Here is a 72,089-nt window from a genome sequence, read left to right as displayed (position 1 = left end):
AAACTTCATACTTTAGAATCCTCAATGAAGGCTTTGGAACATAATTCTGGACAGGAGATTCAACCATTGCAGAAGGCAATGGCGAATAGATTTGAAAAGATTGAGGAATTTCTAAATTCTGATGAAGAGGATCTAAGGGTAGAAAGGCAAATTTTAACTCCATCTGTGGGTAAATCTCTACAGGACAATTCCCACAAAGCTCGACCTACAGCTCTAACTGCCTTTCCAGTAATAACAACAGAGAAAGTGATTGGTTCCAGAAACCCTAGGGTCATCAAGGAAGATATATGGGAGCCTGTCCGTATGAATGATCTCAAAGAAATTAAACAGGCTGTTATGACTTTTGGGATGCACGCTTCCTTTGTTAAAGAGATGCTCAAATCTTGGGCCACAACAAACAGGGCCACGCCCTTTGACTGGCTTCAGTTAGCCTCTGCGGTACTTGATAGTGGACCACAATTGAACTGGAAATGCTTATTCAGGCAAGAGGCTAGTCTTTTAGAACAGCAGGAAAGAGCAAAGGGAATTGAGATTTCCCTAGATCAAATTCTAGAAGAGAGGCTCTTTTCCAGCCCTCAGGAACAAGCTAATTATGAGGAACACACACTCTCCGTATGTACTACAGCAGCCTTAAGGGCTTGGGACAAGGTGCAAGACCCAGAGCAAAGAATGGAATCATTTGTCAGAGTTAAACAGGGCCAGAGAGAACCCTTTAGTGACTTTTTACAAAGCCTAACTAAAGCTGTACAAATAGGGATATCTGACTGAGAAACAAGACGTATAATGATTGAGTTTTTGGCTTATGAAAATGCAAATGTGGAATGCAAAAGGATCTTGGGGCCTTTAAAGCTCAGACCAGCGCCCTTGGAAGAAGGGGTCTTGCATACAATGAATGTTGATACATTTGACTATGGCAATAAAGCATGGGTAGAAGAAGCAATTTCCAATGGTAAAAAAAGACACCAGAATACCAAATGTTTTAATTGTGGCAAAATGGGTCATATGAAAAGGAATTGTAGACAATGGATTTCCAGAAATAATAATAATGCATCTTCTAGAAATAACAGAAATAGTAGGACCTGGCCTTCAGGTTTATGTAGAAGATGTGGGAAAGGCAGACATGGGACAAATGAATGCAGGTCTACAAGAGATAGACAAGGCAACCTGTTACAGGTGGGAAACGTGAGATGGGGGGCCACACAGGCCCCCATGGCAAACATGGTTCAGTCATTTCCAGTTACTGCAGAGAACGTGCCTCGTCAGGACAATTAGGAAGTCCCATGCCTACTGTTACAAACAATAATAATCAGAAGGATGAGTTCCGTTTATTTTGGCAAACTTCTATAAGTGATCAAAGACCAAAGCTAAGAGTTTGTGTAAATGGTATTTTTATTACTGGCATGTTGGACACAGGTGCTGATGTAAGTATCATTACCTCAGAATATTGACATCCGTATTGGCCTCTTCAGGATGTAAATGTTCAGCTCCTGGGAATTGGAACCCTATCTCGAGTAAGGCAGAGCACGAGATGGGTTGAATGTATAGGACTAGAGGGACAAATAGGAAAATTAAGGCCATATGTAGCCAATATTGCAGTGAGTTTATGGGGTCGTGACCTATTACAACAATGGAATACCCAAATTAACATTTCTGCTACTTCTAGAGCCTGTATTTCTTAGAATAATATTAAAAGATATTACAAATGGAGAAAACTGGCCATTTGGGCTGTACAAGCACACGAAGCAATTGATGTCCCTTCAGAGATACCAACAGTCTTGCCTCTAAAATGGTTGACTGAGAAACCAATATGGACAAAGCAATGGCCTTTAGCTAAGGAAAAGTTACAGGCTTTAGAACAGCTGGTACAAGAGCAATTAGATGCTGGACATATAGAAGAATCTACCAGCCCTTGGAATTCTCCTGTATTTGTGGTTAAGAAAAAAATCAGGTAAATGGAGAATGGTGACAGATCTCAGGGCTATCAACAAGGTTATTCAACCTATGGGCCCTCTGCAATCTGGAATTCCTTTGCCCTCTTTATTGCCAAAAGGATGACCTCTCATAGTTATTGATTTAAAGGATTGTTTTTTCACTATACGTTTACAAAAAGAAGATAGAGAAAAATTTGCCTTCACAGTGCCTACTTATAACAATTCTCAACCTTCGAGGAGGTGCCACTGGGCCGTCCTCCCCCCAGGGCATGTTAAATAGCCCCTCTCTGTGCCAATATTTTGTGAATCAACCATTGCAAATAATAAGCAAGAAATTTCCCAAATCGATAGTATATCATTACATGGACGACATTTTGTTATCCGATTCAAACATGGATACCTTGGACAGACTGTTTGAAGAAATAAAGATACTCTTACCTAAATGGGGATTGCAGATTGCTCCTGAAAAGATTCAGAGGGGAGATTCTATTAATTATTTAGGTTATAAAATATGTTTGCAAAAAATTAAGACACAAAAGGCACAAATTAGGAGAGATCGCCTACGGACTCTTAATGACTTTCAAAGACTGTTAGGAGACATTTCTAGTCTATGACCAGCTATTGGGATAACACCTGATCTAATAATTCATTTGAACAAAACCTTGGATGGTGATAAAGATTTGAACAGTCCCAGAGAATTAACAGCTGAAGCAGAAAAGAAACTGACATTGATTGAGGAAAAATTACAACAGGCACATGTGGACAGGGTGAATCCAGAGCTCAATTGTATTCTCGTCATACTACCATCAAAAATTTCTCCTACAGGAATTTTAATGCAGAGAGATGATATTATCTTGGAATGGATCTTTTTACCACATAAACCAAGTAAGAAACTGAAAACTTATGTGGAAAAAGTCTCTGAGTTAATTACAAAAGGCAAGTGGAGACTTCGTCAACTAGCAGGCATAGACCCAGCAGAAATTACAGTGCCTTTCACTGCTGATGAACTAAAGAAATTATGGGAAGATAATGAACCATGGCAAAGAGCTTGTGCTAATTTTTTGGGAGACATTAATAACAACTATCCAAAAAGCAAGAGGCTTAACTTCATAAAGAGAACTTCTTGGATCCTTCCTCGAATCGTCCGTGATGCTCCAATAACTGGAGCCCGTACATTCTATACTGATGCCAATAAATCAGGGAAGGCAGGTTACAAATCAGAAGACTTGGGTAAGGTGGAACAAAGTCCTTATGATTCTGTCTAGAAGGCAGAATTATATGCCATTCTTATGGTGCTAAGAGCATCTTCAACAAATGGTGCTGGCAGAACTGGTTGTCAACATGTAGAAGAATGAAAATAGATCCATATCTATTGCCATGCACAAAACTCAAGTCCAAATGGATTAAAGACCTCAATATCAGTCTGAACACATTGAACCTGATAGAAGAAAAAGTGGGAAGTACTCTACAACATATGGGTACAGGAAATCACTTCCTACGTTTATTCCCAGCAGCACAGACATTAAGGACAACATTGAATAAATGGGACCTCCTGAAAATGAGTAGCTTCTGTAAAGCAAAGGACACTGTCACTAAGACAAAAAGGCAACCCACTGACTGGGAGAAGATCTTCACCAACCCCGCAACAGACAAAGGTCTGATCTCCAAAATATATAAAGAACTCAAGAAACTAGACTTTAAAATGCTAATTAACCCAATTAAAAAATGGGGCACTGAACTGAACAGAGAATTCTCAACAAAAGAAATTCAAATGGCCAAAAGACACTTAAGGTCATGCTCAACCTCCTTAGCGATAAGGGAAATGCAAATTAAAACAACTTTGAGATACCATCTTACACCTGTCAGAATGGCTAAAATCAAAACCACCAATGATAGCCTTTGCTGGAGAGGTTGTGGAGTAAGGGGCACACTCATCCATTGCTGGTGGGAATGCAAACTTGTGCAACTACTTTGGAAATCAGTGTGGTGGTTTCTCAGGAAATTTGGGGTCAACCTACCCCAAGATCCAGCAATACCACTCTTGGGAATATACCCAAGAGATGCCCTATCATATGACAAAAGTATCTGTTCAACTATGTTTATAGCAGCATTGTTTGTAATAGCCAGAACCTGGAAACAATCTAGATGCCCTTCAATGGAGGAATGGATGAAGAAAGTGTGGAATATATACATATTAGAGTACTACTCAGCGGTAAAAAACAATGACTTCTCGAATTTTGCATGCAAATGGATGGAAATAGAAAATACTATCCTGAGTGAGGTATCCCAGACCCAAAGAGAGGAACTTGGGATGTACTCACTCATAATTGGTTTCTAGCCATAAATAAAGGACATTGAGCATATAATTTGTGATCCTAGAGAAGCTAAATAAGAAAGTGAACCCAAAGAAAAACGTATAGTCATCCGCCTGGATAGGGGAAGTAGACAAGATTGTCTGGCAAAAACTGGGAACTAGCGGGTGAGGGGGCTTGGGGATAAGGGGAAATGGGATGAGAAACTTGAGAAGGGGAGGATGGGAGGAGTTTGAGGGATTGGGATATTTAGGATATAGGAAGGGTGGATACGGGAGCAGCGAAGTATATATCCTAACTAAGGGAGCCATCTTAGGGTTGGCAAGAGACTTGACTCTAGAGGGGCTTACAGGGAGATGTCCCCAGCTGGTACCTTGGGCAACTGAGGAGAGGGAACCTGAAATGATCCTATCCTATACTGATGAATATCGTACATATCACCTTAGAACCTGCATCTGGCGATGGATCGAGATAGAGACAGAGTCTCAATTTGGAGCAACGGTCTGAGCTCTTAAGGTCCAAATGAGGAGCAAAAGGAAGGAGAACATGATCAAGGAAGTCAGGACCACGAGGGGTGCACCCACCCACTGCGACAGTGGAACTGATCTATTGGGAGCCCACCAAGACCAGCTGGACTGGGACTGAATAAGCATGGGCTGAAACTGGACTCTCTGAACATGGTGGACAATGAAGGCTGATGAGAAGCCAAGGACAATGGCACTAGGTTTCGATCCTAATACATGAACTGGCTTTGTGGGAGCTTAGCCTTTTTGGACGATCACCTTCCTGGACCTAGATAGAAGTGGGAGGACCTTGGTCTTCCAGCAGGGCAGGGAGTTTGTACTGCTCTTCAGTATCGAGAGGGAGGGGGAATGGAGTGGGGGGAGGAGAAGAGGAGTGGGGATGGGGGAGGGGATTGGGGGGAGGGGGCAATATGTGGGAGGAGGGGGAAGGAAATGGGAAACGGGGAGCAGGTGGAAAACTTAATTAAAAAAGAATAAAAATAAATAAAAAAACCACATGTTTGATTTTACAGGGATACAGATTTTACAGTCAGTAGATTGCCTAGAGTCATAAAAAAGATTTCATACCTTTCACTTTTGAAAAAAAAGTGTAAAGACTATTAAGATTTCATGGATTCTCACAGATGTATCATGAGATGGTCATGAGCCTATTTGGACTATTTTTTTTTTCAAATCACAGTTTAAAGTGATGTGCTTGAATGTTAAGTTGAGCCTGGACTTATAAATTCTAATGGCAAATCTTCATTGTCACCTCATGATACACATCTATATCAATGAATATGAGAATTTTTTCAGACTTACTAAATGAAGAAAGAAGACATACACTGAACATGAAGGTATTATCCCATTAGCTAATACCCCATACTATTGTTATGGGAAAGGAGAAAGATGAACATCAGGATTACAATTCTTTCAATTCCAGGTCAGTACCATAATCCAAGGTGATTCAGATATCATGTTTTTACTACCTCGGTGAATATATTAATCTTATTAGTGAGCCAAGAGAAACCCTTCCTTGCTCTAGTTCCTTTTTGTTAGGTATTTAGTCAAAACCATAAGAAAATGAGCAATACTTTTTAATCTTCATGACCAAGAAACAGGAGGCTTGTACTTAATGGTTCTTAAACACTGAATACAAAAGAATTAAAGCCTGAAAAATAAATGGATCAATGTATTTACAATTAAAGTGGAATCAATTATAAGTGAAGGAGTTCTGTGTGGTATACTCTTTTCTAATTCAGTTTGCCCAATTTTTTTCTATCATATGAAACATAGTGTGCCCTACTTCTTCCATAATTTATCTATATTTCAGTCATTAATGTTTAACATTCTATTCTTCATAAATTATTACTTCAATTATAGACCAAGGAAGTAACACTAACCCAATGGTCACAAATAACCTACTTCCTGAATTATGCTTAGCCTTTCCTAGACAATAGAATTCCCTGGTAAAAAAAAAAAAAAAAAAAAAAATGAAACCATGTCAAGACTTGGATGAACCTTTGATCCGAGTTCTTTTCGTAGAAAAGTGTAAACAATCCTCAGAATATTCACCAGTTCACCTGAGGTGAGGATCATAGGTACATGTTTGTTAATAAGACTGGCAAATTGAAAACAAGAAGTTTCATAAATTAAAAAAAAATAAATCATAAGATGCATTTATTTTAAAAAATATTCTCTGTCTCTTATATTTCTATTTGTCGGAAACCCTTTTTTCATTTTGCTAAGACTGGCAATCCTACTTGTACGAGATGTAAACAAATTTTTGTGTGTATGTAAATAAGGTGTTGCTGGCTTCAAATTACAAGACAGATATGGGAGAGTGCAAAGAAAGCTAGGAATGTAAGCAGAGAGCAAGATAGAGGAGTCAGGGGCCTGCAAAGATGCAATCTGACCAGGCATGTTCCAGAATAAAATGTGAAGGAATATGTATGACCTCTAGGTTATCATGAAAATTTACCTCAGAAGGACTCATCTACATTTAAATGAGATTTATAAATTTAATTTATTTATATAGTTTAATAATTTATTAATTGTTAATTATTAAATCTATGCATTCATGGGATCTATATATGGCATGTATTCCTTAATTTATGCAATTGTTTAGACCCTGTTAGGGAAGGACTGTTGCCTCCATCATTGTATTTATACAACATAAACTTCAGAATGAATTAATCTTCATATTCTTTTCTATTCCCTCTATGTAGCCAGACAGAAGCATTTAAGATCCTTTGGGGCAAAAAGCGATTGTTCTTTTCATGTTCACTAAAATATTGAGCATTTTACAGATGAGGAAATTGAACAAAGGATATATGTAAGTGAACCCACTCCTGTGAACAGCCTGATTGGGAGATGCATACATTCAATAGACCTTGGGCAGATTCCATAAATCATCTCAGTGCCTCAGTTCCCTTATTTATGAAATTATAGGAAGGAGGAGGACTCTGGTTTCTGTTGTTAAAAATTTAAAGAGGTAAATATTTTCAAACAACAAAAAAATTGTTTAGTAGAAGACAGGGTCTAATAAAATTTAAACTTGGTCTTTAGGCAATAATACAAACTCTTACAGAAATAGTCCTGAGTATGCAAGATACTCCTATTATTAGAAACACTGATAAATCTTTGTGCCTTTCAGGGAAAGGCTGGAATTATTTTTCTAACTCTAAAAATTGCCCTTGTGTTTATCAGTACTTCAGAAATATTTGAAGATCTTTACTTGGGAAAAAAAAGCTTGTACACAAGTTATAGGAACAAACATCTCTAAAGAAAAATATGTGGAAATTTTAAGAGTCCCCATCTCAGTAATGTAAACAGGGAGTGCAACAAGGAAGTTTGAAAGAGAACTATGTCTGCTTTATAGAAAATCACTTTGTATCCTGGGGAGTGTTCTTGCAATAATAATCTTATATGTATATTCTAATGGATTTCTTTGTGATTTGAAGGACCTGTGACTAGAGCAGATTTTTTAATAGATAAGCATTTATTTAAAGAAACTACAGCAGATTTCTAAAGGGATAAACATTTATTTAAAGAGACAAAAGGAAATTACAATTTAGTAGTTCTGTAACAACATATAGAAAATTTTCAGTTACAATTCCATGCTATACTCCTGTCCCACTTACTTGGCTTGCATCTACAGAAATTCAAGCTTTGTTTCTATCTAGATTTCTGTCAGCCAGGAGATAGATTTTTTGACCTGGCAGCCATCTAATAAATTCCTGGAATTGGTAGCTATTTTGGAGATTCCATTAATTCTAAGAACAGCATCCATGCGGGATTTCCTTCTTCTATACGCTGTTACCCTCTTGTTCCCAATAGTATGTTAAATGTCAAGCAATGTAAATGAAGATTTAAACAAAAATGTACACAACTGTCTTTCCCATAAGGGACCATAGAGTCTAATTGAAAACTTGAAACATTTAAATAAGAAAGTAATTTTGGATATATACTTTAGAGTTCTACGCAGCAGTTAAAAACAATGATATCTTGAACTTTGCATGCAAATGGATGGAAATAGAAAACATTATCCTGAGTGATGTAACCCAGTCCCAAAAAGAAAATTATGGTATATACTCACTCATAAGCAGATTCTAGCCATAAACAAAGGACATTGAGCCTATAGTTCGTGACCTTAGAGAAGCTAAATAAGAAGGTGAACCCAAAGAAAAACATATTTATCCTCCTGGGTATTGGAAGTTGACAAGATCGTGGGACAAAAGTTTGGAGCAGGGGAGTGGGAGTGTATTGGGGGAAGGGGAGATGGGGAGAGAGAAGGGAGAAGGGGAGGATTGGGGAAAGCTTGGGGGAATGGGATAATTGAGATGGAGGAAGGGTGGATATGGGAGCAGGGAAGAAGGTATCCTAACCAAAGGAGACATTTTAGGGTTGGCTAAAGTCTTGGTTCTAGAGGGGTTCCCAGGTGACCAAGGCGATTTCCCTAACTAGTTCCATAGGCAGCAGAGGAGAGGGTGCCTGTACTAACCTTATCCTAGAGCCACACTGATGCATATCTTCCATATCACCATAGAATCTTCATCCAGCGATGGATGGAGATAGAGACAGAGACCCACACTGGAGCACTGGACTGAGCTCCCAAGGTCCAAATGAGGAGCAGAAGGAGGGAGAACATGAGCAAGAAAGTCAGGACCGTGAGGGGTGTGTCTACCCACTGAGATGGTGGGACTGACCTAATGGGAGCTCACCAAGGCCAGCTGGGACTGGGACTAATAGAGCATGTGATCAAACTGGACTCTCTGAATGTGGCTGACAATGAGGGCTGACTGAGAAGGCAAGGACAATGGCACTGAGTTTTGATTCTACTGTATGGACTGGCCTTGTGGGAGACTAGTTTGTTTGGATGCTCAGCTTCCTAGACCTGGATGGAGTGGGGAGGACCTTGAACTTCCCACAGGGCAGGAAACACTGACTGCTCTTAGGACTGGAGAAGGAGGGGGAGTGGTAATGGGGAGAGTGGGAGGAAAATGGAAGGAGGTGGAAATATGTAATAAATAAATAAAAAAAGGAAAAAAAGAAAGTAATTTTGACTTAAAGGTATGAAGGTTTATGTAATTAATGTTCAATGTCAGAAAATCTTGGTAGTATAGAAACTGGTAGAAATGCTGACAATGGTGGTAATCCAAAGTTTAACTTTGCAATATTTACAATAGACAAGATCTAGGCAGGATCTAGTCTATGCCTCAGTGTGTAATTACAATAAAATAGGGTAGTAGGACTTCTGTAATGAAGCATCACAAATTAAATGCTGCTAAACCATTGAAATGTACTCCGATATCTTTGGTAGGAAGACTTCAGAAAGCAAGACATCCTGACACCTTTAGGGAAGAATCCATCCTTGAATCTTCCTACCATATAGTACTCCCACAGCCCTTCTCACTTCTTGGCTTGTAGGCACATTACCCCAGTTACTGCCTCAGTCACCACATGATGTTATGTCCTGGATTATGTGGCCTTCTCACTTTATGCAATGGTAAATTGCACAAATAGACTTCACCCTAAGCCAGTGTGGACTTATCTCACTTACAAAGACTATTTTATAACATTATATTCTGAGTTTCCAGGCAGTTACTTTTTTGCATAACTGTGAATCAGTATCCTACAGTGGCAAAAATTGAATATGAATCTTAAAACATAAAGTGCAACCTCAAGATAAAAGAGACTTTGGACTTCAATTCAACAAATACTTATTCAGCATATACTCTGTTACCAACACTGTGCAGGAATAGAGAGATTCAAATCCAGTGTTTGTATTTATTGAAACAGATTGTTTTGAAACATATTTAAATTGCAAACACACAAATTTAAGTAAGACAGCTTTTTTAAGTGCAACAACTTTATATGCTATCTATTATGTTATATTACCTGAGTTCTGTCCTTCATCTCACTCTCAGAATAAACATCTTCAAAAACAGAACAGGAAGACAGAGGAAGCAACCATACCTCATTGGTCAAAAGGCAGGAGATGAAGGAGACTCTTTTGGTAAATAAGCGCGTCTCCCAGGGGGTTTCTGTATCCTATACTTACTCATACATTCATACAAAACTGCAAAGGAAACTAAGTTTATTGCATTCTTGTAAAAACAAACCCAAAACTTACAACTTTGTTATCAAGAAGGGAGAATAGATATTAGAACTCTGCTTTTCTACACAGAAAAAAGTAACCCAAGATATATTTTAGAAAGAATATGTTATTAAATGTATTAATTTTCTGTTGATTCATACTGTAACTAAATACCACAAAATTTTAGTCTTAATGTTTAATGTCAGAAAATATTGGTAGTATAGAAACTAGTAGAAATGCTGACAATGTCTTTAATTGGTATTAATTCTTATCTATCGTACTGGAGGACAGCCAAAATCATGCAGCAGAGATGTGTCTTTTACAGTGGTTTTCAACCTGTGTGCTGCATTGGAAACCACAGGTATTTACATTACAATTGATAACAGTAAGTAGTAAAAATAGAGGTACGAAGTAACAAAAGATTTTATGGTTGAGGATAATTATAGCATGAAGAATTGTGTTAAACAGTCATAGAATTAAGAAAGTTGAGAACCACTGCTTCTGGAGCTTCCAAAGACTTGTATCATTCCCTTATCAAATTCTATATCATGTCTGCATTCAACACAAATTGAGCTTTTCCCCTCATCTTTGATGCTAGCATGGTTGCATATTTCCTTACATCCTTCTCATTTTTGAATCTCTGTCTTTACATTCACCTGGAAAATTTCTACTCTTAAGGTGTTAGTTTGGGTTACTGTGGGTGATCCAAGAAACTCTCACTAATAATTCTGAAAGTAACCATACATGTAACCACATAAATATTATGAATACAGACTCTAAGAATTAGGACATGAACGATTAGGGGGCAGCTATATTTCTGCTTGTTTGTTTGTCACCCATGGATACACAATTAAAATGCCATTGGATAGGTTTAATAAAGTAAGTGCAGGTTAGTATACAAATAAAACCTCAACCTCATTAATGGATATGATTTTCAGGGTTTAGAATGTTCCATTTTGTCATAGTTGGGGTTGTCATTGCTGCAATGAAACACCATGACCAAAAGCAATTTGGTGAGGAAAGGGTTTTTTCAGCTTACACGTCTAAATCACTGTCCATCATTGAAGGAAATCAGGATAAGAATACAAGGCAGAAACCTGGAGGCAAGAGCTGATACAGTGGCCATGGAGGAGTACTACATAATAGCTTGTTCCTGTGTCTTGTTCATCATTTCTTAAGAACCTAGGACTCCCAGCCCAGGAATGGCACTATCTACTGTAGGACTCAACCATGATAAGCTTAATAGGAACAGATCACACAAAGGAAGCTGTTAATGGAGGCCTGGGTGTCAGTTGTTTACCCTGAGCCAATACCTGGTTGCAGGAAAGACCAAAAATTGAAATTATTCAAGCACCACCCAAAAACAGATCATATAAAGGAAATTCCTAATGTTCCAACTGTTGTAGATAGAATCACCTGCCAGCACACATTCACTAAGTCACTACTAGACAAATATCAGCCAGTTGGGAGTCCTGAATCTTAGAAATCCCTCACCCCCACCATTACTATTATAAAAACCCATCTTGAACTGAGCTCGAAATTCTCCGATTATTCCAATACATTGAACACATAGAGAGCCCAAGTTTGCAAACTTGTATAAAATGAAGGCTCTTTTCTTTTACATACAGGACTCAGTCTCCTTGTTGGTTTTGGGGGGACTTTGAGGATTTGGGCATAACACCCACAATGGGTTGTGCCCTCCCCCACCAATCACGAATAATAAATTGACCTATAGATTTGCTTACAGTCCCAGTTTTTGTAGACATTTTATTAATTGAGGTTTCCTCCACTTAATGACATCATCTTATTTCAAGTTGACATTAAACATGCTTTCAAGTTATACTACAGAGTCATAGTCACAATAGTATTTGAGTGGACCCAAATAAGCTGTGACTATCAATAGAATAAAGTAAGATGAGTAATATGCAAACTATATACATGAAAGTTTGATTTATATAGTCCCAGTAATATTTTCTCATACTATTTTTATATTTTAGGCCTGAATATTTTCACCTTCAGGCTATTTTGAAGTAATATTTGTATATATTATAGAGAAAGAAATAAGGTAATTTTTTTCATATATCTATGTAACAATATCTCTCATAAAATGACTATATAAATTATCTCTTTTTAGACTCTGTTTTCTAGACTATCAATTCTTGTTCAAATTTGGTAGACAATGGGTGTATCATGAGGTGCTGGTTGTTGGGGTTTCTTTCCTGTCCAGTTCCCTCAGTCATTTAGGCCGAGCCATGTGGCTAACATAGATAAGAATAATGGGTTAATATAAGTGATAAGAGCTAAGAAGAAGCCTGAGCTAATGGGCCAATCAGTTTATATCTAATGTAGACTCTTCTGTGTGCTTCTTTGGGGCTAAATGGCTGTGGGAACTGGGCAGAAAAGAAACCCCAACAAGCAGTACCTCATGATATAGAATGGCTCCCACATGGATAACTGCATCCATAGAAATCCTGAGAAAGCTTGGGGAAAATAGAGTAAAGCATGGCTTTTTGGTTGCAGCAATTTCTCCAGTCTGTTCTGCTTGCTATAGGCAAGTAAGCACTCTCATTTAAGAGAGACTTCCTCACTCAACTTTCACTACAAAACCTTGCAGCTCTTTTAAGAGGTCCTGTCATGAAACACTTACATAATTTTGATGAAAAGTGGACCACATTATTTTTGGTTTTCAGTTGTCACAGGAAAAAAGCTGTGCCATTTTAAAATGTCGACTTTCTCGACCATCCTGACAGTGCAAACTCTGACCCTTTCAGGCAAGTGGTCTGACTATGGAGCATTTGAATGTGGTTTGTAAACAGAATGCTGCAACTTGCTTGCTGGCGGGGACCTTGAAATCATAGATTTGTGGCAATAAGCATGGCTATAGCCTTGAGGCTGAAATCTCAGAAAGCTAAGAAATGGGCTTCATCCAGCTGTCAAAGCCACGGCTTTAACCCATATTGCTTGGTAAATTACAGACTCATGTAGTCAGAAAAAGAGAGATATATAGTAAAGAGAGAGTCAAAGAAAAAGCCCTCTGAATGGTTTACAGTGTGTTAAAAATATATGCAGGCTTGAAAAAAAAGGTTAAAATCCTTAAAATAAAAAAGAAAGAGAGAGGTTGGGTGTGGTGGCACACACCTTTAATCCCAAAATTTGGGGGGGTTGGAGTAGATGGACCTATGTGAGTTCAAGTTGTGGTAGCACACACCTTTAATCCCAATGCCTAGGGGCAGAGACAGACAGATCTCTGTAAATTCAAGGTGTGGTACACACACCTTTAATCCCAGCACTGGGGAAGAGGAGAGAGGCAGATCTCTGTGAGTTCAAATACAGCCTGGTCTACAGAGTTATTTCAGGACAAAAATATATAGAAACCCTGTCTCAAAAAATCAAAAAAATTAAAAATAAAAGAACTAGAGGTTACAATAAAGACATGTAAATATGGAAAACACACAGAAAATCTTGATACTGTGTGTTATTATGCTCTCTTTGAACTGTTTGAATGCTGAGGAAGGAGCAACAGCTGCTAAAAGATATTTGCTTATAAATGCTGCTAAATTAATCCAAGATAGGTATTTTGAAAATAACTTGACTTCAAAATTGAAGTCAAAATGTATGTTGCTTTGGAGAAGAGATTTTGCTTTTGTTTCCACAGGAAATGAGAGGCTGTGGATTCATTCTAAGCTATGAAAACTCAGGTTTGATCAGGGAAGACCACCTGAGAAATCTCCAGTAGGAACAGATGGCCTGGATGTCTGAGCTGTACATCCACAACAGATTCAAGACTGCTGCCTGAGATGATCAAGACTCACAGGAGACTCCAGTCAAGACTTGATAATAATTCTAAATTTTCTTTAGGTCCCCATAAGATTATCAGTGCCCTCAACTAGCTGGAAGTAGCCTGGAATACTATTCCCACATTCCCACAAAATGGACACTGGGTATTTTCCTTTGTTTTTTAAAAAAAGAGGGAGAAGTGGTGCAGGAGAACAATTCTCTATCTGTCAATTAGGTTTTAAATAAATGCTGATTGGTCAGTAGACAGGCAGGAAGTATAGGCAGTAAAATCAGACAGGAATTAGAGGTGGCACAATGAGAACAGGAGAATTCTGGGAAGAAGAAAGCTCTTTCCCCAGTCTTGCCCAGACGACAGAAAAAGCAAGATGTGACATACCCCACTGAGAAAGGTAAGGAGCCATGTGGCTAACATAGATAAGAATAATGGGTTAATTTAAGTGATAAGAGATAATAAGAAGCCTGACCTAATGGTCCAATCAGTTTATATCTAATGTAGACTCTTCTGTGTGATTCTTTGGGGCCAAATGGCTGTGGGAACTGGGCAGGAAAGAAACCACAACAAGCAGAACTTCGTGATACAAATGGGCAGCCATGTATACCATTTGCTTATAGATAGAAGATAGGTAGGTAGGTAGATAGACAAACAGACAGACAGACAGATAGATAGGTAGGTAGATTAATTGATAGATAGAGAACCCGAGAGAGGGAGAGGGAGAGAGGGAGAGAGGGAGAGAGAGAGAGAGAGAGAGAGAGAGAGAGAGAGAGAGAGAGCCTCATATACAGTAGATATATAAACAAGCTAAAGGAGCAATTCTTGGATGACTCTTTTGTTTTGTAGCATAAGTTCACATGTGTAATTTGGAAGACATACTGCCAAATGACACCCTCAAACTGCTATGTAGATTTTGATCTGTAGAATCTGTACTACACAGGTTCTGTAATGTTGGCTCAACACAATTAAACGTCAGGAAGAAAAATTGGTCAGTTGTTGGATATTTCCTGTCTGTAAGATGCCAGGTTACACACTTCATTATACACATTGTATTTTCAAGACTCAACAAACCAAAACTACATCTAACCCACTTACTACAGTCATATCATTGAAAGGGATGCAGGTGGCACTCACTGTTCTGCAGAAAACTGCATTTATTTTTACTTTGATACAATTAGCAAGAAATTTTCACAATTTTGTGACTATGTTCCAATAATTAATATTTATGAATTGTAACCACTTAATGGGTGTAACAAACTCAAAATTTTCTACCTTCAATTTCAAATTAAAAACATCTCAAAACCAAAAGTGCTTAGTGACTTTCTTGGTAACAAAATTTTACTTAAACTGACATTGGTATACCTTTTAAAAATCTAACGTCATAAGATTGTGTCCATCACTAGAGAGATGGCTGAGTACTTACAAGAACTTGCTGCTCTGCCAGAGGACATGGTTTCAGTTTCTAGCAACCACATTTGATGCCTCAAAACTTATGAAAACTCCAGCTCTATGGTATCTGAAGTCATCTTTTGGCCTCCTCAGGCATCCTCACATGTGACATATACCCATATATAAATATAATTAAATCCTAAAATATTTTATTGTATAAGTTGAGGCCTCATGATCTTTATCTTGTTCAATTTAGCATGTACATTGCTATTGTTCTTGTTCAGTTCATGTTTTGGTAGTTATATTGATGAGACCTTATGAAAACTAATTAATGCTGATAGTAGGAGAAACCATCTTCCTCAATAAAGAGCACACCAATTGCTTATTCAATAACAAATGGTAAACAATGAAAACATACATATAAGTAACCTTACACATACTGAGAAGGTTGTATTTCAGGAAAAACATGTACATACATATGCATATTTGTATGTCATAACAATTAATGAAAAAGAAGCCATAAGTTTAACAAAGAGAAAGACAGGGCATATGGGAAGTTTTGGAGGGAAGAAAGAGAATAGATAAATGATGTAATTATATTGTAATCTCAGAAAAACAACAGAATTAATAAAATATTTCATACAGAAATATTAATATTTTTGTCCTATATCTGCAAGAGCTGAAATCAATATGTAATTTACTTTTCTAAAGACTGAATAATTCTGTAATAAATAATTATAAATTAAATAAATAAAAAGAATTGAATTTATATATTTTTCTCTTTTGTGTAATATTTTCTTCATTTTACATATAACATATCCACTTCTCCTTCCTACCCCTTCTCCTGCTGTCCCACAACTCCCCCATCCCAACTCCTCAGAAGGGGTAATACCTTCCTTGAGGGATCAAAAAGTCTGCCATAGCAAGTTGAGGCAGGAGTGAGTCCCTCTCACCATATATAGCCTGAGAAAGGTACCCCACCATAGGAAATGAGCTCCACAAAGCCAGTTCATGTATCTGTGATAAGTCCTGGTCCCATAGCCAGGGGCCCATCCAACAGATCGAGCCATATAACTGCCACCCATATTCAGAGGGACTAGTTAGGTCCCATACAGGATCCCCAGCTGTCATCAGTTCAGAATTCGTGAGCTCCCATGAGCTTGAATCAGCTGTCTCTGTGGTTTTCCCCATTATGATCTTGTTCCCCCCTTGCTCATAGGATCCCTCCTCTTTCTCTTCAACTGAACTCCAAGAGCTCAGCCCAGGACTTGGCCATGGATCACTATATATGCTTCCATCTGTTCCTGAATATAGGTTATATGATGACAATTATGGTAGTCACTAATTTGGCATTCTCTTCACTACTACTAGGAGTCTTACCGGAGGTCATCCTTGTGAATTCCTGGGAATTTTCCTAGTACCAATTTTCACTCTAAATCTGTAATGGGTCCCTGTATCAAGATATCTTGTCCATTACTCTCCCTCTTTTTTCCCTTCCCCAACTCAGCAATCTGGAGCCATCATGTCCCCATACCCCATCCCTTCCCTTATACCACCCCTCCCAATTTACCCAGGAGATATTAACTATTTCCCTTTCCTGGGAACCTCCATCCATGTGTGTCTTAGTGTTCTCATTTTTACCTAACTTCTCTGTGCTTGTGGATTGTACTCTGTTTGTTGTTGTTTTTGTTTTTTATTGACATTTCCAGGTAATCAATTTTAAGCGCTATATTGATTGATTTGAAATTTTACAATTTCTCATTTACTTAATAACAATACTCTTAAAGAACGAGAGAATTAAAAATATTTCATAAGTTTTATTTTTATTTGTATTATGAAATGACTTGAAACCTAGAGATAATTTATTTACAATTTCACATAATTTCAAATTAAATGAATCCTCATACTTAATATTAACTTGCAGTTTCTGATTTTTAATGGTTCCTGTATGATTGGTTTATTATTAATAGTTTATTATTTAACTGATCAATAGAAATTTGATATTTATTTTGGTTAGCATGTAAGTGCACAGGAACTAGAGGACAAATGATTTTAGACCAGAAATAATCTCTTAAGTTAGCCACTCTGACAATGTGTCTGTAGCTGATGCAGTATTATAGGCTGATGCTGTGAACCTTGAAGAGAGTAAATGAATATTGACTGTAGTGATAGGAATGACCTGTCTCATAGGAATCACAATGTTCATAGGAGACAGAGACATCAGCATCACTCTGTGAAGGCAATGAGGCTGGAGACTGTCATGAGAGGATTCAGGTTGCTAACTAGATGGTGCACCCCCCATGGTTGAAATGAAAGGAAGTTAGTTGTCTTTTGAGAGTGAGCTCTCCATCAGAGAAATGCAGTGCTGGTCTAGAAGCCCAGAAATCACAATGTTGCAAAATTTTGCCTGGGTATCACAGTTCTAAAAAAGGCTTCTGAACAAAAGAAAACAAACAGCTTTCAACACTCTTAGAAAAACAGGAGCTGATAGTGATTTTTAGATATTCATTTCCTAACTTTTTGAAACACAATACAGATTCTTTTGGAAGTTACTCAGCCAAAAAAAAAAAAATTAGATCTCGATGTTCTTTTATTTTCTTTCTTCTTTCTTTCTTTCTTTCTTTCTTTCTTTCTTTCTTTCTTTCTTTCTTTCTTCTTTCTTACTTTCTTTCTTCCTTTCTTATTTTATATACTTTCCTGAAATTTCAAAAGCAATTACATGCTGCCAAATGACATTGATTAAGTTTGAATGATTCTTGTGTACATCACTGAATTGATACTTAATATTTTCTTGGCATCAGCACTACAATGAATGGGTTAAAAGAACGACAACAAAAATTATCAATTAAACAGAAGTTTAGCTTATTTATAACAAATACAAAAGCTGGCTATTGGGACATATTCTGTGTTTTCTCTTAATTGTAAATCAGAACAATAATATATTTAAGTAATGTGGCATTCATCTCCCTTTTATTTGTTTATTTTTCAAAATAGGCATTCTGGTCATATCTTTTGCTGCCAGGGATCCACATGATAGCTGGAAATCCCCAATTATGGTTTCATTCTATGCTCCATGTGAGTATGCATTGCCTTTTATAGATTTCTATGTGGTTCTTAAACCATGATCAACAGGTTCACCTGCAAATTTAATGTAACTTCTTATGCTCCATTTGAGCCATTTTGATTAAAAAAACATGACTTGAACCTAAGCAGTGTGTAGCTGAGCAGATCTTCCAGGTAAAGAAGCATGGTCAGGTTTGAAAGTTACTGGCTAGTTTCATGGGATTTGATTGATGTGAGAGTTTTGTATCAGGAAATTACCTGATTTGAGGAGCTATTTGCCAATTTAGCACTTTTCTTGTATAATAATCCAGAATAGGTACAATTGAAGCCATCCTCCCTTTACAGAATCCTGGTTAAATCCATGAACAAAAATTGTCATCTTCCTCTGAATGATTCATTCATATTTCATGAAAGATCAGTATATCCAGAAACATGCCCTAGCAGAGCAGGAAGCAGAAGATCCATTTCTTCAAAGATGTATCCTATGATTCCGAAAAAAAAAAAAGCTATTTAAGCCGGGCGGTGGTGGCGCACGCCTTTAATCCCAGCACTTGGGAGGCAAAGGCAGGCGGATCTCTGTGAGTTCGAGGCCAGCCTGGTCTACAAGAGCTAGTTCCAGGACAGGCACCAAAGCTACAGAGAAACCCTGTCTCGAAAAACCAAAAAAAAAAAAAAAAAAAAAAAAGCTATTTAATTTGCAAGTTAGCTAAAGTCAGTCCATGTAAATTCTATAGTTACTACTGTTTAAGTGTCTATTATCATTTATAATATTATTTTTAAAGTTTCTACCTGTCTTGAAGTAACAAATAGAGATGGAGGATGGGAGTTCTCAGGATGATAAAAAGCCTCACAATTCTGGGTCAGGAGAGCAGTTACATGAGAACTATGCTACAAAAATGTCAAAATTAAGAAAACACTCAAGGGTTGAGAGGATCCAGACAGGTGAGTGAGTGGAGGTGCTGCTGGAATGTCCCTGGGAACTGAGAAAGGCCCCCTCCAATTCCCTAAGCTTTTCTGGCCATCTATCCAGTGGGGTGTTTCAAGGCTACTGGTTTTATTTAGCACACTCCAGCCTGCTCCCTCAAGCACCTCTTATCATCTGCAAGGTCCTTGAATCTCCCAACTCAGCCTGCTTCGTGGCTGAGAGGTTGGGGAGCCAGCGGAAAGGTCCCTGCTGCTGGGGCTTCTTTGTACCGCCCCACCATGCCCCTCAAGTTCTCCTTTTTGTCTGTAAGGTACTTGGAGCCCAGCAAGAGGCCCTGCTCCTGTGCTGAGAGGATCCAGACAGGTGAGTGAATGGCCCAGCCTAAGGGTCCCGGGGAACTGAGTACAGGCCCCCTGCAACTCCCTAAGCTTTGAGTACAGGCCCCCTGCAACTCCCTAAGCTTTCCTAGCCTTCCATCTGGGTCTTTCCCAGCTGCTGGCTTTCTTTAGCACACTCCAGCCTGCCCCCAATCACAACTTATCATCTGTGAGGTCCTTGGATCCCCCAACTCAGCCAGCTTCAGGGATGAGAGTGTTGGGGAGCGAGCAGGAGTGTCCTTCCCGCTGGGGCTTCTTTGTACCTTCCTAACCTGCATCCCAAGTTTGCCTTTTTTTGTCTACCAGGTCCTTGGAGCCCAGGGAAGAGGCCCTGTTCCTGAGGTGAGCAGATCCAGATAGAAGGGTGTTTCCCAGATGCTGGCTTTCTTTACCACATTCCAGGCTGCCCCAAGCACTCCTTTTCATCTGCGGGGTATTTGGAATACCCAACTCAGCCTGCTTCAAGGTGGAGGGGACCTGAGAGCCTCCTCAAGTGCTGAGGGGACCTACTAGAGGGCAGGCCAAGAAAAACTCTCAAGTACACAGTCAGCACAGCAAAGATTAGACCAAGATGCTATGACTCTGCTGGGCTCATTTGCAGAAAGAGATGGGCAGGCACTATTGCAAGAATTCCTCCAACAACCTGAAAAGGAACATGATAACATTAGAATCCAGCAAACATGCAAAAAGAAGACTTGGACACCCTAACCCAAAAGAAGTAGAAGAAATCTACTTTAAACATAACCATGAAAATTGTGGAGAAGAGATTAATAAATCCCTCAAAAATACCCAAGAAAACCAAGAAAAAGGTAAAAGAAACTGTTCAAGACTTGAAGACCGAAATGGAGGTAATGAAGAAAACACAAACTGAGGGATGGCTGGATATGGAAAATCTGGGGAAATGAACAGGAACTACATAGACAAGTATAGTCAACAAATACAAGAGATAGAAGAAAGAATCTCAGGCACTGAGGATACAATAGAGAAAATAGACTCATTGATCAAAGAAAACAACAAGTCAAACAAATTCTTAACACAAAACATCCCAGAAATTTGGGACACCATGTAAAGACCAAACCAAAGAATAATAGGGGTAGAAGAAGGAGAAGAATTTAAGCTCAAAGGCCTAGAAAATATATTCAACAAAATTATAGAAGAAAACTTTCGCAACCTAAAGAAGGATATTCCTATGAACGTACAAGAAGTTTACAAAACACCAAATGGACTGGATTTAAAAAAAAATCCCCTCACCATATAATAATCAAAACACAAAATGTACGGAATAAAGAAAGAATACTAAGAGCTGCAAAGGAAAAAGGTCTAGTAATATATAAAGGTAAACCCATCAGAATTACACGTGACTTCTCATTTGAAACCATGAAAGCCAGAAGGTCTTGGATAGATGTGCTACAAACACTAAGAGACCATGGATGCAAGCCCAGACTACTATACCCAGAAAAGCTTTCTTTCACCATCAATGAACAAAACAAGATATTCTATGACAAAATCAGACATAAACAATATGTATGTACAAACCCAGCCTTATAGAAAGTACTAGAAGGAAAACATCAACCCAAGGAAGCCAACAACACCCACAATACCACAGATATTTGACAACCCTCCACCAACACAACTCAAAGAAGGTAATCACATAAACACTACTACCCAAAAAATAACCAGAGTTAACAACCACTGGTCATTAATATCACTTAATATCAATGGACTCAATTCACCTATAAAAAGTAACAGGTTAAGAGAATGGATATGAAAACAGGATCCAACATTCTTTTATTTACAAGAAACACAACTCAGCCTTAAAGACAGTAAAGGGTTGGGAAAAGATTTTCCAAGCAAACGGACCTAAGAATCAAGCTGGTGTGGCTATACGAATATCTAACAAAATTGATTTCAAACAGAATTTCAACTGGCCAAAAGATACTAAAGGACATGTTCAACTTCCTTAGATATCAGGGAAATGAAAATGAAAACAGCTTTGAGATACCATCTTACACCTGTCAGTATGGCTAAAAGCAAAAGCACCAATGATAACCTATGCTGGAGAGGATGTGGAGTACTCATCCATTTCTGGTGGGAATGCAAACTTGTGCAACCACTTTGGAAATCAGTGTGGAGGTTTCTCAGAAAATTGGGAGTCATCTTACCTCAAGATCCAGCAATACCACTCTTGGGAATATACCCAAGAGATGCCCAATTATACTACAAAAGCATTTGTTCAACTATGTTCATAGCAGCATTATTTGTAATAGCCAAAACCTGGAAACAACCTAGATGCCCCTCAGTGGAAGAATGGATAAAGAAAGTGTGGCAAATCTACACATTAGAGTACTACTTGGCGGTAAAAAGCAATGACATCTTGAATTTGGCATGCAAATGGATAGTAATAGAAAACACTATCCTGAGTGAGATATCCCAGACCCCAAAATATCAATGTGGTATGTACTCACTCATTAGTGGATTCTAGCCATAAACAAAGGACATTGAGCCTATAGTTCGCGATCCTAGAGAACATAAGTAATAAGGTGAATCCAAAGAAAAACATATATAGATCCTCCTGGAAATTGGAAAGAGACAAGATAGCTAGACAAAAGTTGGGAGCATGGAGGTGGGGGTGCTATGGGGGGAAGGGTAGAGAGGGAGAGATAAGGGAGAAGCAGAAGGTTGGGGAGAACTTGGGGGGGTGGGATGGTTGAGATGAAAGAAGGACAGATTTGGGATCAGGGAAGAAGATATCTTAATTAAAGGAGGCATTGTGGTGTTGGCAAGAGACTTGACTCTAGAGGGGTTCCCAGGTGTCCACAGGGATGTCTCCAGCTAGGACCCTGGGCAGTGGAGGAGAGGGTGCCTGAACTAGCCATGTCCCATAGTCAGACTGATGACTGTCTTGAATATCACCATAGAAACTTTGTCAGGTGACAGATGGAGATAGAGACAGAGACCCACATGGGAGCACAGGACTGAGCTCCCAAGGTCCAGTTGAAGAACAGAAGGAGGGAGAACATGAGCAAGGAAGTCAGGACCACGAGAGGTTGGTCCACCCACTGAGACAGTGTGCCTGATCTAATGGGAGCTCACCAAAGCCAGCTGAACTGGGACTGAATGAGCAGGGTGTCAAACCTGACCCTCTGAATGTGGCTCTCAATTGAGGCAGACTGAGAAGCCAATGATAATGACAATGGGATTTGTCTCTACTGCATGTACTGGCTTTTTGGGATCCTATTCTGTTTGGATGCATACCTTTCTAAGCCTGCATGGAGAGGGGAAGGCCTTGGACTTCCCACAGGGCAAGGTACCCTGCCCTCTCTTAGGACTGGACAGGGAGAAAGGAGGGGAGTTAGGCAATTGGGAAGGATGTGCAAGGAGGGGAGGCAGTGGAAATTTTGATTCCTATTATTTATAAAGTAATAAAATATCAGAAAAAAGAAAACATTCAAGAAATCTGGTGTCTCAAAATAAGTCTTTTCCTTGATTTCTCTTTAGCTGAGCAACATTCCATTGTATCTGACAAGGTCCAGAAAATCCTGCAATCCACAGTGATGAAAATCAATGAGCCAAGGCTCATAGCAATGAAGTAGTGTTTGAGTAATGGAACTAGACTAGAGAGTAAATGGCCTGGCCTCATCAATAGAGGAGAGCAGGTCAGGTCCTTTGTTCACTGTAAATTTATTCCACCAAGGTCTGTGGCTGCATTGTGAATATCAGAGCTTTCATTTTGCCACTGGGTTTAAATATGACTTAGAAAAGTGGAGCACCCTTGGGCCTCTTTTTTTAAGAATATATAAATCTCTAATGTCAAAAAGACCTCAATTATAATATATGACATAAGTACAAAATAATACCTTTAAAGTCATGCTTCTTCTTTCACAGAAATTGATGAGATGTAAAAGCTAAAGTGTGAAGTCAGGCAGGACTATTGTAGCTAAAATTTAGGTTTTAAAATCACTTATGTTCAAGAAATTAATATTTTAAAATTTAAGACTACAAGAATGGTCTTGGTATATGTGAGGATTCTTTACAGGAACAGAATCAAAATGTATATCTCTGTTTGATTACAGAGGAAAATGTGTCAGATTGGCTGATCCATTCAGAAGCTGAATCCCACACTGACCATCCAAGTAGAAGAGCCAAGGAAACCAGTGTTTACTCAGTACAGAAGCTGGAAGCCTCAGAGTAAGAGACATCAATGGTTTTGCCCTATCTAACCAGAAAGCAGCTGGAGAGGAAACTGTGCAAGTCCAGATGTAAAACACTGAAAACTCCTTGGCCTCTCGTCAGCTCTCATTGTCCGCCACATTCAGAGAGTTCATCTGGCGATAGATCGAGAGAGAGACAGAGACCCAAATTGGAGCAACGGTCTGAGCTCTTAAGGTCCAAATGAGGAGCAGAAGGAGGGAGAACATGAGCAAGGAAATCAGGACCACGAGGCGTGCACCCACCCACTGTGACAGTGGAACTGATTTATTGGGAGCTCTCCAAGGCCAGCTGGACTGGGACTGAATAAGCATGGGTTGGAACTGGACTCTCTGAACATGGTGGACAATGAAGGCTGATGAGAAGCCAAGGACAATGGCACTAGGTTTCGATCCTAATACATGAACTGGCTTTGTGGGAGCTTAGCCTGTTTGGATGCTCACCTTCCTGGGCCTGGATGGAAGTGGGAGGACCTTGGTCTTCCTGTAGGGCAGGGAATTTGGACTGCTCTTCAGTATCGAGAGGGAGGGGGAATGGACTGGGGGGAGGAGAAGAAGAGTGGGGATGGGGGAGGGGAGTGGGGGGAGGGGGCAATGTGTGGGAGGAGGGGGAGGGAAATGTGAAACGGGGAGCAGTTGGAAATTTTAATTAAAAAAGAATAAATAAAAAAAAAACACTGAAAACTCTGCAGTCTTATCTACGTGGAAAATACAATCATGAAAAAAAAAAAAGAGGGGCTACTCATTTAAAGAAGAGTAGAACATCCATGCAAAAACATCTTTCCTCTTCTTCCGCTTATTATTAAAGCCAAGTTCCAGTCTCATAGAAATAGCTGCCCACATTAGGAGCTGTCTTCTGCACTCAGTTTTCTGTGCTGTATGTGAAACTTTTGTGGATGTACTCTCAGCGAAATATGCTCAGAGAAGATTGTCATATGGCAAAGAAGATGTACACACCCAAGAAAGTGCTTTATTAGTTTTCATTGGCGTCAAACTCTTGGGGATCCTCCTACCTCTGCCTCCTAAGTGCTGGGATTAGAGGCATGTGCCATGATCTCCCTGCAGCTTTGTTTGTAACCTCAGCATCCTTCTGCAAAATCAGTTTGACAGGAATAATAATTGTTTTATGCTATATCAAGAACATAAGACATTCAAAAATCTGTAAATATCAGTGTAAAATCATAAACATAACCAAAAATATTTTCTAATTGTGTCAATGATTTCCCTAGCTGCAAGTATTTTGTCCAGTACTAATATTCATATGTATTTTCCCACATGGTTTTCTTTTTTAATTTATTTTCTTGTAAAAGAAATCAGTGATACTTCATGAGTTGTTTCGATATAGTTATAAGGCAAAATATTCTGATTGTCCTGGAACAATTTTGTGATTTCATAAGTCAACAGAATGTGTAAGGTCTAATACTACTTAAAATATATCAAAAGGAGAAAATTAAACAAAATAAATAAACTTTCATCCTCTAATCAACTTACCAATTTAAAGATATATTATTAGAGCATTTATTTGGGTAAAATACATCAGATAACATGCCATAACATCATAAGCATAGCCTATAACGTGATAAATGTTATACATTCATGAAAACAGTGCAGATTAAATATTCCAAAATAAATACCCACAAAGACAAATTATATTCAATTCAAATCATAGCCCACCTTCTCATCTAGAAACAATTGCTCCAAGAATTTCAGCAGTACTTAGATCTACAATCATATAGGTTCCCTATGATAAAGTGCATAATATTTGCATGTAAGAGGCACACTCTCTCATGTTTAAAACTGTTTCTAGATCATTTATAATACCCAACACCAATTACTATGTAAGTAGTTGCAAGAGTGTAACATTTATAGAATGATTACAAGAAAAACATCTATATATGATCAATATTACATTTCCCATTTATTTTCAATCAGCACTTGATTTAATGCATGTATTAAACCAATATATATTTAAGTAAGAGCACATGCCAGTTAGTTTGTGTCTGATACTTTTAAAAAAATCTTTAGGGATTAACTGAGATCAGGAAGCCCCAGGAAAGTAAAATATTCTTGATTTAAAATTATCCAGTGTTAGATGCAGATAACTCTTTCCTCCTGGGGATTAGTAACATTTCAGTGACACTAAATGTATATATACATACAAAACCATTCAATGACAATAATATTTATATTTCAAATCTACTTGAGATAAATAAAACAATACACTTTATGAATTTCATGTGACTATTGTAGAATATATTTTATAAAATAAGATACTAATTACAAACTACATGTAAATATTTATACATTTCATTAATAGTTTTACAAAATAGTTCATTTTCAAGAGTTTTTAAATTTAAAAAAAAATTATGACATACTTGCAACTTTAGCATAGTGTGAGTTAATTAATTTACTTAATACCTAAAGCATAAATGTAATAGATAAATGACTCATAGGCTACAAAACCACATTTAAAAAATATTACTTATTGCTTATTGATATTTGGACACTTGATGATTTAGAAGGCACCTGTAGAATTTCCTTCTCTGTGAACAGAAAACTTTGAGGCAAACAAGAGCTATGGAAACACATAAACAATAAAGAAGAGCTTTATATCCCTATAGGTGCTGTTTCAAAGAGGTTAAGCAATAAAAACATGATTTTTTCAAAAAAATAATTCCTAGAAAAAGAAATCAAAGCAGATTTGTGAATCCTAAAGAGGTATATGTCAGTTATTGAAAAATGCATGATTATGAAATACTTTGTTCCCTATAACATGGTATTAACTTCGGTTATAGAATTACCTTATGATTATGATTGTGTATTCTTAATGGGTCTGTGCATCTGAAATGATTAAAATGCTTCTATACCATTTTCCAGAACTTTTCTGGGTTTCCAAACAATGTCTATGGATTCTGAAAAACACCAGTCTTTCTACTGAAAAGAAAATATATTCTCCTTGTAAAATCATTCCGGTCCAATAACCTCACTTTAAAGATGTAGCAAAAAGCAATGAGATAAGGAAAGTTGAGTTACTTCTCCATGCTTTTATAGCTAGTTGCAAAAGAACATCTGACCACCATAGAACTCCCAATCTGTTCATCACTCTTCATCAAAAGGTCTTGTATCATTTTCTGTACTGCTTTCATTTTAGTTGAGATACTTCTCTCTACTGATCAAAGAAAATAACTTGCACTGTGAGGAAATTTACATTGTCTAAGAGACTGGAAATCTTCAGTTGGTTATAAACATCCTAGAACCAGGTCTGATTTTCTTAATTTCATGTTTAAACTTACTTAACAGAGTGATGTAATCATCACAGTAATAAGAGTAATGATGACTCTCAGGCTCTTGTATCATCCATTGGGTTATAGTCACATATTCATGTTTCTGGCATAATTTAATTTTAACTACCAAACCATCTCATAAGATAACAGAAAAAAGGCCTCATCACCTATTTTTATAAGAAACAGAAGTTAGTGAGCTTTCAGTATGGAAACTCCAGATTTAAATACCTATGGGTACACAAAAACAAAAATAAATATCCAGCAATGTCAACTGAAAGACAAGAGAAGATGTTGAAACTTTCACACCTAAAGAATTCCTAAGAATATAGAAAAATTTAGCTTTATTAAATAAAGTGTATGTGCGCATGTCTATACACATTTATATAATTCATTAAATATATTATTTGTTTAAATTAAAATAAGTAAATAGACACTGTTCAGGCTAAATTCAGTTTTGCAGAGATTATCTTGCTGTGTGTCAGAGAAGACCATACTAAAATACAATTTCTTTTTTTAGCTAGAATGTTATTCACTGAGCAAGCAAGATGTTTGAGTGTATTAATGCCAAGCCTGACAACCTGTGTTCTATCCTTGGAATCTTCCTGGTGGGAGGGACAAAATGAGGACTCCAACCTTGACACTTATGCCACAGCATGCATGAACGTACACATACATACCCATACACACACACACACACACACACACTCAAGATAAATAAATAATTATAATGAAGTTCTTTTGAAATATTGGAGATGCCATAAATCTTTTTTTTTTCTACTTCATTTTTTTTCTTCTCCAGGCACGAAATACATTAAATGCTTTATTAAAAACTTGTGGGAAAAAAATTCTTAGTAGTCAGCAGTGATGGTAAAGCTGTTTCTTCTAAATTTAGAGATGTTTAATTTTATTAAATGAACCATAATTATTAACAAATTTCTGCTCAATAAGTCCTTGGGTCTTAATTAAGTACAAGATGTTTCACCTGACAGCCGTCAATACAAATGGCTCTGAGTTTTAATTCCAACATCCTGAGACTGGCTCATTTGTCACCTTTCATAATCTTATCAGGAAATAAAAAATGTCAAAGATTTTCTTGAAGTCACTTATGACTTTATGAGATAATTAGTTACAGGATTTCTATTTGGAAAACAATCATTTCAATTTTAGACAGTAAACATTAATTAACATGAGTAAAATTTTATATAAATCATTTAAAAACATGTAAATGCCTTGCTTGTAACCTATATTGTCTTATTTGAGGATAAATGTATCAAGTATGTTCCATAGTCCAGTGGCTGGGTTTAGAGACAACAAACAAAAGTCAGGCAATCTCATAGTCTTTCTCTTTCAGTTAAAGCTTTATTATAACAGCCACAATTACACACTTCCTAGGTCTCAGTCAAGGAGGTAAGCCTTCCTGTAAAGATGAGCTCTAAGAAAAATCAAACCTGTTCAGAGATGGCAATAACTTGTTTCAATTAATTTTCATGTGGATAGATCATGCTTGGCAAAGAAATCAGATATTTGTCTACATTCTGACTAAGCACACACACACACACACGCACACACACACACATCCACATCACATTTAAAAGACCTTCTGTATTTTTTATCATAGGCTGAAATATAAATTCCTTAAAATAAAAATTGTCTCTAAATCTAACTCTGTAAGTTTTAGACAGCCAGTGTTAGCCAACATTTCAACAAACTGAAATTGTTATTGTTAAACCTGTTTGTGTAAATCAAGTAGCAATGCTACTTCAAAAGAGCTGATATCTTTATTTCCCTTCCTTTTCCCATTACTGTTTTGTATCTTTCTTCTGTCTTAGAAGAATATGTGTTTTTGTTGGGTTGTTTTGCCAAAGTGTGTGGCATTTAATCACATCACCCAGCTGTCACACTCTTGGTTTTGTAATGAGCAGAATGTGCCTGTGTACACAGGTAGGCAATATGGAGCATGCTTGGAAAAGATGATGCATTTTTTTGTTCTGCTGAGATGACACTTCTTATTTTTATTTTTCTTTGTGCTTCTTTTTAAATATGTACATAATTGCAATTAACTCCTACATGCAGATGTTACAAGCTACCACTAAGTAAAGATTATTATTTTATTTTGTTTGATGGAGGAAAATTTCTCAGCTGGTTTGAGAGATGTATAAGGTCTACTTATCATATATTACTATTTCTCTGGAATTTTGTATTAACTGAAATAATTACCAAAAATGTTCAAAACACATTTGTCAACCATAAAATTTGACTGTTTTTCTTAAAGTATGCAAAATGGCAATTATTAAACTCAAGGAAACATACCGGAATTTATTATCATTTTAGATAAATTTGTGTCTGACATAAATTAAAGATATAATTGTATATAGAAATAATACTTTGCATTATATTATTTTTGAGAGACAGTGTTTTTGTCCACTATGTATCTTGAATATTAATTTATTTCAAATAAACTAAACATTCATAACAATAATTAGTTCTTTCTTCAAGCAATTTAATTGTGTTGAGGTAAATATCTGTAACCCCCAGGTATGTTACTTATGTTTCTAAGTAGATACTTGACTTTAGACAATAATAATAGATTAAACAATTGTAATAATGTGTTTATGGCATAGAAATTCTTTTGCATTCATTATTTTTGCCTATTTGCATATTTTATTTTCTATTGTCAGATGAAATACATTTAAATTTGAATTCCATGTGAACCATCTTTTCAGTATTGATGCTCCAAGCATATTTTTATTTGCCACACCAAACAATTTTATTTTGGAGACACTTTTTACTGAAAATCCAGTGAAATCTTACAATGTTACAATTATATTAGTGATCTCAAAATTTCAGGATTCAATTCCTAAAATAAAATAAATACAGTAGTAAGGGCTTAATTATCGGAATCTTCCATTTACTAGAAAAGGGGTCTGATGAGGGTGACATGAACAAATTCTATAACACTTAGAAAAAACATTTTAGTCATGGTCTTTGGTGGTCATCAACAGAATACATCATACTTAGTTGGCTAAGCAGTAAAAAAAAAAAATGTAAAGATAGCTTAGGAAATTTCCAGAAATCAGAAATAAAACTTTGAAAATACAAAACCCGGAAGAGATCTCACATCCATTTTGTGACTACCCTGTGAAGTTTGTAGTGGTGTTGCCACTGAGAAGATGCTCTGCAGCCTGTAAGGTCAACACCAGCATAAGACATCCCTACACACATGGCCATAAATTAGATACCACTGAAAGTGTTTTGGTTTCCCACTATCTCTTACTTATTCAGAAGAATGAATTCTGTAACAACATCCTTCTATGTAGCATGGTTCTCTAAACTGAAATCTCCTGTTATACCTAAATGTTAGTGCTAAGATTCTACTCCTATGTCTGAGCTCAGAGAAAACCTAGACAAGTGAGTGTCTGTCTTTTATGTTACACATGCAGAATTTACACTGTGAGAAATTCTCAACTTAGAAAAGGTGTTCAGGCCGGGCGTGGTGGCGCACGCCTTTAATCCCAGCACTTGGGAGGCAGAGGCAGGCGGATCTCTGTGAGTTCGAGACCAGCCTGGTCTACAAGAGCTAGTTCCAGGACAGGCTCCAAAACCACAGAGAAACCCTGTCTCGAAAAACCAAAAAAAAAAAAAAAAAAAAAAAAAGAAAAGGTGTTCAGTAAACTGAGAAAGTATGCCCCAGGATGACCATAGAGATATTTCAATGTTGTTAATTGCCTGACAAGAATCATTGTGTTCATTGTCACAACAAAAAACCATACTCATTCAAACCACATACTGGAAAAGAACAGCTACTCAAACCCAAGCATTGAGAGACATTTCTTTTCTTCTCAAATCCTCAGAAAGATTATTGATATTTTATTACACAATAAATTCTTATCTGTATAGAGCCAGCTAGTTGTTTCAAATTACTATCCATTCTATTCCAATAGCAGCAAAAATTCCAAGAGGTGGCAAACTACCTCTTGGATTCCCAAATCTTACTTCTATGAAGAGAAAGAATATCCTGTCCTTGAAAAATTCTAATCATTTTAAATTTCAATATCCCATGGATGCTATTTGCTTTTTATTCAGTATCAAAATACTATTTAAAGAACTAACATTTGGAAACTTTGTTAAGAAATTATGAATAAAATATGTATTTTAAATATAAGACAAGTAATTTTTTTCTATCTAAAATCTATTCTGAAAGTGCCTGTGGTTTGATTGTGACTAATGCTAATATCATAAGAGCTACAGATAGATTAGAAGAACAGAAATGTACACATTTATTTGTTTTTAAAGAAAAACATCCCCAAAGTAACAAAGACTGCCTGCTTCCTTTATAAACCACCCAGTCACATTCCACTTGATCTCAACCTGTTGCTCCACAATAACCCCAAACTGCTTTTGATTTAGATGTAAAATGCAGAATACTTTCATTCTATATTTTTTGAGATGAGTATATTTTATCTATGGATAAAAGAAAAAAATACTTATTTAGTAAATCATTTCTTTTAGTATCTCTAATTCAATGGAAGACTATCCTTGTGATTCCTCCCACATAAGTCTTCTTTTAGCAGCATTTCTATTCTCAAGTCATGGAGAACTATAAGTAAATAATGCAACACATAACAAGCCCTATAATTCATGCAGATTTGTCATGTTTGTTTCCTTTTTCAAGTGTAAAATATAATTCTAAAAATTATTTTTTGCTTTCGTAAAATTCATTTAAACCATGCAATCATTTAGGACTAGAAAGTTCACAAAAGTTTCATGGAAGTAATTTTTATTCCTTAAGATCATCTTGAATTTAAAAATTTCAAGTAAGTTTTGGAAATGTTTTAGAAATAAGTCAACAGTTTTATTTTATTTGCTTGAATATCAATTTTGTCTTAGTTCAGCATTTTATGAATATTTCTGTTTTCACTTTTTTTTCTTTTACTTTCAAGATTATAACATAATTACATCACTTCTGCCTTCTCTTTCCTCCTTACAAACTCTCTCATACATCGTTCCTTTCTCTTTTTTTAAAGTTATTGGCTCTTAAGATTAATTCTTGCTACATACACACACACAAACATACAGACATACACATACACACACATATAACTGACTCAGTATAATTTTATTGTATGTATATTTCAGGGCTGAGAATTTGGTACTAGATAAACAATTGCTGTGTTTATCTAATATCCCAGGAGAAAGCTATTTCTCCATTCAGTTAAGAGTTTCTTAATTGGTTTTTTATGGTCTGTCTTCATGGTGCTTCAGGACTGGAGCCATCTAGTGTGACTGGATAAAATGAGAAGTGACTAGATGGGCACAAAGGTGATGGACATCTAGGGTACTGAGAGTTGACCCATGAATAGGAATGCCTTCCCAATTACTGAGGCTCGAGATATGGATGAAGATCAGTTAATGAAAGAAGTCTTGCATAAGTTTATTAATTGTCCTGAGCAAACATATGAAGAATTTCTGAGCACTTTTACTCATCTTTTAAAGGAGACAGTATATGTTGTCAACATTGTGCATAAAGATATGTACTAACAGGCCTGAGGCAGCAAACTCCACAGGAGCAGGACTGAGCAAGTGAACTGGGCTGGAGCGGGCCTGGGACAGTGAACTCCACCAAAGCAGAAGTGGATACATACCAGGGACATTTGTGGAAATTAGACCGAGCCTGCAAACTAGGCTGGAGCAGACCTGAGACAGCAAACTCCACAGAAGCAGGTACAGGGGAGCAACCACTGAGGGAGTGGGCCAGAGCCAGAGACTTCTGCAAATTAGGCATGGGCCTGGGAGCTATGAGGGTGTAGGCAGGAACCAGAAACCTCTGGTGGTGTGGGTGTAAGTCTGGGACCTTGGAAGGGGTAGAACTGAGCCAAGAACCAGCAGTTCCAGGCATGAGTCTGGGACATCTGAGGAACTAGGCCTAAGCCAGGACATCTGAGGGTCCGGGTGTGAGTGTAGGAACTCTGGTGGAGTAGGCCTGAGCCAAGACTTCTGCAAGACCAACCCCAAACTGGAGACCTCTGCAGGAGTAGATCAAGACCAAGAACATTTACAGAAACAGGTCTGAGCCAGCAACTTAGGCCAGAGATGACCTGGAACAGCAAACTCTATGGAAACAGAGAAAACCCTGGAAACACTAAGCAATCACTGGGAACACAGAGTGACCATTTGGGTGACTGGAACTGTGGCATTTACTGAAACGTGAGGAGCAACCATCTGAGCTTTGGATCTACTGGCACCTTGAAGATTGATCACCAGAGTCACAGACAGCCCCAACTACACCAATTAGAGGAAAAGAGGGGTAAACAAGTTAAGAACACATACAATACCACAAAGAGTAACACACCAGTAAAATCTAGTGACACTACAACAGCAAGACTTGAAAAATCAAATATAGACGAAGCAGAAAAAAATGACCTAAAAATAACTTCAGGAGAATGTTTGAGGCCTTAAAGAGGAAATGAGAAATTCTCTCATAGAATTGAAGAAAAAGACAAACAAAAAATTGGAAGACATCAACAAATCCCTTAAAGAAAACCAAAAAAATGCAATGAAACATATTAAAGAAACTATTCAAGGCTTGAAAACTGAAATAGAGACAATAAAGAAAACACAAACTGGGAGAATTATAGAAACAGAAACCATGAGAACACAATCAGGAACCACAAACATGAGCATAAACAGCAGAATACAAGAGATGGAAGAGAGAATGTCAAGTACTGAAGGTACAATAAAGGAAAAAGACTCATCAGTCAAAGGAAATGTTAAATCCAACAAAATTGGAACACAAAATATCCAGGAACTATGGGACACCATGAAAAGACCAAACCTAAGAATAATAGGTATAGAAGAAGGAGAAGTTCAACTCAAAACCACAGAAAATATATTTAATAAAATAATGGAAGAAATCTTTCCCAACCTAAAGAAAGATATGCCTATGAAGATACAGGAAGCTTACAGAAAACCAAACAGACTGGATAAAAAAAAAAGTCCCCTTGCCACATAATAATCAAAAGACCAAACATACAGAATAAAGAAAGAATATTAAGAACTGCAAAGGAAAAAAGCCAAGTAACATATAAAGGCAGACCTCTCACATTTACACCTGAATTCTCAATGGAGACAATGAAAGCCAGAAGGTCCTGGTCAAGCATTATACAGACATTAAGGGACCACAGATGCCAGCCCAGACTACTCTACACTACAAAAGTTTCAATCACCATATAAAGACATAACAAAACATTCCATGACAATACCAGATTTAACCAATACCTAGCTACAAACTCAGCCCTATACAATATACTAGAACAAAACTCCAACCCAAGGAAGTTGGTTATATCAACAAAAACAAGGTCAATAGATGATCTCAGAGCAGCAAATTTCAAAGAAGGGGAAAACATGTAAATTAACATCAACAAAAATGAAAACTAAATTAACAGGAGATAGCAAAATCACTGGTCATTGATATCCCTTAAAATAAATGGACTCAACACCCCTATAAAAAGACAGAGAATAATAGATTGGATACAAAAACAGAATCCATCCTTCTGATGTATACATGAAACACATCTAAACCTCAAAGACAGACATTGCCTCAGAGTAAAGGGTTGGGAAAATTTTTTTCCAAACAAATGGAGCTAAGAAACAGGCTGGTGTAGCTATCCTATTATCTAACAAGATAGATTTTAAGTTAAAATCAATCAAAAGAGACAAAGAAGGACATTCATATTAGTCACAGGAAAAATTCATCAAAAGGAATTCTCATTACTGAACATCTATGCCCCAAATACAAGGACACATATGTAAAAGAAACACTTCTAAAGCATAAATCATACATTAAATCCCACACACTAATAGTGGGAGACTTCAAAACTCCACTCTCACCACTGTAAAGGCCAGTCAGACAAAAAATTAACAGCAAAATAAAGTAACTAACAGATGTTATGACTCAAATATACTTAACAGACATCTATAGAATATTCCATTTAAACAAAAAAATACAAAAGTCAATTTTAAAAAGTTATAATTTAACCTATAAAAAGGAATATACCTTCTCAGCAACTCATGGAACCTTCTCAAAAAATGACCACACATTTGGTAACAACACAACCTTCAAGAGATACAAGAAATTTAAATAACCCCATGTATTTTATCAGACTACCATGTCTTTAAACTAGAATTCAACAACAACACTAATTCCATAAAGCCCACAAACACATAAAAATTGAACAATGCTCACCTGAATCATCAATGGGTCAAGGAAGAAATAGAGAAATTAAAGACTTCCTAAGATTAAATGAAAATGAGCATACAACATACCCGAATTTAAGGGATACAACGAAAGCAGTGTTAAGAGTAAAGTTCATAGCACTAGATGCCTACATAAAGAAAATCCCATACTAGTGAATTAACAGAACATTTGAAAACTTTAGAACAAAAAGAAGAAAACTTACCCAAGAGAACTAGATGGCAGGAAATAATCAAATTGAGAGCTGAAGTCAACAAAATAGAAACAAACAATACAAAAAAATCAATGAGACAAAGAGGTGGTTGTTCGAGAAAAATCAACAAAATAGATAAAGTAAATAAAAAGCAGAGAGAAAATATTCAAATTAACACAATCAGAAATAAAAAGGGGACATTACAACAGATACTGTGGAAATCCAGAGAATCATCAGGTCATATTTTAAGAACCTGTACTCCACAAAATTGGAAAACATAAAGGAAATGGACAACTTTCTGGATAAATATCACTTACCAAAATTAAATCAAGAACATATAAGCAAATTAAATAGACATATAATTGATGAAGAAATAAAAATGGTCATCAAGTCTCCCAACAAAAAAAAAAAGCCCAGGACCAGAGGTTTTCAGCCCAGAATTCTACAAGCTATTCAAAGAAGAAATAATACCAATCTCTTCAAATTGTTCTAAAAGAAACAGAAGGAATAATGCCAGACTCTTTTTATGAGGCTACTATTACCCTGATACCTAAACCACATAAAGACATTCACTAAGAAAGAGAATTACAAATATTGTCTGTTGGATTGCTGTATATTGCCTTTATTATGTTTAGGCATGTTCCTTATATCCCTGTTGTCTCCAAGACCTTCATCATGAAGGGATGTTGTATTTTGTCAAAAGCTTGTTAAGAATCTAATGAGATGATCATATGGTTTTTATTTTTCAGTTTGTTTATATGATGGATTGCATTGACAGATTTTCATATGTTGAACCATCCCTGCATCTTTGGGATGAAGTCGACTTGATCATGGTGGATGATGGGTCTGATATGCTCTTGGATTTAGTTTGCCAGTATTTTAATGAGTATTTTTTGCATCAATGTTCATGAGTGAATGTGGTTTGTTTCTCCTGTGGTGACACCTGTAGGGACCCCCATGGCATATCACAACTGACTGGAATAACAGTCAACTGATCTCTCAATATTTCATGATAATATTTGTATAACTAGAACCCTTATGCCATTTCCTGCCTTTTCATTTTTCTTTTAATTATTCCTGAGGCTTATGCCTTTTACCTTTTCCTCAAAATATCTACCAGTTCAATACCATGTTATTCAAGATTATTGAAATTATCATCAGCAAGTATATAGTATGTTCTAGGCATTGACCTAGGATAAAACTGTTTACATAGCAAAATATTATAATCTTTATTTCATTGCTTGCCACATAATAATTCAATAACAATTCATTGAATAATTGGTTGTTGTTAATTATGTTTCAAATATAATAGCTTTTCATTATAGGGGATGAGAACCTGAGGTAATTATAAAAATTTAACAGGTGAGTAAATATTAGGAAGATGATGAGTAGTACGAAACGTGGCTTGAGAGTTATAAACACAGCTTCACACATACACACAAACACATACATGTTCTATAAGATCCCAAAAGCTTGAAAAGTAGCAATAGTAAATATGAACCATGATCTTTACCTCAAAATTAAGATAATTATAAGTGCGAGTGTCTTCAGAAAATTTTGCTTTCTTCATAAATCTGTAACATATAAACTAAATAAAATCAGAATAAACTGTTATGCAAAATATATTATTAAGATTTCTATTACAACTAGATGGTCAATTTAATTGTCTTCCTACAAAATGAGGCTAGGACTATTTCCAGTGTCCAAGTTCATGGGCCAAATTAGAGAACAGGCAAGAATAAAAACTGTTAACCCTGAACCATACATACAAATAACAATATGTGGACTCAACTGGTTCAATTTATAAATATATTTATATACTTATGCAGCATGAATGCAATAATGATTGCTAACAAAAGATTATATAAATATGAAGAACAGTGGCAAGGGGTATATGGGAGGGTTTGGGGGAAGAAAAAGAAAGGAACAGAGATTAAAACTAAGTTATAATCTCAAAACTAAAATACAATGTTAAGGACTTATCCTGTCATCAGAATATCTGGACACAGTAGATGAGATTTGTGGAGAACGCAGAAGAATTTAGAACAATGCCAAAGAAAACTCTTATTACAGACTGTCCCTGATGTGGGATTTCCCTCTGTATGCTGTGAATGCCATTGGTTAATAAAGAAACTGTCTTAGGCTTGTAATAGGGTAGAGTAGAGCTAGGCAGGGAAAACTAAAATGAATGCTGGGAGAAGGAAGGCAGAGTTTAGAGAAGTCATGGAGCTGCTGCTGGAGACAGACTTGCCAGAACCTTGCTGGTAGGCCACGAGCCTCATGGTAAATTTAAAATAATGGAAATGGGTTAAATTAATATGTAAAACTAGTCAATAAGAAGTTAGAGCTAATAGGCCAAGCGTGATTTAATTAATACAGTTTCTGTGTGGTTATTTCAGGATTCTGGCTGGCCAGGAAATGAACAAATGGTCTCCTACAACATGTCCCTACCTGTTCTTACCAAGCAATGGACTTTATGATATTACCTCCTATATTTCTTATGTTGTCCAGGTTTATAAGGGCCTCTCACTGTGGATAGAAATCAATTACAAGCTTCTAATAATTAATGGAAGCTTATGGACAAACTCTCAGTGTCCACTCAATTTGGATAAATATATGCTAAAGCACAGCATTGAATATAGCAAATATTTATAGTGTATTGCCTCAATGTCATATGCAGTTCAATATTCTTTCAATAGAGAAAGAAGTAAGATACTTGCTCTCTAGACTCTAATATGTGGACATTAGGAGACAGGTCTTAAATGTCTTAAAACACATAAAGTGAGAAAAAATAAAATGGAAATGTTAAATAGAAAAAATAAGAATAAAATGATAAAGTGTTGAAGAAGAAAATGATTGCTTAAGCTGAGAAAGTCAGAAGTGACTCTGACAAGTTCAAATGCTATGGAGAATTAGTGGAGAATGAGGAAGCAGCCATATGTGAAAGGTCACAGAAGGAGCAGAGTTCCTAAGGATGGAATGAACTTGTAGTGGGGCTAGGTCACAGCAAGGAACAGATAAGAGAGTAATGTGCTTAAGGAAGAGTGAACAAGATGAAAAGGAGTGCTAGATAAAGGCAAAGAAAAACAGGAAATCGCTTTTGAAAGGCTGTTCAGTCTGTGATAAATGGTCTGAATATTGTCCTACCAAAACAGAAAGTTGCTAAAGAATTTCTTTTACTGGAGAGGAGCCTAAGTACAGAGAGACATTTCATTGTATGGGTTGTTAAGCTAAACCAACTGTCAAGTACTTTATTACCTGACCAACAAAACTCTCTACCAATGCAGTAATACCAATCAGATCAAATCAGACTGAATTAGAAGATGCCCAGGTTTAATGGGCGGCAATTTTCCTGTGTAGCCCCAGGAAAATCATGGAGTGGGGAGAAGGAGAACCATAATGACCACCAGAGAGAGAAAAGTGGAGACCACTTGTTCATTAGCTGGGGGGGCAGTTTAAATAGCCTGTGGGAGTCGTCTTGACTTTCCCTGGGGAAGGGTCATCATTTGGCGAACTTTCTCAAAGGTAGCATTTGGAATGAAGCAACTCCCAGTGGAGGTAGCTTGAAATGAAGTTTTCTGCCCAACATTTCAAAATTAGATGCCAGGGGGCTGGAATGAAACCACCAACTAAATATTCCAGACTCTTTATATAAAGGAGTGCCAGGGAGCTGAGGTGATGCTTCTGACCAAACATTCCAGACTCTCTTTGGATAAAGGGGCACCGGCTCAAGTCTGACTACTTCCTGCAGTCATGGGGTGACATGATAGAGGGGAGAGCTGGGAGAAATGTGGCTGGAGAAGCATCCGGTTACTGCCATCCTGGAGATGTTATGCATCTGTTCCTTGAGTGAGATGAGAAGGCAATTGGCTTGGAGAAAAAATATTGTTATTAACCATCTTGTTTATACCAACAAAGATGAGTGTGCTAGGACCAGAAGCAGATAGGCCCTTTATTGTGGCATCTCAGAAAACCAGAAGGTGGAAGGTCCTAACTGCTGGGCAGACCAAGTATCCTGAGTAGGGGCCCCCGCTTGTGCCTGGATAGATGGTAAGAATCAGCATGGGAAGGCAAGAAGCCTGACAGCTGAGGGGGTAATGAGGATTATTGTGTGAGAGACATTTGTGACCACTGGTGTAAAGGCAGGGAAATAGCTGTTAGCATGAGAAAAGAGAAGGGGCCTCAGAAGAGAGAGGTAAGATAAGTACCCTACCACTGCAGGAGTTTGGGCTGGGAGATGGTGATTAAGGAGAAAGAGACTGCCATAAAGGAGTTCAAAAGGGCTCAGGTTCATAGGAGAACATGAGATGACCTGCAGAGAGGTAAAGGCAATTGAAAGAAGGGAGGGCCAAGATAACCTGAGTTCAATCAAGAGTTTGGTTAGCTGTTGTTTGATGAGTCCATTAGCCTTCACCACCTTTCCTAAGTGTGTGGTAGTGAATGTGGAATTTCCAGGAAATGTTGAGAGCTTCTGATGTAAACTCCATGGTTCATGGGATGCCAAATGGAGGAATGATGTGATCCAGGAGTACCTGAGCCACCACATTTGTTGTTTCCATCGAGGTCAGAAAAACTTCTATTCACACTGTAAATGTGTCCACAAGTATTAAGAGATAACAAAGATTCTTTTTTCAGTAGACATATGGATAAAATAAACCTGCCAACTTTTGCCTGGTTGCTGTCCATGAGTTGGATACAGGGACTGACATATATGGAAAGCACCCTGTTTACTTGCCTGGGCACAAGTCTGGCAGGAGGAGTGAACATGTGAAATATGATCTCGGAGATGGGTAGGGTCAAAGAAGGACTCTAAGAAATGGAAAAAAAAATTTGGGCTCTATTGTAAGGTCTGGTGGATGTCCGAAATGATTGACAATGCCTAATCTTGAGGAAGGATGAGGCAGTTATTTAAGTAGAACCATCTATCCTTTCTTTTTGTGGTCCATTTTTATGCATTTGTCCCTCTCTTCTGATTGGTAACAGGGCTGGTAGGAACAAGTCAAAAACAAAATATCTTCTGTGGAATCAAAGCAGGTGGAAGCCAGCCTTCAGGCCACTGATTCAGCCTTGGCATTGCCTAAGGCCACTGGGTCCTTGGAAGATTGGTGTTCTCAACAGTGATTTATGAATACTTCTGGAAGGGTCTGGATGACCTGCAAGAGGTTGGATATAAGGGGTCTGTTAACTATGGGAGAACCTTTGGTAGTAAAAAAAAAGCCCCTTTCCTTCCAGAGTGCAGAATGGGTATGGGCTATTAAAAAGACATAGTCAGAGTCAGTATAAATATTAGCCCGTTGGCCCTTGGCTATCTGGAGTGCTCTAGTCAAGTCAATTAATTTGGCCTTTTGTGAGGAGGTTCCCATTGGCAAGCAAGAGGGTGGTTCAGCTACGTTAGTGGACATGACCACTGCATATGTTGCCTGGTAGTTTCCTAATTGTTTATAAGTAAAACTGGCTTGGCCTACAGCATGGGAGGAGGAAGGCAGAGTTAAAAGAGTACCAATGGAGCTGCCAGAGTCAGATATGCTGAAACTTTGCCGGTAAGCCACTGTCATGTGGTGATACATAGATTAATAGAAATGGGTTAAATTAATATATAAAAGTTAGCCAATAAGAAGTTAATGGGACAAGCAGTGGTTTAATTAATATAGTTTCTCTATGATTATTTCAGAGGTAAGTGTCTGGGAACCAAACACGTGGCCTCCTTCCAACAGTAGTTGATCAAGAAGGCCCAGCCAAGGTGAGCTTAAGGCCTCTACAGCCTCTGGGCAATGATGAGAGGAGGTAACAGATGGGGAAGAGGAAGGAGAGTCACAGGGTTTAGGGCAGGACTGGAGGCCAAAGTAATTTGGGGGTTTGCTAAAAATAGTAAGTGAAAAACCTGGGCTCATGAAAGCAGAGAGAGAGAGAGAGAAAGAAAGAGAGAGAAAAAGAGGGGGGAGGAAGGGAGGGAGGGAGGGAGGGAGGGAGGGAGGGAGGGAGGGAGGGAGGGAGGGATGACTCAGAAGGTCTGAGAGGCAGTGGGTGGAATATACCATGTTTGGCATTGACAAAATGATCAAGAGAGTCTCCTGAGTGAGTTCAGCTGCTGCTGCCAGAGCTCTTAAACATGGTTGCTAACCACAGACAGTGAAGTCCAGTTATTTGGATAAAAAAACGACAGCCCAATTTCAAAGCCCAACCTGTTGGGTTAGAACTACCATGGCCACTCCTGACCTCTCATCTGTATAAAGGTCTTAAGGTCTCATAGCATCTGGAAGAGCAAGAGCAGTGGCTATTACAAGGGCATCTTTCAGTAGAGAGAAGGGGTGGTAGACAATGGCCAGGTGGATGAGAGGACCCATGGGGGTCTCTCTGGATGCCCAGTACAGAGGTTTGGCTGTAATGGCAAAGTTGAGAATCCAATGAAGGAAGAACCCTAGCAGGCCCCAAAATGAGAGCATCCGAGCCCCTGTGGTTGGGTTTTGTAAATCCCGCAGGGTCTGGACCCTGTCAGAGGTGAGGATATTAGATCCCATGCTGAGTTGAACACCTAAATACGCCACCATGTGAGAGCACAACTGATGAGACTCAGTATCCCAAGGATCCAAGGAAGTTCAGGAGCACAGAGGTGGCCTGTTGGGACAGAGACAATGAAAGACTGCAGAGAAGGAGATCTTCAAAATCCTGGAGAAGCATGCTAGGAGTAGGGTCAAAGTTTGAGAGATCCTGAGCCAGAACTTGGCCAAAGAAATGGGGCTGTCTTAAAAGCCCTGAGGGAGAACAGTCCATGTAAGCTGTCTTGAGGACCAGGGGTGAGGGTCTTCCCAGGTGAAGGCAAAGAGTAAGCATGAGTCAGAGTGTAAAATGACAGTAAAAAAGGCATCTTTTAGGTCCAGAACAGTTAAGTAGAGGTGGAAGGAGAGACAGTAGACAGGAGATTGTATGAATTGTTAACCAGCGGATGAATTAGAAAAACTGCTTCATTTATGAGGCAGAAGTCTTTAACCAAAAGGTAAGTCCCAGAGGGCTTACACATTTGAAAGATGGGCGTGTTGCAGAGTGAGTTGAGGGGAATTAAAAGTCCTTGAGATAGGAGGTGGGTAACAGTAGGCTTAAGACCTCCACAGTGTGTTTCAGGAATAGGAAACTGGGGTCTGGAAGAAAAGGAGGAAGGGTCTTTAAGGCAAACTAGGACTGTCTGGTGGTGAGTAGCAACTACAGGAGTGGAAGTATTCCATACCTGGGAATCTACTGGATCAGGGAGTGTAGGAACAAGATCCTCTGGATAGGAACCTGTGAGACTACTAAGGTGAGAAGAAAGTATGACTAAGGAGATGGTGTGGCAGCCAAATTGAGTGTAGTCCCAAAGCTGCTGAGAATATCTTGACCAAGTAGAGGTACAGGGCAAGCAGGTATGACTAGGTAAGAATGAGAAAAAAATTGCCCTGCAAGAATGTAGAGCAGTGGCAGAGTCTTAAGTGGGAAGGAGTAGGTCCTGTCTACTCCCATGACTGCAATTAGTGACAGAAATGCAGGTGCCTGAGTGTGATGTTAAAATAGAGCAGGTAGCTTCCATTTCTAAAAGAAACATAATAGACATACCTGCTACTTGTAGGCTCAGAGAGGGCACTGGGAGTTACCTAGTAAGGACCTTGTCAATCCTCCACTGGGCTGTGTAGTTTGAAGGCTGGCACAGTCTCAGTTACCAATGTTGGTGAGGCTGGACCTCCATAGCATTGCATAGAAGATAAGCCCACATGGGGGCATTGTGATTTCCAGTGTCCAGGTTGCTGGCAGATAGGGCATGGCTCATAGGCGTCAGAGGCCCAGGGCAATATTCTGCCAGATGGTCATTTAGGCCACATTTGTAACACTCCTGGTAAGGGTGACTTAGGCTGAGTTCTGGGTGGATGGAGGCTCGTGGATGACTTCCTTTACCCCCCCTCTGGGAGTCCTGGTGGCCTCAAGGAAGCTGCTAGGGCTTGGGCATGGAGCCTTCCTACCAGCTGCAGCCTTGTCTGTCAGGAGGACTCAGTTGCCTCTTCTTGGGTGTTAAAAACTTTAAAGGCCATTTTTACCAATTCCTTTATGGGGGTTTGGGGCTATCCTCAGATTTTTAATTTTTTTTCTAATATCTGGTGCTTACTGAGAAATTAAATGGGTAGACAAGACCATGGCTCCAGCTGGGGAGGCTGGGTTCAGTCTAGAATACTGAGCCATGGTATCTTGTAATTGGTTTTGAGGGAGAGGGGGCCGTGTCTCTGGCAACATGGTCATGGCAGAACTTTCAGAGTCCCAATTCCCAGACAGTTAGAAATCTGGAGGATCTGTGACCCTGGCAATCAAAACCACTGCTGTAAAACACTGGGTACTGAGGGATGGATGGGAGCACAGCACCCATAAACCATGGACATATGAGAGTTCTGTCCACTTATCTTCACACTGGTAAAAATTTTTGAGGTCACGGAGGATGAAAAAATTAAGACTCTGGTGGTCATCATGTCCCATTGTCAAGGTCATATTGAGGCCAGATCTTAGTGCATAGAGAAATTAGCCATTAAGAGCATATGGTATTGGACAGTCTCAATTTGTAGAGATTTGATAGAAGGCAGCCAAGGGGCGATAGAAGATATGGCTTCAAATTGCAAGAGCCCATTTTACAACTTTATTCCAAATCTCAGGACACAATGCCTATCACAATGTGCCCACTGTGATAAGACTCTTGAATCAAAAACAGAAGGATCATGAGAAATGAGTGGGCAGATATCTATATCCACTCAATCCCACCTCAACAAGAACTGCCTTGCTGCTTGTGAAGTTGGGCACCTGGCACAGACTGTGACTTATACAGATGCCTGGACAAACAACAAACATAAACATAATCCCTGGACATTACAGGCATATACATGAAAAGGGGGAAATCACCAAGACAAGCCAATTTTAGCCTTGCAGAGAGCATGGGTGAGAAGGGTGTTTTCTAACATGTAGCCCTGGGCCAGTGGAAAAGACAGCTCCCTCCACTCCGTGGGACCTCCAAATGTTAAGTATTTTCTGATGGACAAGCCTCTCCACCAACACAGTAACTCAAATCAGACCAAATCAAACTGAATTAAAAGATGTCCAAATTTAATGTGTGCCAGGTCCTTGTGGAGTTGGTTAATCATTTTGGGAAGAAACTTCTCTTGCCTGGACTGCTTGATATTATACCGTATGGACTGGACATATGGGTCCCAAAGAAAAATAAATGATTGCTGAACTTGGTTAAAGGTGAAATGGTCCTTCAGGCTTACTGCTTCATGAAAGAAACTGCCAGACATTCTGCAGGACACAGAAGAGAGTAACTTACCAATTGTCAATGTAGGTTGAACTATCTTAGAAATGTCCTGCATCCTGGGAAAGTCTGCCAAATACTATGGTCTGTAGGGTAAAGAAGGATGTTCCAATGGGACAGAGGAATATGGGTTACTGTTCAGACAGTGAAATGTCTCTTTCAATTCTAGAGTTTTGGAAATTGCTTCACTTCTGGTTTACTTAGGTAGTATTATATCCTTCTGGAGTCTTTAATGGAGTTGAATAGATAGTTATAATTATAATTTTCCTTAGTTATGATAAAGATAAAGTAGATATAAATGTCATAACCATAATTCTTGCTTAATACCTCTTATGTTATATGGAATTTTACTATGTTAAAGTTAATACCTTCCTTTTTATTTAAACAGAAAAAAGGAAATGGTGTAGTAATTACTTCTGTCAAGGTTTTGCTTTTATTGGTTAAAGAATAAAACTTTTTCAGCCAGTGGCTTAGCAGAATAGGGCAAGGAGGGAGTTCCAAGCAGATAGAGGAGAAGAGAATAGGTGAAGTAAGTGAGAAACCATGGAGTTGCCAGAGGACAAAGACATGAGCCATCAGCGGGAAACTTGCCGGTAGACCATGAACCTTGTAAAATATAAAATATTAGAAATGGGTTAATTTAAGATGAAAGAGCTAGCCAGTAGGAAACTAGAGATGATAGGCTGAGCAGTGATTTAATTAATACAGCTTCTGTGTGGTGATTTTAGTTCTGGGTATGTAAGAACAAACAAGCAGTCTCTCTCAACAGAGAATGAACTGTGATAAATATGTAAAATGAGAGAAGATTTATTTTAAGAAATAGATAAAAAAGAGAAAAAAAGTAAAAGTTGAAATCAAATACAAAAATAACAAAGAAACATATATAATAATTGAAAGCTTACATTTCTTCAACATCCAGCTAGATAGTATTTGTGATGAAGACAAAACCAGTGGAAGAAATTTAAAACCTGCATTTTCTATGGGTACATTACAAACTACATGACATGAACAAGGATAATATAAATATTAATACAGATACAGGAATGCAAATAAATTGAAGCAGAGAAAGATTTCCTGTAACTGTGGACACAAATATAGATGCAGATATAGATATAGATGTGCATAAGTTACAGGCACCTTTTTTTAGATGTGGCTATGGATATAGATATACATGCACATATGGGTTGACTGAGGCTGGTGTATGGTTGTAATTTAGATTTGAGCACTATTAGCCCAACAGAGAGACAGAAATTTTGGAAGAAAAGCCTTAATAATACATAATTTTTGATGTATCAAATATTTGCATGCTTTTCCCTAAGCAAAATAGCCTCTTCTTCAGCAGATTATTTGGACTATTGCTGTGCTTCTCTTAATCCCATAAACCTGTTGAGATACTCTTCATAGACATTTTCATGCAATTTTTCCCTTATTGCCCTTGACCTCAGAGTCTCAGATAAATGCTAGATTAAAGGTTTTAGGATGGTAATAGAGAGGGTATTCCTCTATAGGTCCATGCAGGAGTCATGGCATTTATGCTGAGCAAAGATTTTAAGATATTTTAGGCTCACTCATGTTTCTGCCAGAAATACCCAGCCATGCTTTTAGAGTAAACTCAACTAACTCAATGGGACACTAGGATAAACTTTAGTAGAAGTATGCTTCATTTTGGCAGACATTGTTTACATCTCCCCATGAAGGAATTCTCACAACAGAAAAACTTAGAAGAAAAAGAGAATAAATAAAACCAAATATTTATAAAGCATAACAAACACAAACAAGACAAAGGTGACAGAAAATCTAAGGAATATAAAAGATTAAAATGAAATGCAAATAGAATAAAAAATATGATCTGACATTTTTAAATAGAGAAGAAAAACACAGAAAAAAAGAGAGTAAGTAGCATTCTCAGTAAGAAATAACTCTTCTCAGTTTTGGAGGAGATTTTGATTGAAATGGGTACTCTGTTCCTTGCTTGATGAGGAGCCAGCATTAATAAAAGAAGTACAATCTTTATTAGCAAGTAGTGCAGGAGTCAGCTGCCATTCCATACATGTTAACCCTTAATCTCCAACTGAAAGCACTTTAGATTGAAGGACTAGTAAGCAAGAATCAATGAATGCACAACTCAGAAGGATGAATTTTGCAAAGTCTAATTATTTCTTAATCTCAGAATGTAGCAATCAGGATTGTTCTCTGACAGATTTTTCCACAGTTCCAATGGTTGCAAATCTTCAATTGCCAATAGCTTTGACTCTACAGTCTTTCTTAAAGACCCAAGGTCATTGGAGATTTTCATAATTAGCAATTCTAATTTACTTTTTCTTCAATACTCAGAATTGTGATTAAAAATAGACATATAATATTATTGTTCTTCAAATAGTTTAGTTTTCTTCTGGTTTGAAATTGTTTGTAAGTGGTAGAAGAGTGTAATAATTAGGATCCATTATCAAAACAATTGGAACACTGAATCACCATACAACCCTTTGTCTAAATAAATCATGATGGTACATTCATATAAATGATAGTCTTATAGCATTTTCTGCAGTATAAACTCAAGGAAGCCAAATAATGTTGTCTTGCTGAGACAGCTTCCATCTCTAAGAATATTAAGTAAAACTGGCTTTTCTGGGTGAGAAGTTTCAAATAATTTCTTTCAGAGTGGCAAATGCAATGATCATAAATACACAGGCTCTACACATATAGGGACCCCCTACCAAATGTTCCAATTTTCTGCCCTGGTCATTCACTCATCTTATTTCAATGTTTGCCACAGATCTTTATTTTGGAATTTATTAGAGATAAAATCCCCATAGGACAGTTGGGAAACATAAATAAACATGGGCAGAACTGGCCACTATACAATTCCACCTGATGTCATTGTTTTTACAGAGTTCCACTCATTTCCTCCTAATGCTAGTCAGAGTTTAGAATAGATATCCATAGTCTTCTCAAACAGCATACTAATGTGACAAGGCTTTGACAAGGCTAGGGCTCCTCTAAACAGACTGTTCTCATTTGCAGGAACATCATGCACATAATTAGCCTGAAGCAAAGTAGATTTTAGCAGTTCTTCTGAATATTTATTCATTAAGTGTCTTCACTATGTTAAAGTGTTTCTGTCTAGATAACAAACTACAGAGGTCCCTAGTGTATCCTTTCTCATTTCAAAGTCATCTCTAAGGTGGATCTTCAAAATCATTTAGCATATGTCTTGTGATATCAGATATTGCTGATATATTGGGAGAAATTTAAAAGAAAACGATAGAAATTAAAGAACGCAAGTGAGATCCTACATATAATTTCCCTTACATTCCATAGGGAAAACACTGAATTAGCTTGGAGATGAGGCTATTTTTAACATTGTCTTTAAGCTCTTAAAAGAACACTGGTTAGCCTAAACAGTGATTCTGTTCATGCATGTGGTATTCATGCAGGGTTGGGTCAGTCTCCACCAACTTCTTTCTTTCTTTCTTTCTTTCTTTCTTTCTTTCTTTCTTTCTTTCTTTCTTCTTTCTTTCTTTCCTTTCTTTCTCTCTCCCTCCTTCTTTCTCTTGTTGGTTTTTTTTATTCTTGAGAGTATAATATAATTGCAGCATTTTGTCATTCCCTTTCTTCCATCTAAACACTCCCATATACCCTTATACCCTTCCTTACTTCATTTCCAATTAATAGTGTCTTTCTTCATTAATCTTCATTACTTGAATATGTATATATGTATAAACATACACATTCTTAAATGTAACCTGCTCAGTCTATATAATGACAGCAATTTCTTTTATAAATATATAAACAATAATAATGTAATAGCTGACTTACCATTTATGAAACATATAAAAGGATTTATTACTGACTTCTCTGGCTCTTCAAATACATTGCATAATGTGATCTTACCATATAGAAACTCTATACTCTCTATTTCCCATATCCCTTCTCATTGTCAAATTCCATAAATCTACTTATTAGAAAGAGTTTCCATCATGTTTTATTTTACTACTTAGGGAGTAGTAAAATACTCAGTCAATACCAGGATATTTGTGATTTTCTCTACTTTCACAAGACTGATTTTCTTTAACATATATTTTAAAAATTACCTCTTGAGAGTAAAGGATTTTATACACATTATGGTGGCACCAATTGATTAGTCCAGCATAGATCTCACTATATTAAGTTCTGCTTCTTTTAAAGCTTGTTTCCACTGTGAATTTACATTCTTAATTTTGGAATGTCACAGAAAATCATTATTAGGATGCATATCCAAAGACATATTCACAGAAAACCATCTCAAGGCAGTAGTCAGTTTTCAGAAGCAATACATTCTAAATTCAAAAGGAGAAAAAGAATGTTTCCAACTGCCATAAAATTGGTGAGTTGTCTGAATGCCCATAGTGAATAAAGAATACTATATATGTTATACTGAGTGATATTGCTTATAATTTTCTGTATTGCTCATTTTTGAAGTGTGCCCATTTTAAATCTGCAGAGAACAAGAAGCAAACAGATAAACAAGCTTAAATCCAATCAACCATTACTCAGCAAAGTTTCAGATGATGGCTGAAGTTCCATGGTTGAAAACCAGAAAGGTGAATATGAAGCAGATTCCTTCCATGGCTAAAAATGACTTTGTGTGTTTATAATTTTAAGTGAGGAAAACATATTTCAAGCACTTCCTTTGCTTTAGCTAGTTTTGTTCTTTGGATTCCATCTAAATCATGTAAACTTTTTTACACATCTGTGTTGCATAGGAACTTATGTGTAGTCATCAAACAGTACCATGAAAGAAAGCTTTCTGAATTAGTGAGGAAACTGTGCAAAAATATAATACATAAAGTATACATCCAATTAGGTGAGGATGCCAACATATTAAGCATGTATTTTCATTCCACTAAAGTAGGAAAAGTATTAAAAATGTGAAAAAAAGTAAAAAAAAAAAGATAGGAATTAGTATCTTGGGTTCATTTCTTCTCTGTAACACAGGCCAAAAATAATATGCCTGTTAACTTTATTTCAACACACTTTTTCTTGGGAAAAAATGTTGACAGATCAATGTTTGTTTCTTCTCTGTTGCATTGCAAAGTGTTAATCACTGAGTCTTTTGAGGAGCAGAAAAATTAATGAATACCCCAAAAATCTTTCTTTTTTCTTTTTCTCTGGGTTTCCATGGATACCACCTGAGCTCTGAGCCAGAACATCACTTCTGTATTACAGCAATTATCACTGGCCTTCTTGCCCTGTTTCTTCCAGCTTACAGTTACTTTTTCAGATTTCCCAAATTGATGCTTTAGTATATAAAAACAACCATCTATTCTATCACATTGAGTTTATTCACTGACTTTCTCTTGCTAAAAAATGATTTCTAGCTCATTTGTATGATTATCAGAATATTTGTTGTCCCTATTCGATCCATATTTTTCTATTTCTTCTCAACAGAATTTAACAAAACTCTACAGAAAGCTAACAGTTCTTCGCACCTGCCTGTATCACACTTGCTCAAGTCTTTAATCCCTTTATGCAAGCTATTTGCATTTGAAAAACATTCACTTTTGGTTATTCAACCATTGATCTTAAATTTTCTTTCAAATTCAGCAGGGAAGATTATATCAGAGTTTTTTGCCCAGTTCCTCATAATAATTAACCATAATAAATAATTTAACTTCACCAATATGTAATGATCTATTTAAGTATTTTCCCTCACAGAGTAAATATTTTTTTTCCCATCATCTTGCACAGCACCTGGCTCATCACTAGCCATGCTGCCTTTTCTAGACGAACACTTGAGTGAATGAGCAGTTTGGAATGGAGACATTCAATTTACATGAACTGACATGTCACAGGCATCACTGTAAAAATGAGGCTGATGTAGAAAAAGTGCTATGGACAATTAAACCTAAAAAAAAAAAGAAAGAATCATAACTACCATACCACAAAACAAATGTTAAAATCAGTTTGTTGTATTTATTTTAAGTGTGATCAATTTGTTTGGTTTTGGAAAAAATTATTCCTGAGTTTTTTTTAATCATATGTCTATCAAAGGACACACAGGACTGCTACCCTTTGGCTGACTTCGGCTACTCTTCTATAAACCCATGCTAGTGAGTTGAATACCAGTGATCCAAAAGTCAAGATGATCATCATTCAACAGATATGTATTTGAGAACCCAAAGATATCAGATATATTTTCTCTAAAAATATGCTGTGTTCCACAGAATTACTAATCATCAATATATGGCTAGAACATAAAATACCCCAAAGCAACATATCTACTAATTATTGTCACACATACATTATTTATGAATTAATTTCCTCATTGATATGAGCATAAAACATCTCATTAGGGAAGATGATATGGCAAGACTGCCTTCTATTTAGTCTTCAGACACAAAGGAAACATGTTACATCAGGGTGTTATCTAGTTTTTGTCTTGAAGATGACCACTACATCAATGCCTTAGTAGCTTCTTCTCTCCTTTTAGTGATAAATACATTTAATAAGAATATACCTATATATGAACTGGCTATTAGGCATCAATTACAATAGATAAGGATCCTCTGTAGGCAAACTCTCATACTGTAGCAGAAGTAAACAAGCTATGGCTTAAGATCAAATATATCCCAATGCCTCTTTTTGTAAATAAAGTTTTATTGATCTTTAATGAATTCCCAATTGTTCACATATCATCAATGTTGCCTCCCTCTCCCAACAGAAAAAGCGAACAATTATACTCTCAGAACCAGGTTGAGCTTTTGTTTAGAATACCATTTAATAGCACAAAATATATCTATATATAATATAAATAGATAAAATTATAAGTATTATACACCTTTCTTAGTACATAAAGCTTAAATACAATATAAAAGTAACAAGACCTCTCCCTTTGAGGTAAAATATTTCTGACGGAGCAGAAGAAGCCTAGGATCTGTGTAAGATGAGCAATTGCTATGTTGTATGCCTATATTCCAACCAAATCATTATTATGGTTCCAAGAAATTGCAAATATTTTGAGAATGTATAATGGATTTGATATCTATTTTTAAAATACTAACTTATAGGCAGACATGATTTCCCTTGTCTTCTCTAGTTAAGTTATTTTAAGCAGAACAGTAAACTACATTGGGGTAACCAAGTTCCTGGACAAATATACACTTTTTGTGGACCCTACTGTGTTACTGGTAGTTTATGAAGTTTCTTCAGTATGTATGATTTTTCTAAGAATTCCAAGAAACAAATAAAGGCATGTGGTGGAGGTAGAGGGGTTCTCATTCTTAAGTCCCTTTGTCAGGCTTGCTGCTTATTGTGAGTATAAGAATTCAGGGAGCTATGCTTGGGACTCAGATTCTTCCATCTACATCAACACTTTCAGGTCTGTCTTCTGTAGCTTTTTAGTTTTATTGTAATCATTATACATCAAAATGTGGCATCAACAAAACAACAGAAAATCCTTCCCATATTAAATCAAAGCTCAGAAGTTCTGCTGACATATTTTTGGCATCATCATATTCTTCTAGCCTGCCCTGAATTCATCTGCAGGAGAATGAGATCTTATGTTAATCTCCCCACAACTTCCACACTACTGCCATAGCTCCCCACTGGCATGTCTTTGTTGGCAGTTTTCTCTAGGATTTATATGACTTGATAGGTGATGTAAAACTCCCCTTTGTATGCTGTGAATGTGTTGTATTGCCATTGGTTAATAAAGAAGCTGCTTTGGCCTATGCCAGGGTAGGATATAGCAAAGTGGGAAATCCAAACAGAGATAGACAAGGAAAAAGGGTGGAGTCAGGCAGACACCATGTAGCTGCAAAAAAGAAAGATGCCAAAACTTTACCAGTAAGCCAGAGCCTCATGTTAATATGCAGATTAATAGAAATGGCTTAATTTAAGATGTAAGAGCTAGCTAGAAATATGCCTAAGACATTTTCTAGTGTTGTAATTACTAACGTTTCTGTGTGTTTATTTGGGACTGAACAGCTGTGGGGCCAGATAGAAGAGAAACTTCTTTCCACAGATAGGCCCCTTCACATGATTCTAAGCCAAAAAAGCCACTTTACTTCACACATACAGTGTAGAGGGGCTTGGTCATGCCTCAAAGCAATGTGCCAGACTTGTTGACAACCCTTGGGAAGCCTTGCCTTCTCTGAGGAGTGGATGAGGGGTTAAAAGTGGGAGGAGCAGGAGGTTGGGAGGTAGTGGGAACTGGAATTGGTATGCAAAATGAGAAGAGACTGTTTAAAAATAAATAAATAAATAAATAAATAAATAAATAAATAAATAGAAAAAGGTATTGGTTAATGTTAGATTCTAATCAACATCAAGAACTCCATTTTATTCATTTTTTTCTACTTTTAACTGAAACCCAAAATTTTCTCAGGCTTGGTTACAACCTCTACCCTCATTACATAGGTATCAATCCTTTTCTTAGAATTAGGCCAAAACCATGAAATCCAATCATCTTCTGAGTTGTCTGGGCCACTAAACTGCCCAGCTTTCTGATAGGCTAAAAGTGTACCACTTTGTAAAGTCCAACTACTTTTGTCCATATTATATTATGATGACATGGGGCACAAGAAATGTAATTTGTGGTTTTTCCCTTCAAAACTGGCTGCTGCCTCACCTCAGGGGTATGGTCTGGAGCCCATTTCCTGCCACCTCACTAATATCAGTTTTTCTAAATAAATTTCTAGCCGGCTTCAACCCAGTCTTTTGTGATGGATTATTCCTGGATCCTGGACCCTAATATTTGTATGTAGATTACAACTACTGTTAATTCAACCAAAAAAGAAATAGAAAACTGCCAGAGTTTAAAGCAAAATTTAAAGCAAGCTTTAATTAAATACTAGCCAGATGGATGGGCTGTGTCAAGGTCCATACCCAGGTTCTAGAGTATGGCCCAGAATCACAGATTTTAGCAGCTTAATAAGGAAATTACATAATTTATTGCATTTCCCATTAGATACAATCAAGGACAAGCATACATCTTGATGTGCCTTCAGTCTGTAAACCTCCCACCCACATGTGATCAAGTGCACTGATGAAGATGGGTCAAACAAATGTGTTTAGGGGAGTGAAAACATGTGACTTCTTATCTTCTATAAGCAATATCTGTCAGCATTTCAGAAACTGTCTGTCCTTGGGCAAAGGACTTTCAGATCAGAGACATTTTTGTTTCATGGAACTCTTAGGCATAGTAATTAAAATTTAAAATGTATCTTTGACTCTCAAACTACCAAAAGCCTATATAAAATTTTTCAGTGGATGCCATTCTGTTTCATCATTACAACTGAAACAATTATTCATGTTTGGAGTTATTTTAATAAAGACATTGGAAAGAGCCAATTTGGAAAACTGTGGGAGAAGAATAAATTTGGGGGAGACTCACACCAATAATTCAACCTCTCAGTAGCAGCTTTCACTTAGCATAAAAAAGGAAAAGTATATATGAGTATATATAAACAATACTATATGTTTAAAAAGCAAAATATTAAAGAAACAAACAAAAAAATAGAAAACATTTTTAAAATTAATTAGAGATTTAATCAAGAGTAGATTAGAGAGATTGAATGTTGTTGATTCAATCCATTCTCTTTACTTTTCTTGACAGGGTTGAAAGATCTCTTAACAGAGTGGGAACTATTTGGATATGCTGAATAAGCATTATTTATGACAGCTCTCAATCTTTGGTCAGGTACCACAATTCTGTTAATACAGGAATTATAAAGTAGAAAATTCAGTGATGTTCATATTAAAGAACAGGATGAATGATCTTGGGTCCAGAATCTGGATACTGCATGTTATTGAACTGTTTGAATGCTGAGGAAGGAGCAAGAGCTGTTAAAAATATTTGTTTATAAATGCTGCTGAATTAATTCAAGATAAGTATTTTGAAAATACCTTGACTTCAAAATTGAAGTCAAATGGTATGTTATTGGAGAAGAGGTTTTGCATTTGTTTCCACAGGAAATGAGAGGCTGTGAATTCATTTCGGGTTAAGGAAAATCAAGTTTGATCAAAAAAGATCCACTGAGAAATTTCTGATAGGAGTGGATGGCCCAGATGTCTGAGTTCTATATCTAGAAAAGATTCAAGACTGCTGGATGAGATGATCAAGTCTCACAGGATACTACAATCAGGATCTGATCATAATTCTAAATCTTCCTGACATCCCCATAAGATTATCAGCACCCCAAGATTATCAACAGGAAGTAGCCTAGAAAACTATGCCCACATTTCCAATAAATGAACTATGGATATTTTCCCTTGTTTAGAATGTTGGTTACAAGTTGCTATGGATAATGGTCAGGAAAAAGCTAAACATCAGTTATTAGATTCATACTTCTTGTTTTTTTTTTTTTAAAAGGGGGGAGTGCTGTGGGACAATGTTTATTTATCCTATCACTTGCATTATTTTTGATAAAATGCTGATTGGCCAGTAGCCAGGCAGGAAGTATATGTGAGGCAACCAGGCAGGAGCTACCAGTCAAAATTAGAGGTGGGGCAATGAGAATTGTGGGAAGCAGGAAGTTTCAGCCTATAGTTGTGACCCAGACACAGAGGAAGCAAGATGTGACTGCCTTGTCAAAAAAGGTACCAAGCCACGTGGCTAACATAGACAAGAATAATAATAATTTAAGATATAAGAATTTGTTATTAAGAAGCCTGAGCCAATGGGCCACTCAGTTTATAACTAATGTAGACCTCTGTGTATTTCTTTGGGACTTAACAACTGTGGGAACTGGGCAGGACAGAAAACTCAGTCAACAGACCACAATTCTTTCTGCACAGAAATTATGAAGTAGAAAATTCAGTGAAGGTCATATTAAAGAAGAGGATGAATCATCTTGGAATTCATCACTACTGAATTACATATTGCCTTCATGTTACTAAGAATAGAATAGTCAATAATGGAAAAGCAACATTAAGGTCTCATGAAGCTATAAGTCAAATCCAGGATTCCTGCTGCTATGTTAGCATGTTGATTCAGATTTGGCATGAGGGATTGAAAGAAAGATGAAGAGATACCACATGAGTTATTTTGCACATTATTTTAGGATGAGGTAATTTCCTAGAGACAGGCTTCAGCAAAGATTCAGGTTCCCAAACAGGATGTGTGAAGTTGGTAGGGAGTGTGTGTGTATGTGTGTGTGTGTGTGTGTGTGTGTGTATGTTGTATATGGGTGTGTAGGGAGATGAGATAGATGACTGCCAGCAGCACTTAACTGAAGAAAAGAATACATATTTTATACTCTATATTTGCACATAGGATTAAATGTGAGAAAGGGGGGCATGTGAGAAGGAGTGTGGCTTGAGATCAGGGGTTGAGGAACTGGCCATGACCATAGGCACCAGCCATATGTTAATGAAAGGGCCATAAGTCCCTCTTGCCAGAGATAAAGAGAAAAACTGCTTTATAAAGCAGGAACTTTCCTCAAGCCCCCAAGAGAATGAAAACTTTTATCCAAATGCCTGACCTTACAATAAGTACTTCTGAGAACCAAACCCTATACTACAATTTCTTAGTCTTACTATATGATCCTGTTTCCCTCATAACACTCTAAAAAAGAAGGGTCCTGGGGATTTGAGGAAAGTTCCTGCTTCCTAAAGCAGTCATAATCCTTATTTCTTGTGAGAGGTATCTGTGCATTTTTCATTAACATATGGCTAATGCCTACTATCGTGTTCAATGCTAGACTTCTCAATTCCTGATGTCAAGCTACTCTCCAGCTCACATGCCCCTCTTTCTTCCATTCAATTGTATGTGCAGTTACAGAGTATAAAAGGTATATTCTTTTTCCATTTAGTTGTACCATTTTGAGTTCTCTCTATCTATTAATTGAATTAAAGAACTGAACTGTAGGATTTCATCCTTGGTATCAGGTGTGCCTAGTAAATCTTTGATTTTCCTGTTCTTGGTGTAATTAGGAGGGTACAATGTAATTCCTGGGCCACAGTGGCAGAAAATTTTTTTCAAGAAATATTTTGTTTGGAGAGGTTATCATTGTACACATTTTTATCCTTTACCAAAACCCACACAAAATTGCCAAAGGGAAAGACATTAATAGCAAGAATCATTAAATATGAAAATCAAAAGGTGCTGGAGAAGTGTTCTGCAATGTAAAAATGCTGAAACTTTGTCAAGCAACAATGGTCAACATGCGGCCCATGCCAGTAGTTTCTTTCTTTGGTCATCTTTTTATAAGTTTTTATTTATTATTAGTTTTTGGAAAATTGTATGTGTTTTCTTTATCATATTCTCCCTCTTTCCAGTTTTCACTTGTCCAGTTCCTCTTTGCTACCAACCATCTTTGTGTCCTTTCTAAAAGCAATAAATGAATAAGTCTAAAAAGTCATAACCAAACAGACTAGGCTGCTCACCTTCCTAGACCTGGATGGAGGGGGGAGGACCTTGGACTTCCCACAGGGCAGGGAAACCTGACAGCTCTTTGAACTGGAGAGGGAGGAGGAGAGGGATGGAAGGAGGAAGAGGGAAATGGGAGGAGGGGAGGAGGTGGAAATTTTTAAATAAAAATAAATTTTAAAATGTCATAACCAAAAAACCATCTAGACCAATCCGTGATGTCTAAATATTCCTGAAGGTGAGGTCTTCCATTGAAACATGATTGACTTACCAGAAGTTATTCTCTTGGGGAAAATCATCTCTCCCTCATCTAACCAATAGTAATTGTCAATAACTCCACAGCTAGGAATTCTTGGGATTGTGTGCCCAACTCTCACCTCTATGCTCAGATTTACTCTGGCTTTGGTTAACACAGGGTTTGTAAATACTGTTGACCAAATTTGGATATTGCAAATAGATAAAACCACATAGTAGCTTTAGTATCTATAGGAAAGCAATAACAAAATAGCAGAGAATTTGTGGAACTTTGAATATTTAAGGACCTTGTTATCTATACCTACAATACATATTCATGTCTCTTATCTGGAAAAGGGACAATTACCTACTGTATGACACACGTATACATCCAGGTGCTATGTAATGTTTTATTAAGCCTCAAGCTTCCCAATCTTCACTTAAAATTTTTTTAAAAACTCCAAAATTTTACTACCATGAATTTCAAATTAGTCCTCAGTGGTGATTTTCCTTTTTATTAGAGTTGCTCTACTTTATAGACTATATACAATGTGACTCAATAAGATGCCAAAGAATACCCAGAAACAAAGCAACTACTAGAGTTGCTGCTCCCTGGGTTTTCAAGATTTCCTGAGCTGCCTGCCATTCTCCCCAATCAACACTACATCAATTTTAAGTCTGTTTTGGAATTATTTTCCCTTTGCTTCTCTCTCTCTCTCTCTCTTTTTTTTTCCTTTAAAGCTTTCCTTGGTATCCATTTGTAATTACCTAGATAACTACTAGGTCATAGATATCCCAACAGAATCACATCTGGCCCACACACATCTCCATGGCAACCCACAAAAGGAAATATGATAGTTTCATTATTTAAGAAAACATTTTCTAATGTCAAGTACACCCTTTTGAAAATGACTTAAACTTATATTCTCAAAGTAAGAATTATAAGAATAAATGATGATTAAAGGTGTGAAAGTTTCTGTTTATGCATAGGAGTTGCACTATACCTTCCAGGATACACACTGTAAAAATAGTTTACATGTTTCTGTTTAAAGCAAAAGTAAGAGGCTTCTTCATGACAATTCAATTGCTGGAGAGCTTCAAAACTTAGTAAAAGCTTTAGGGGATTCATGTTCTGACAACTAGGAATCCTCTTTCTATCTCTCATCCCCTTCAAATTGATTCTTCAGAGAGGTAAAAGAGGAGAAATGTGATGCATTTGAAGTAAAAACGTACTATCACTTTTTACTTTGTGCAATTGGATTTTGTATTATGTCTATATATAGTTTTCCTATGAGAAGAAGACAGATGGAAAGTAGACTGCGAAGTCTGATCTTGCAGCTTCATAAGTAAGATGTGCTGTAGTCCGGATATTGCTTGAGTATAAGAACTCATGTGTCACCAGGCGGTGGTGGCATGCGCCTTTAATCCCAGCACTCGGGAGGCAGAAGCAAGTGCATTTCTGTGAATTCAAGGCTACCTGGTCTACAAGAGCTAGTTCCAGGACAGGCTCCAAAGCTACAGAGAAACCCCGTCTCAAAAAAAATTAAAAAAGAATTAATGTGTAAATGCTATGTCCTCAGTGTAATGATGCGAGAGTTACTGTAGCATATAAGACGTGTCATACAGGAGAAACCAATAGGTTTCAGGAATGTGTATTAATAAAGCATGCAGAGTTATGAAGGAAGCCATTGATTCAATCTCAAGAGAATAAACTATAATAAAGGCAAAAATTTTTGAGCCTCCAGAACTGTGAGTAAAGAAACCGTTTTTCTTTTCACAGATTGAGCCTCTAACTTTTGTCTACAATAATTCACAATAATGCAAACTGAAGTACTGCAGTTCTCTAAATTATCCTGGCCTTCCTAGTGATAAGAATAATTTTGGATGAAGAGATTGTTATATAATCATTTCTAAAAATAAAAATAAAATGAGAATTGAGAATTAAAACACAATAAAATGGTTCACCAATTCAAGATGGAAGAATCATAAAATATATATTCTCCTTCTGTGTTTATGCTAAACCTTGTGACATATGAAATTTGTTTATTCCCACATGTGTCAGTAAATAGCAATGGAGAAATGAGCCAGAGACTTTGAAAAACTTCTAAATGACACAAAGCACGTAGATGAAGGAATATGAAACTGGTAATGGTATCCTAAATATATGCAGTGGAAATGCCTGAAATGGTGACTGCTAAGCCCAACGTGCTAGATAGTGTGCTAGGAAAAAAAAACCAAAGAGCAAATTAATGAGCTTAGAACACATGGTAGCAAAGTGACAAACACATGGAAAATCTAAAGGAACAATAATATTGGAAACTGAGGATGAACCTGTAACTTCAATGCATACTGGCAAAGTTTTTACAAGAAATTTAGGAAAAATTCTGAGGGAAAACTCTGATAGTAAACTGAGAAGATGGAATCACTGATATGTATTAAATGACACATCTAGTTACAGCACATCTACATTTAACAACTTCAAGACACAGAAAAATATTTTAAAAATTTATTTAAATTTAACATTTACCAAAAACCTTGAAAATAAACATGTGTATAGATTGCTGTGTGATCTTTGGATATACATATAAATTACATAATGTACAAATCAAATTGAATAGTATCTATCTTTCAGCTTTTAAAATGATAAATTTGAAAAATTCATACATTTTTATCAATTAAGTTTTTTCTTGCTGAGTCCTCCCACACTCTTTTCTCCTCCCTACCTACTGAGTTTTATTTCTTTTTCTCTCTAAGACAGAAAAAGCACACACACATGCAAACACAAAAATCGGAATCAAAGTAAGCAAATAGAAGATCAACATGACAATAAATAAACAAATAAATGTACAAACAAAGGAAAAAGCTGAGACAAAGGTTTACAAAAAGTACCATTGAGCTTATTTGTTTATTTTTAATCGTTTTTATTGTGTTATATATTTTCTCCTCTCCCTTCCTTTCCTCTCCCCTCCCCTTCTACCTTCTCTCCTGATCCCTTTGCTCCTGATATACTCCAAAGACCTTGTCTTTTTCTACTTTTCATGTACGTTCCTTCTGTTGTCTAGATTCTCTGAGACTGTGAATTGTAGGCTTTTTTGGCATTGTGTGTAAAAGCTACTTATGAGTGAATACATATGTTTGTCTTTCTGTGTCTGGGATACCTCAATCAATATGTTTTCTAGATCTATTCATTTGCCTGCAAATTTCAAAATGTCGTGTTTTTTTTTCCCCTCCTGTGTAGTTTTTTATTTTGTAAATGTACCACATTTTCCTTATCCATTCTTCATTCAAGGGGTATTTACGTTGTTTCCAGGTCCTGGTTATGACAGACAATGCTGCTATGAACATAGTTGAGCACAAGTCCTTTCGGTATGATTGAGAATCCTTTGAGATTACACCCAAAAGTTTTATTGCTGATTTTTTAGGTAGATTCTTTCATAATTTCCTGAGAAGTCACCATACTGAAATCCAAAAGGGCTGTACCAGTTTACACTCCCAACAGCAATGGAGGAGTGTTCCTTTTACCCCATATCCTCTCAAGCATAAGCTGCCAGCAGTGTTTTTGATCTTGGTATTCTTACAATGTAAGATGAAATCTCAGAGTTGTTTTGGTTTGCTTTTTTATAATGGCTAAAGATGTTGAGCATTTTCTTAAGTGTGTTTCAGCCATTTTAGATTCCTCTGTTGAGAGTTCTTTGTTCAGGTCTGTACCCCATTTTTTATTGGATCATCTGTTCTTTTGATAACCATTGTTTTCAGTTCTTTGAATAATTTGGAGATCGGCCCTCTCTCTGCTGTTGAAAATATTTTCCCATTGTATAGTCTGCTGCTTTGTCCTGTTTACCATGTCTTTTGCTTTACAGAAGTTTCTCAGTTTCAAGAGGTCCCATTTGTTTATTGTTTCTCTCAGTGTCTGTGCTGCTGGTGTTATATTTAGGAAGTGGTGTCCTGTGCCAATGTGTTAAAATGTACTTCCCACTTTCTCTTTTATGAGGTTCAGTGTGGCTGGTTTTATGTTGAGGTCTTTGATCCACTTGGATTTGAGTTTTGTGCATAGTGATAGATATGGGTCTATTTTCATTCTCCATTGAGCTTATTGTGTGCTTGTCAACTACTTTTGGGCATGGGGCTTATTCTGAATTACCAACTGTGATTTTGTTAGAGAAAATTATTTTTTCTTTGCCAGCATTTATCAACTGCATATAGCTTCTTGCTTAAGAGTGGTAGACCGAATCAACTTTTCCTTCTCAGTGGACCCTATCGAGTAGGAAACTGTGCAGGTGTTGTGTGTGCTACCATCATCTCTGTGGCAATGTTTGTGCATCAGTCTTGCTGTGTCTGGAAAGCACTGTTTTCCTGAAGTCATCACCTCTGGGTCCAACAATCTTTCCTATTCCACTTCCTTATTGATCACTAAACCATGAGCAGGGAGGTTTGATAAATATCTCTCATTTAGGACTAAGTTTTCCAAATTCTTTCACTCTCTGCACATTGCCCAGTGAATGTTTGCTTTAGTTCTCATCTACAGCAAAAATCTTCATTGATGAGGACTGAGTGATGCACTGACCTATGAATATATCAATATGCTTTTGGGAGTTGCATTTATTTTATTGCTATATTCATTCAATATTATGCTTCCGTAGTTCCATAACTGATCTTAGGTCCCTGTCCAATTTATCAGTATTGGGTATGGATTTCATCTCATGGTTTGGGCCTTAAATTAAATCAGAAAGTGGTTGGTTACTGCCAGAATATTTATGCCATTATTGTAACAGTATATCTTGCAGGCAAGTCACTGTTGGAGATTGCAGCATTTGTAGTTTGCAATATTAATAATTAAACTTTTCTTTTGGGAGCATTCAAAGTACCTTCCAAGATCATAAACATTCATCAATAGGGTAAAGTTTCTAGTTAAATAGTAGCTCAACGACATATGTGTTTTCTCCAGCAATAGTGTCTTACCATAAAGTTGTGTAGAATAGCCTAGGCAATAGCATCAACATTTCAAGATTTGACTTATTTATGAGTCTTTATCACTTACTACCCATTGCAATTAAAAGTGTCTTTAACCTAGATTCATAGCAGCACAGATCTACAGCTATAAACATAAATATCTAGAAAAGAGTTAGACATGGCCAATTTACATAACAAGAGGAGCAGGATCCTTCATGCTTCTGACTTCCGAAGTCATGGTTTTTTGATTGTTTTTTTTTAGAGTCCAATATACAAATATCAATTCTGAATTCCCTTCTTGGAAGTAGGCCTCAAATCCATTCAAGAAGTGGTTGGTTACCTACATAACAGCTTTGACATTATTGTACTAAAGAACATATTTTACCAGCAAGTCAGTATTGCAGCAAGCAAAGTCCAGTGCTGGATAAGACTCTTGATGTCTTAGTCCCGAGCAACCTGCATAATACTTTCTGGGACTCTGAAAAATAGCTAGTAGGAACAGTTTCTTGATCAGTTCCAGATTGATTTCTCTATGCCCTACAATAAAAGCAATAGGAACTTGTTATCCAGTTAAATGCTTTAATTTAAAGTGTTTAAGTGATATATAAAAATATAAAAATCATTCATTTCAGGACTGGTGGTCTTCTTTGCTTGTGGATGCTTGTATCTACTTTTGCTTTGCGACATTTACTTTTCATAGTTCCTTTAACAGAGTATACAATATGTATTAATCAAACTAGGGAATTAGAAATTCCTGTTCTTGTAATTTCTTTGATGGTGTAGCCCTTGAGTTTTGACTAGTGTTTCATGAAATGGGTGATAAGTTATTATAAACTACAGATACAAGGTTTACAATATTATAACTTATTTCTATGTTTTCTGTTACATCTTATCTAGCCTTTCTCTAAACAACCCTCTTATCATCCTTTACCAGTCACATTATATACTCATTGCCTTTCTTGGACTGCATATTTGAGAAAGAATATGAGACTCTTGTATTTAATTTATATATCAAATCCTACCCAGTCTGTATAATAATAATTTATTTTATTAATACTTAGGGTTGAATTGTTGTATCATATATTTGTTAAGTCTACCTGTTCATCTTCCAATGAATACATTTTCTGGGTCCCATGAATATGACTGGAGTAAGCACAGAAATTTTTCTATTCTTTCTGTAAATTGGTTTATTTTACTTTAGATATAAAATTGATACTAGAATACTTGTATGACTTGGAAGATCCATTTTAGTATTTTAAGGAATTTCATCATATAGTTTGAATTTGCATTTTCCTGGTAGCTTATTTTGCATATTTATAGATCATTTCACTTTCTGCTTTCATGAAATATATAATCATATTTTAATTACTTTGCTATTGGTATTTTTTAGTTCTTTCTGTATCTGCATATTAATCCTTTTCAAATGAGTATTTTACTGGTATTTTCTTTTATTCTGTATATTGTCCTTAAATCTTTTTGATTCCTTCCTACAAAAGTTTCTTACCAGTTTAATACAATCACATCCATGCTTTTTCTTGCCTCTTTGCTTTGTGGTTTTGAATTTATATCTGAATAATTAATGCCTAAAAAACTAGTTTCGCATATATAAATGATGAACAGATAAATGCATTCATTGTACTCTCTGTATACATACAAAGTCCATTTACCCTTCATTTTTATGAATAATAGCCAGTCTACACCATCATTACATTCAGAGTACCAACAATATTATACCAGGCTTCCTGTGTCTGCATGTGCTATAACTGCTTCCTTCCTCCAGTTTATATGTTGCTCACAGAACACTTTCAAAATATGTAAAGATATGACTTAGTTGAACTGAGCAGGGTCTTGTTGAATAGTGTGTGTTACTGTGGAAGAAGGCCTTGAGTTCTCCTATATGCTCAAACCATGCCCAGTGAGTCAGTTCACTTCTTATTGCCTACAGATCAAGATGTATCAACTCTCATTTCCCTCTCCAGCATCATGTCTGCCTGCATACCACCATGTACTGTCGAAATGATAGTGGACTAAAACCCTGAAACTGTAAGCTACCCAAATCAAAACCTTATATAGTTTGAAATATATCCTGTAGCATATTTAAACTACCCAAAGATTACTTTTCCATCACATTAAAAGTAAAGTCCAGCCAGACAGAGGTATATTATGCCTTTAATCCCAACACTCAGGAGGTAGAGACAGGTGAATCTCTGTGAGTTTGAGGACAGCCTGGTCCAAAGAGATATTTCCAGGAGAGTTAGGGCTGGTACACAGAGAAACCCTAAATTGAAAGACCTAATAAGTAAATTCCAAAATACTTACCTGATTTATTTCTCCAGGTGTCTTAGCTTGCTTATATGCTTGATTTTTCATAACTCATGTATCATCTTCTTCTAGTTATTCAATGTGATTCAAATGTGATCCCTCTACATGCCAGGAATTATCTGTCACACTATTTGCCTTTTAATAGTGTTTGATTCATAGATATTTGTGTAATCTATAAGTTGTCTTATTCACATATTTGTATAATTTGTCATTGTTTATTTCATTCAAACTCATAATCAAATTCATCTATTTTATTTTATTAGCCATCTATAGAATAATCTATATTATTGTAATTTAGAAAAGGGAATAAATATAATATATGTTTAATAAATATTATTAAATTAATATCCAAAGTAGTAGTGCAAAGATAATGTATGCAAAATTGCCTGAAGTAAGCTAAAGAAAGATATTCTGGCTGTTTTTCTGTTAACTTGACACAAGTTAATGTTATTTTGAAAGACAAAATATCAATCAAGAAAATGCCATCAGTGTATTAGCCTGTGGGCAGGTCTGTGCTACATTTTCTTAATTGAAGATCGATATGGGATTACCCAGCTCATTGTGAACAATGCCAATCTTGTGCTAGTGATCCTGTGAGAAATACAAAAACAAACTGAACAAGGAATGAAGAGCAAATAGGTAAGCAGCACTCCTTCATGGCTGTGGCTTCACATTCTTTGTTAAGTTTTTTTGTCCTGCCTGAGTTCCTGCTCTAAGTTCCCTATATGTAAGATGATATAAACTCTTTTTTTATCTGCCTTTCATCATGTTCTATCATATCAATCAAGAACCTATGACAAATGTCAAAAACATTGTTATATCTATTCTAAGAATATACTAAGCCTACTGTTATGTGATCTTGTTTTGACAATCTGCCCTACGTTTAGAGAGTAGCTTTACCCTATCCTAGTAATTTCCTAATTTACATCACATGACATTGAAGGTAATATGACAAACTTTGACTAGAATGTTTAAAATTATCTGTAGAGGCCAGTTTGTGGTATCACACACTTTTAATCATATGACTCAGGAAGCAGAGGCAGACAGATCTCTTTGAATTTGAGGCCAGCCTGGTCTACAAGAGCTAGTTCCAGGACAAGCTCCAAAGCTATAGAGAAACCTTGTCTCAAAAAACCAAATAATAATAACAATAATAAAATATCTTTATAATGCTACATTTTTCATTTTTCTTCCATTATAATTTAAGTCCTATTTCAGTTCTGCATCAGTTCATGCTTTTTTACTAGCTTCACCTTCAAATTATTTAATTTTGTCATACTTTTTGTAACTTTTGAAACTTATCTTAAATCCTTCCTGAAATAGAAAGAAGCTATGAATCAAAAAAGAAATTCTGTATTCTAGTTAAAAGTCAGTTAATGTAAGTTGAACCTGAAATTGAAAGTATAATAAATGCAAACCATATAATCTACCTTGGTCTTACAAGAAAATAAACATGAAAATTATGTTGACTTAACCAAATCTTGCAGGACTTGTGTTTTAAATGACTTTACATTTATTCTAAGCCTATTTAATGTATGTTCATCATATTTGTGAGAGAATTTGTGAGATGCAAAGTTTCGAAAGTAACAAATTATACCTCTGTCCTTATTTCAGCAGAGTATTTAGCAAAAATGGGAAATGTACAATCACATGCTTGGTTATTGTGATAGTTTAAATATTGATTCCCATGATATCATAGGAAGTGGCACTATTAGAAGTTGTGACTTTGCTGAAGTAGGTATGGTCTTGTTGGAGAACAAGTGTAACTGTGGAGGCAGGCTTTGAAGTCTCATATATGCTCTAATCATGCCCAGGCAGTCAGTTCACTTTCTGTTGCTTACAGATAAAGATGTAATAACTCTCATCTAGTTCTCCAGCACCATGTCTGCCTGTTTGCCACCATGTTGCATCATGATGATAATTAAAACACTGAAACTGTAAGACACTCAATTAAGTGTATTCATTGGTAAGAGTTCCCAAGATTATTGTATCTCCTCAGCAATACAAACTGTAACTGAGATAGTTATGGTATACAAATTACTCTTCTAGCCCTATCTCAATGTGCTTGCCATTCCTGAGTTTCATTTGTTACAGGACACAGCTGTGATGATCATGATTGATCTTGATTGATTGACCTTGAATGGTCTTGATTGACTTTTCATTCAAAAGCTTTCTCCCAGTTCCACAGATTGGAAAGTTCTCTGAGGTTCTCTGCTGAGTAAAGCTTTGGTGTTATGAATAAATGGAATGGGGATTGGTCAATCACATCTCTTTCCTGAGTGCGAGTGAATTTGAGGCAGATAACATAAAGTCATGGAAGCTATCTCCCAAAACAAAGCAAAGAACAGAGATAAGCTGATTTATCAACAGTAGCTAAGGGCTCACAGAGAGAACAAAGAATAAAGATGTGAAAAGATATAGGAGGCCAGTCAGATGCACTATGATAACAGTTCTCACCCAATATTTCAGAACATAAACTTTCCTTGAGATTGTGAAATAACTTCTTGTTAGGCATAGAACTTGATATAGATAGATGATAGATAGATAGATAGATAGATAGATAGATAGATAGATAGATAGATAGATGATAGATAGATAGATAGATAGATAGATAGATAGATAGATAGATAGATAGATAGATAGATAGATAGATGATGGATGATGATAGATAGATGATAGATAGATAGATAGATAGATAGATAGATAGATAGATAGATAGATAGATAGATAGATGATAGACAGACAGACAGACAGATAGATAGATAGATTTTTTCCCAATCTGTTTTTTGAAGGTGCAAGCAATTCTTTTTTTTTTCTTACTTGAAGCCAATTAGGTTTCCCAAAGTTTAGTTGGTATATTTACAATTTCAGAAGGGAACATGTCACATGAGAATATCTTGACAAAGTAACATACATTAAATAACACCTACCAATTCTAATTGAAGGATAAGTTCTTTGCTGTTGGAAAAAAGTTTTGTTTTTTCAAAACCAAGAATGTTCTTCAAATATATGACCCCCCCCACACACACACTTACAAAAATACAAAGTTAGTGGTTATCCTACCTAATGTCTCAATCCATCAGTCCTATATAATCCTCAAATGTATAAATCCTAAATAGTGATAATTGTATTAAGAACATGTATTGTTTCAGGAATTATTAGAGCAAATAGAAATCTGCTCTCATGAATGGAATTCATACCTTAATGGAAGTAACCTCATTTAGATGCATTACCCCCTTTAATCAAGTTGAAAATACATTAACAAGTCCCTATGGACAAGTAAGCATGCTATTACTAAATTTATTTGGATTACTTAAAATAGCGTAGGGTATTTACAAAACCATGGCCAACTCAAAGGCAACAATATTACCAAAAAGCCCATCCAAGAATGGTTGATGACGACTCCGGTCTTTTTCTAAATCTCACTTGGTATCTCTTGAAGTAGGCCTTATTCTTGACAACTTTCACAAATCCCATCCTGAGGAACAGAAACCCGCAATCACAGCTGCACTCAGACCTGCGGGCCCCCAAGTGAGATTTAGAAGGCGGGGAGAGGGTAAAACCGACTCGTACGTTCGGAAGTGATTAGTGATCCAAGACAAAAATAAGTACAACACACCCAAATACAGGATGATAGTTCGTGTAACTAACAGAGACATCATCTTCCAGATTGCCTATGCCCGTATAGAGGGGGATATGATAGTCTGTGCCGCGCATGCACACGAACTGCCGAAATCCGGTGTGAAAATTGGCCTGACAAACTACGCTGCCGCCTATTGTATCGGCCTGCTGCTGGCCCGCAGGCTGCTCAATAGGTTTGGTATGGACAAGATCTATGAAAGCCAAGTGGAGGTGACTGGAGATGAATATAATGTGGAAAGCATCCGTGGTCAGCCTGGGGCCTTCACTTGCTATTTGGATGCAGGTCTTCCTCAAATTACAACTGGCAATAAAGTTTTCGGGGCCCTGATGGAGGCTTGTCTATTCTTCATAGTACCAAATGATTCGCTCGTTATGATTCTGAAAGCAAGGAGTTCAACGCAGAGGTACATCATAAGCACATCATGGGTCAGAATGTTGCAGACTACATGAGCTACCTAATGGAGGAAGATGAAGATGCTTACAAGAAACAGTTCTCTCAGTACATAGAGAACAACATTACTCCAGACATGATGGAGGAGATGTATAAGAAAGCCCATGCTGCTATAGAAGAGAATCCAATCTATGAAAAGAAGCCCAAGAAAGAAGTGAAGAAGAAGAAGAGGTGGAACCGACCCAAAATGTCTCTTGCCCAGAAGAAAGATCGGGTTGCTCAAAAGGAGGCAAGCTTCCTCATAGCTCAGGAGTGGGCTGCTGACAGCTAAAGCAATTTTCTATGAAAAGTTTTTCATAAATACAATAAACTTATTGACCAAGCAAAAAAAGAAGAAGAAAAAAGAATGGTTGATGACTTACAAAAGCTACATACCTAGAACTCTCTGCCTAAATTTCACGCAGCTCCATATGTGTTTTCTCCCCAGCAATTGCTTATTGCTATTTTACCCTCTAGCTGGGGCTTTAGGCATCTTGTCACTTTCTTGACATCCTGAAATACCTAGTTGCATTTACTTCCTGGGTCATTTGAATCTTTTTTTTCCCTCCAGCAGAAAATGTTTCAGTTTTACACACAACCAAGTTTCGTCAGTAGAACATGCATAATAAAAAAGGCACATTCAGGCTGGGCGGTGGTGGCGCACGCCTTTAATCCCAGCACTCGGGAGGCAGAGGCAGGCGGATCTGTGTGAGTTCGAGACCAGCCTGGTCTACAAGAGCTAGTTCCAGGACAGGCTACAAAACCACAGAGAAACCCTGTCTCGAAAAACCAAAAAAAAAAAAAAAAAAAAAAAATGGCACATTCAAGTGATAATTGTAAAAAAGCATTTCTTCACACCATATTAGATTCTCTTATCAAAATTCATGACAACTGTTTCTTACCAGTAGGACAGCAAAATCTATTCCTTTACTCTGTAATACTTTTTCATTACTGATGATAAATGTGAATTCACTCAAGTTTCTTATTTGTATAAGGAAAAAATAACAAAATGCCTTATTCTCTCCAACAAGGGTTCTTCAAACAACAGTTTTCTAATCCCTCACCATCCTGTTATTTTCTGATTATAACTTAGGGTTCATCATTCATGAAAGCCAAACAACATAGATATAATTCTACAGTTTCCTATACTCATACAGATATTCTTACTCAGTAACTTATTCAAGAAATATAAAAGTTCCAAATAATTTTAGCTCAATTGGCTCACATATCTACATTCTCTGCCACAATGGACATATGGAAGACATAAAATGTTTTTCCTGGAGTGAAGAAGGACACTTAAAAGAAATCCCACACTAACTCAGAATTGAGAAATAGGTGGTTATTTATTTGGGAATAAACTCACAATTCAGAATCCTCTGATGGAATGGAGATCAGAAAACAAAATCTGCAAAAGGAACAGAGAGGTGGATGCAGGCTCTGCATCAGCATATATAGTATAAGAGGCCATGACCTAGTAGGCGGGGAATCACTAGCTGTAAGACTTCCTACAGCACCTCCCCCTTTTGTCTTAATAAGAGTGTTCTAATCCTAATACAAAAGTATATACAATAAGAACAAATGTAGTCAATAATTATCCTATCCTAACTAGTTTAAGTCTTTTATAGTAAATAACTTGGCCAAGTCATGAGAGGAAAGTAACTACAACTATCTAGTCTTCAGCCCCATGGAAGATTCAACAAGAGAAATAATATTATTATAGTAAGCAGGAAGTGCAATCAAGCAACTTCTAAAATGTACAACAGATGACAGAGACAACTGGCTACCAGGGCAATCACCTAAAGTGTCATTTGCAACACTGAAGCAACCAACTTAGGCTAAGGATTAGAAAAACTGACAAATCATTTTCAAAGGCAGGAAAGTTTTCAAAATTGCACTACACTGTCTTGGCAAGATTTGACAGTGCTGCTTATCCATTTCCAGATATTATATATCTTGTCAGTGGTTGAGGCATGGGCAGGCATTTATTTGCCCCAAAGCCAGTTATGCCAAGAAGAAAACAAGCTCCAAGTGGAGTGTCTTCTGAGCTCAACATTCTCTCAGTAAAAGACCGGTGCTACCAGAAGTTATCCTGTCTCACTTCAACAGAACGCTAAGTTATTTAAATGTAATATTCTACAGCTCTTTGAAGAGGTTGAAGATTACCTATCTATGCATAATATAATCTCTATGTATCTATAGAACCTTATTAGTCTAACTATAAGTATTACAAACATAGGTGACTATTGATCTAGAATTCATAATACATATATAATTTAGACTAAGACTTCATATTAGAAGATTATACAATAAACAATTGTGCAACAAATGAGGACAATAACCTCAAAATGTAAACAATGTATAAGTATCTTGATCAGAGATAGAAATATAGAGTGCAATATGATAAATATATATCAATATATAAAAAATGTTTTAAGCAGAGATAGAAGCATGCATGCATACAATATTCAATATAATTTAACTTTGTATCAATATACACTAATCTATACCAATGTAATTTCCTATAAATAATAACTCACAAATAATCACTTTAATACTCATTATTATTTGTGAGTAAACTCACACTAACCTATTTTCTCATCCAATATTTCCTCTTTATTTCAAAGAAATCCTTGAGTCCATAAATTTTCCCCCAAACCTGCAACCCTATACCAATTATAATCAACTCCTAAATGATGTCCCTAACCATGAGGGCAAACTTTGTTGAGAGAGGGGACATTGTGTTCTAGAATTACTTCCAGCTGTCATGAGGCAATGTTTTTTTCTATGGAATCCTGTGAAAGTAAAATGATGGTTAAATTCCAAGATTAATTTCTGGTATAATTGCAAATAGTCTCTGAGTATTTGGTAGGGTTTTTTTCTGAGCTTCCTATTTGGAGGTCTGGCCAGAAGGTTGTAAAAAAAAATACAATATATTAGCTAACTAAGTTGGAACCATCTTGAGTAGCTGGTATCCAAAACAGGTCTTGTAGTAGTGCCATCAGCATCAAATTGTCATATTAACCA

At 36.8% G+C, this 72,089-nt stretch overlaps 1 pseudogene; it reads left to right on the top strand.

Moving 5' to 3' along the window:
- The first annotated feature begins 19,399 nt into the window (after window positions 1-19,399).
- Window positions 19,400-69,357, top strand: LOC130883048 (60S ribosomal protein L5-like; annotated as a pseudogene).
- Window positions 69,358-72,089: the final 2,732 nt, after the last annotated feature.

The sequence above is a fragment of the Chionomys nivalis genome, chromosome 1 (assembly GCF_950005125.1).
Source record: "Chionomys nivalis chromosome 1, mChiNiv1.1, whole genome shotgun sequence".
NCBI classification, from domain to species: Eukaryota; Metazoa; Chordata; class Mammalia; order Rodentia; family Cricetidae; genus Chionomys; species Chionomys nivalis.
This window is presented reverse-complemented; position numbering and strand designations above follow the sequence as displayed.